At 37.9% G+C, this 72,089-nt stretch overlaps 2 protein-coding genes and 2 long non-coding RNA genes across 19 annotated transcripts; 2 read left to right on the forward strand and 2 right to left on the reverse strand.

Moving 5' to 3' along the window:
- Nucleotides 1-30,903: 30,903 nt before the first annotated feature.
- Nucleotides 30,904-33,288, reverse strand: LOC145156304 (uncharacterized). 2 transcript variants are annotated; one of them, XR_013736601.1, is made up of 2 exons: nucleotides 33,089-33,288; nucleotides 30,904-32,605 (listed from the first exon to the last, which is right to left on the reverse strand). It is a non-coding gene; the product is annotated as an uncharacterized LOC145156304 (long non-coding RNA). The 2 variants fall into 2 exon arrangements; XR_013736600.1 differs by having other exon boundaries at nucleotides 30,904-33,012.
- A 1,183-nt stretch (nucleotides 33,289-34,471) lies between these two features.
- Nucleotides 34,472-36,832, forward strand: ESP1 (hydroxyproline-rich glycoprotein family protein). Its single transcript, XM_079077932.1, has 7 exons — nucleotides 34,472-34,765; nucleotides 35,067-35,144; nucleotides 35,288-35,797; nucleotides 35,885-35,977; nucleotides 36,062-36,232; nucleotides 36,302-36,435; nucleotides 36,647-36,832. Exons 1-6 carry the CDS (start codon nucleotides 34,673-34,675, stop codon nucleotides 36,425-36,427), a joined length of 1,071 nt encoding a protein of 356 aa, XP_078934058.1. The 5' UTR covers nucleotides 34,472-34,672; the 3' UTR covers nucleotides 36,428-36,435; nucleotides 36,647-36,832.
- A 1,930-nt stretch (nucleotides 36,833-38,762) lies between these two features.
- LOC145159039 (uncharacterized) lies at nucleotides 38,763-41,298 on the forward strand. 7 transcript variants are annotated; one of them, XM_079077937.1, is made up of 10 exons: nucleotides 38,763-39,124; nucleotides 39,555-39,650; nucleotides 39,797-39,848; nucleotides 39,945-40,066; nucleotides 40,170-40,194; nucleotides 40,299-40,382; nucleotides 40,468-40,497; nucleotides 40,606-40,703; nucleotides 40,797-40,868; nucleotides 40,966-41,298. In XM_079077937.1, the coding sequence occupies exons 1-10, from the start codon at nucleotides 39,035-39,037 to the stop codon at nucleotides 40,984-40,986; spliced, it is 690 nt and encodes a 229-aa protein (XP_078934063.1). In that variant the 5' UTR covers nucleotides 38,763-39,034; the 3' UTR covers nucleotides 40,987-41,298. The 7 variants fall into 7 exon arrangements, with proteins under 7 accessions (XP_078934063.1, XP_078934064.1, XP_078934065.1 ...); XM_079077938.1 differs by having other exon boundaries at nucleotides 39,797-39,845; XM_079077939.1 differs by having other exon boundaries at nucleotides 39,797-39,827.
- A 458-nt stretch (nucleotides 41,299-41,756) lies between these two features.
- Nucleotides 41,757-44,080, reverse strand: LOC145159041 (uncharacterized). Of its 9 annotated transcripts, none has more exons than XR_013737462.1 (7): nucleotides 43,707-44,080; nucleotides 43,131-43,426; nucleotides 42,883-43,066; nucleotides 42,691-42,815; nucleotides 42,579-42,622; nucleotides 42,010-42,483; nucleotides 41,757-41,921 (listed from the first exon to the last, which is right to left on the reverse strand). It is a non-coding gene; the product is annotated as an uncharacterized LOC145159041 (long non-coding RNA). The 9 variants fall into 9 exon arrangements; XR_013737461.1 differs by having other exon boundaries at nucleotides 43,614-44,080; XR_013737457.1 differs by having other exon boundaries at nucleotides 43,576-44,080.
- Nucleotides 44,081-72,089: the final 28,009 nt, after the last annotated feature.

Here is a 72,089-nt window from a genome sequence, read left to right on the forward strand (position 1 = left end):
TTTTAGAAGTGCTATAATGCCAAAATGGTCATGCCCTCCGGTGTTTCATGTCTGGCCCCTGTCTGTACATAGTGGTTGAAAAGTATTGTTTAACACTTATAAAACAATATCGCTCGTAATTATTCGCGATAAATATTAGACTAAAATCTAGTGGTAATGATACTCGGTTTCGTCGAAGGAAATAATATTGTTAGAAGCAAAGCGCTGTCCGAGTTTTGAGTCACCACTTTTACAAGTGAGTGCATATTTACTTTCATCTTACACATAAATATGAAGTATTTAATATAAATTACGTGCTATGTGTGCATATTATCTGTGTTTATGATATCTATGCTGGATGAACAAAATATACATGTTTTATTCGATTTAAACTGTATATGTACTTTATACCTATAAATTATGATGGTAGATGAAAGATGAGATGAATGACGAGAGATGATATAGATGATGAGAGATGAAAGATGATGATGAGAGGTGAGAGATGATGAGAAGCCTTGGCCCAAGCATTGGCCCAGTCATCTAGCAGAGTATAGATGACAACCACTGACTATTCTAGACAATCTAGTGGAACATTAGCAGGCTCATAACCTGTAGGTGTTATGAACGATATGTTCACCGGATGTTCTCTAAAAACCCTGGCAGTTATGGACTTAGTGCCACATAAACGAACATTGGCAGCTATGGACTTAGTGCCTTAAAAATGAATGTTGGTAGTTATGGATTTAGTACCCTATAGATGAGCATTGGAAACTATGTACTTAGTGCCTAATAGATAACATCGACAGCTATGGACTTAGTGCCTATTAAATAAACCCTGGCAGCGATGGACTTCGTGCCTATTCCTTAGGACAATCCTTAGGAATGAATGAGTGGATGATAGATGATTCTTAGGGTCCTCTTTAAGAAATAAAGAAGATAATGGGGTTAATTGTTTGATGATGAAACATAATAACTTTATTATTGTGGGTTGAAAACCCTATGTACTCACCGGGTTTCCCAACCTCCACTCAGTTAATTTGTATCATAGGTGTCGATACGAAGTTACATTACACTGAGAGATTAAAGGAGATGTAAATCACTAGTGTAAATGAATGTAAGGTCTGTTTATGCTTATGTTTCTGTATTGACGATGACATCCCAAATTTTTAATATAAACAAAATATATTTCTTCGGAAATGCTTTGATAATATAATTATCATGTTTTATGGGAACAAATTCCGCAATATTATTCTTTAGAATGAATACTCTGATTTTTCAAATAAGCATACATAAAATTTTTAAAATGACCGTGAATTTGGGGATGTCATAGATTATTATATGCAAACCCACCAAGAATAAGTTTTTCTTATTCCTCTGATAGTTGCGTTAACAAAAATCTTCTAATGACAAAGCGAGAGGGAGGTACATGGACCTTGAAGAAGCTCAAGAACCATAACCTGATGTAGTTATAGTTGACACTGGTTTTAACAAGAGATTGTTAAACTCGAATAATATCTATTCACAAATACAAATTGTTCGCATTAGTGTTAGAAATCATATATGCCTTGAGAAATGTGGAATCTCTCATTGATGAGCTTTTCTTGATGGTTTCTGGCAAATCCGTCAAATACCAAGATGATATGTCAGATCTCGAATCTGGTTAATGACTTAGAATCATGAACATGAGATGTAATCCATGTATGATAATCAAGTATGGTCTTGATTGAACTTTCTCTGTATAGCAAGTCTAGAAGGAGTAAGTGATTCATCTAGAAAGAATACATTACATGGATAACCATATACATTTAAAACAATACTTGTTATAAAAGGATTTTCTCATACTCATGTCATTGACTATGGTTGTCATCATACTCATGGCATTGACTATGATCAAACCTTTTTTTTCATAAGTGGCAATGATTAGATCAACAAGGATATTGTTTACTATAAAATCATATTCTTAATATGATATATAGCAAATAGATTTCAAGAAAGACCAATTTTTTAGTAGACATCTACTAGAAGATATCTATATAGATTAGCCTGGAGGTTTTCTTAATCCATGTTATCCTAACAAAATATGTAAATCTTGAGATCCACTTGTGGATATAAAGCAAACACCTCATGGTTGTAATCTTCATTTTAATATAAAACCACAAGGTATGATTTTATATCAAAATGAACAGAACATGTGTGTTTACTAAGAACTAGTAGGAACATAGTGACATTCCTAATTTTGTATCAATAAGACATACTTAATCATGAAAAATTACATTTTGACCATGCCAAGCCTTTTCACCTTGACTCAGAATGTGTTTCTAAAAATGAAAGACTTAGGAAGAACAAGATACATTATTGGAATGTAAAATATATAGGGATAGATAAAATGAATGTTGAAAGTTTTATATATTTATGTATATGTTGAAAGAAATCAAGATAGAAGATTTCTTTGGAGGAAGATTAGCATTGTCGCATGGAACTGAATTTGAGCCAACCTCAAAAGAACCAAGCTCATAGGTTTAAACTAGCTGAAATGATTTATATTCGATTCGCTTGGCAAATGAATCCAACATTTATGCCATATTATGCATAAAACCTGGCATATGATCATGCTATGAGCATATCATAATAAATACCAATTGAATACATGGTTAAGTCGTCGGAAGACTATAGGAACATCTAAGAGTACTTTAGAAGAACTAAGAGAATGTATATGAGACAATTTGTTTAGAAATGATCATTATATAAAGAGCTACATAAGACTAATATGAAATAGATTGGTTGACTCTCACTAGATGAAAGTAGGCAAGTGGTTGTAACCAAGTTTCATAGATACTTGTCAGAGAACTAGTATTGAACTGACCCGCATCAAGATCATCTCATGGATCGATATTGTGAATGATACTTGATTAAAAGATACTATCTTTGTATCCTTAACAACTGAGATACATAGTGGGACTTAAGTGTAGGGAGTGATGTGCTTAGATATGGTCAAACTTTGGTCCTTAACCAGGTAGTTTAAAAGCCATTTTCAGGTATGTTGTGACCTATGCAAGATGCTTATGTAGTCAAGATGGGATTTGTTCCTCTTATGTGTTGAGAGTTAGACATCTAAGGCGCCTTACCAAAAGTTGAACACCTAATGAGATTGGTCGCGATCCATATCTCATGTTCAACATGATGTCTGTAACAAAGGGATAGTTGATAAACTTACCTTATACACAAATTGTAGCTTTGAGCTTTTTGGGAATTGGGTGTTGATAGAATGGAACAAAGTCGTATGATGATGGGGACAGTGAAATGTTGCTAGACGTTGACCACTGTGTATATCAGTCTAATATGAGTCTTGCGCAAGTGGGAGATTGAAGGATATTGTATGCTCAATAATAATTTTCATTAGCAAGTTACATTACTTATTTCATATGGTATGAATTAACATGTCATGCACACTTTTTGGACTAGATGAATTCCTTTTTTCCTTTACCAAAAAGTCAAGGTTTATATTTTTTAAAGGAAATGTATAAAATTTATAAACTACTTGCATTCTTTTTTGATGAAAACCATGGCCTCTCTAAGGCATGTTTTTTCATTTGTTTAGTAAAAAGAATCCAAGGCTAGCTTGCATGCATGGACATAATAATGAGTTAGGGACATGGTTTCTTAAAAAGTTCTAAGACCTTTTGGTGAAGCATTGAAGGACTTCACTTTATGCATTAAGAGAGACGAGGCTTTGATTTTTTGGTCTTAGAATTGGAATGGATGAAATTTGTATGCTCTCTCCCATTCTCTTACTTTTGGTTCATCTTTTGAAGAGTTAGTCTCTTACTTATTCTCTCTTGAAGTTCATATTGGTTATGAACTTCAAGCTTAAGAGTTAAGAGTTTTGGACGAGCATCTACATCAAGTTGAGTCATTGTTGGTGTCTCTGAAGTTCATCATTCTTCATCAACTTCCAAGCCTCCCAAGAGGAACCAAAGAACTACAAAGATTGTGATTTCTTCATCTCTTCTTCGGTTGGTGTTTAAATCTTTCTGCAACTTGCAAGATGATCCTTGGTGGGTGTAAAGTTGTTTTATATTATTCAAAATTTCTAAGTCTTCCGTTGCCTAAATCTTATGTTTTTGAAACTAATTTCTAAATAAAAACCCAACACGAATCTCTTTTCTCGTCTTTGTGACATGGAAAAGGCAGAGATAAGTGATATGGTCTAGAAGGTTAAAGTTAAATGGTCCATGGAGGGGGACAAAAATACAAAATTTTGAAGAAGAAATGAAATCAAAAAAGCATAAAAGGTATTTGGGTGGAAGATGAATGTGTTATGAATCCACACCATGTTAAGGCATAATTTTTACAATATTACAAAGACAATTTCGTTCCTTTTCAAGGAATGTTTTCGAATCATAGTTCTCGATTTTGGATTCTGAATGCGGATCAAGTTTCTTTTTTTGATTCGATTTTGTCGGTTGATGAGGCGAGACAAGCTGTTTGGGCTTGTGAGAGTGATAAGCCCCCTGGTTTGGATGGTTTTACTCTTTCTTTTGTAAAGAGATATTGGGACATCCTACAGCATGATATATACAAGTTTGTTTTGACATTTCTTCCAGTCGAAGTGCATTCCTACAAGATATAATTAATCGTTCATTTCTTTGATTCCAAAGGTTGCTAAGTCCTTGTATATTGAATATTGTATTCCCATTAAGTTGATTGGTATTCAATATAAGGTTAGCGCTAAGCTTTTGGCGCTTCGATTAATTCGGTTTAGTCTGCTTTTATGAAAGGTAGACAAATTATGAATGCCCCTATTATAGTTAACGAAAATTGTTTTGGTCGAAAAATGATCAAGAAAGTATCAACCAAATTATATGAGAGGTTGTGATATTGCAATCAATATGAATGTAAAAGATTGAATACAAGTGGCACTGATGATCTTACAAGGAAAGCCCTTGATCCTTGCTAGGATCTTCGGTATAAAACCTTGGGAGGTGATAATGATCACCTGTCTTTTTTAGTCTTATTAAAAAAAGTACAAATTACATAAATTTGTTTGAGAGTATGAGTACAAGTTATTTAGATGCTCTAGGTGTCCGTTGTGTGATTTACGATAATAATATGATACCAATAGTTATATATCAAAATATAATATATAGATATTTTTGAACAAGCCGTTGCACGTTGCCTTGACTTGGTGTCTCCGGATTTTAGCTTTTTACTGGAGCGATTCTTCAGTATAGATGTGACTTGTGTCACTATTTTTACACATGTGAATATCGAATAGGAAATATATTCGTTAATCTTGTTAGGAAATAACATTGGTAATATTGAAGATTTTGACTCGTTGCAACATATATTTCAGGATCTTGATTCTATGTTAAGATCCAGGATCCTGGATATATTTCAGGATCTCGACCCCTAACATCTACTGAAGAAGATATATAGAAGAAGCGATGAAAATAATTTCATCCACACATAAAAATATATAGCTTATCAACTACTTCAAGTGTTACGGTGGTGGGATATACACCTACCCACAATGTTGGTGGTTTCGGCTAGACTGTCGATGACAATTGAGGGCTTCCAGTTGTCGTTTCTCTTCTTTTTTCCATGTCGATATCCAACCGATTCTCCCCTATTATTTTGTTGACCGTTGGAATAAAAAAATTATGGGAAAAGACAAGTGTTCCATGTGAGAAGGTGCATGGAAAGTCTCTGTTTGGCTTGTATGTTGTTCTTCAAGGAATAACATAGACCATGTTTATAGAAAAGCCGGGAGAGGTAACTGATGGCTGGTTATGCTCGTGTAATAATCAAACTTCGATGATAGGAAATTTATGGCATAAATTACAAGATTCTTGTCGAGTACTGTTGCACCGATGTTGTCAAGGAGATCAAGTATGCCTTTAATCTTTGTAAAGTATGTAGTGACAGAGATTGCCTTTGGAAATGTTGTGGAATTCATTATCTAACTGCATTGCTTTTGTGTCTTTGTTGTCTCAGAATAAATTCTCAAGACTAATTCACACATCTCGAACCGTATAATCTTTCTTCAAAGATTAAAGGCATTGTTTAACTATAAATTCAATCTTTTTTAACTATAGATTCAATCTTTTTTCCATTCAACATAAGTTGATTTTTTTGCAAGGTCTTGATAGGTTTCATCAACGTAATGAATAATATCAAAACTTATGCAGTGAGTATAGAAACATTTTCTCTACACATCATGGTTTAGTCGATCAAGAGGAAATGAGATTTGATGTTCGTGACCACAAAAAATTTGTTGAGTTGAGGAGGAGGAGGATGAGGTTGTCCCACCACAGTGGAAATGAGTAAGGTTGTCGAAGATGTTAGGGCCGACTGAGGCTTTAATGACAAGGATAGGAAGAAGGTAGAATCAATCAAGATAGGAAGGTAAGATAAGAGGGATATGAGATCTGATGTTCGTGACCACAAAAACTTTGTTGAGTTGAGGAGGAGGAGGAGGAGGAGGTTGTCCCACCATGGTGGAAATGAGTAAGGTTGTCGAAGATGCTAGGGTCGACCGAGGCTTCAACAACAAGGAGAGGAAGAAGGTAGAATCAATCAAGATAGGAAGGTAAGATTTTTGGGAGGAGAGGTAGCGAATCTGGCTATGATACCATGTTGAATGGTGTAATCTTCATTGCCTCAAAGCATAGTACATACAAAAGATATATACAAATACAACATGGCCTTGGGCCGAGGTGGCTAAGCTATAAGCTAATGTACATACATACTAACACACACAAACCCTAAAGCATAGAAATATCGTTAGGGAACAATTTTCTTTTTGAGAACTGTCAAGTGTTGTTTTCACTTTTATAGGATGATGGTGTAAGAATCATGTGTGTTCTTGATTCTTCTTGGGCTTAACCTAGAGTCCTAGACATCATATCTTTTGTAAGTGTGTTCTTATTGAAATGTATAAATACTTCAAAAAAAATCAGTTTGTTCTTTGAAGGTGTTTTTAAAGTTTGTATCATATTAGGTTGTATTGATACCCTCGAACAATATCATTCAGTATAAATTGTTTTGAGGAATGAGTTTTCTTTATTATTAATTTGAACATAGAGATTAAGTTATACGAGAAAGAAGAATACAATTTAAAGCTAATATATTGTCATATAAACAATGGTGGACACAAAATAACTTTCACTCATAAAATTGTGCCCAAAAATATTTAAATCAAAGGTGGATGCATGTGTGCAAAATCAACGCTGATCATCACCCTACAAACTCTTTAAGGATATTACTATTTATAATACTAATAATAGAATAGTGCAGCTTTCCTCTCGTAACAAGAATCCTGTCTGTTATGAGTTCCATTAGAATAAGATTTCCTTCATACATTATATAAACACATCATCACAGAGAACTCTCTAGAATGAATTAGCAAAGACATCATCTGGTGAAAACAAAGTCTTACTTGAACACACAAGCTGGCGATGGGAAACAACTGACTTTGTTAGCCTCTTTCTTGAATCAGACGATGATAATATGCACATTGAACTTCCAAGCTGTCGTCGAAGAATATATGACTTTGATAGCATCTATCTTGAAAATATGATGAACACTTGTTAATTGCTGGCGAAGAACATACAACGACAATATGAGATTATATAAAAATTCGATGTGACCTAATTTAATTGTAAAGACCTCACCTATAACAACTCCGGCAAAACGTGGTATGCTATGTCAACCAGAAAAATCCTAGGCCTTGTTCCACTCAGCTAGGGTAACCTGGAGTTGCAAAAAAACAAGGAATAAACAGGATTTAGTAAGTCACCTCAAAGTTTTGATTGAAACTGGAAAAGAAAAAAAAAAAAAAAAAAAACAGTTTGCCCAAAAACATAAAAACATAAGGGTTTTTTTTTTTTTTTACAAATAACTGTACAACCAAAAAAACGTTTCATTTTCATTCAAATAGAAGATTGAAATTATGTAATTAGCTATATTCTCGATATTACACTATAACCTTTATAAGTCTAAATATATTTTATCGAAAGTTCGTGGAAAATTCTGTCCACGGACACTCGTTGAAAATTTAAGTTTAGTGCGTCTATCACTATCAAGTTTGATATCACAAATACGTCATGCTAACGCTGTTAACATGAAGAATAATGCAAAGATATCATGCAATGGCCTTCATTTGTATTTTAAAAGACCCTAAAAAAAACAATTCCTCATCTCTTTCGAATTCTTCAAAACGGAGACATGGGCAACTTAGATTTAGATCCATATATGCTCACCAATAGAGCTGGAAAGCATGACGATCCTAATAGCACAACACCATTTCTTAGTCCGCCGCGCAATCGGAGGTAAGTTATCTTTTATTAACATTTGATCTACTTAATGTCTATCGGGCTCTGTTTTAAAACATTAGTTTGATGTAGAGGTTTAAGCAAGCTTTTGCAGTGTCTATAGATATTTGTGTTTTGATTTAGGCTGGCACAGTTTTATTAAGTCTTATGAGTATATAACTCCTGATGAAAAGCGGGATCTTTTGGCTTTTGATGTTATTGTGGCTATTAATTTATAGAATATAAATAGAACTGAGGTTTAGGATAGGGAAACAAAGCAAATGGCCCAAATGCGCACAAGATCTAATCATTGTGGGTGATGGATGGTCTTGTTGAAGAGAATGGAGTGGAGAGAAAGAGGAGAATACAGGGTATCGATTAGATTTGTAAATAGTGAATTGGGAGGGATGATAAAGAAGCTGATGACAGGGGTGTTGAGATGACGAAGAACCAGAGAAAAAGCATGGTAGAGGGGCTGTTGTGTTGAGGTTACACTGAACAGTGAACAGGGGAGAGGTTTGGTGGAGGAAGAGATGGTGCTGTGCATTTGCGGGTCACGGCCACCAGAACAATGTGGGGACTAGGGCGGACAATGGCACAGCCGGAGGGTCGTTGGTGTGATCATTGACTATGGCTGGTGGAGGTTGTGAGGTTGAAAGGCCGGAGAGTAGGTAGCTGTAAACAGGGACGAGGAGGGTGGGGGAATTGTTTTTTTGTTCATACGTGGATACGAGGAAGCTAAAATTGGAAAGTATAATTATCAAAATATCCAATGTTTTAAAAACCGGTTTTTTAGTTGAACCGGTATGATAATCGGTTCCCGGTTTAACCGGTTCGACCGCCGGGTTAAACGGTTTCTATAATTTTCATTTTTTTTTCTTATTTTCCTATACATACACTTACATATATAAATCATGAATTTGACGTTTACAAATTCAAATATTAAAAATACATATAAAAATAAGTTGTAGAACAATCCAAATACATTAAAATAACACATAACCATAAGTTTTAGTGTTTACATCAATCCATATACGTCAAAATGAAAATAAAGTATAATATCAAAACAAAATATAGTTTTAGATGCATATAAACACATCAAAAAACTTTATAACACTTACCATATGTTTTTATTTAGAGAAAACTAAATAGATTTGAAAAAAATCATCAAAGTTTATAACGCAAATGGTTCTTTTCCATGTATTTTTATTCGGTTTAACCGGTTTATTTTAACCGGTTCAACCGGGTTTTTCTAAAAATCGGCCGGTTTAATGCGGTTCAAAAATCGACGTAAAACCGATGATAGTTGAACCGCTCCCTCCCCCGGTTTTCGGTCCAACCGGTTCGACCGGCCGGTTCAAACCGATTTTTAAAACATTGAAAATACCCTCGTTAGAATATATTTTTTTTCTTTTCTTTTTCTTTCAATTTCATCATTTTCTCTTTCCGTTTCTACGCCTTATATTAGTTTTAGTTTATGATAAAATACATTAATAAAATTTCATTAAACCAAAGTGAAAATAAAATTTACATTAAAACCTAAAAATTAAAGATATAATATCTTTCATCTTGTGTTGGAGCTTGTTAAAAAGGTTGAGTTGATCGGGTGGAAGATCCGGATGAGACGACGTGATTATCATTTTCAAGTCGTTGAATGTGGTTTTGTACTCCTAACTTTTTTGAAGAAAGTTAAGATGTTTATCAAGTTTTTATGAAAGAATTTGAACAGAATTTCGTTCAGGTTTAACGGGGTTTTTCTTATGTCATTTGTCGATGAAGATACTGCCTTTTTTTGCTTTATCCCTTCCTATTGGGCGTTGAAGAATGACCTTTTTCGGCTCCTCGTTATCATAATCATCTTCATTGATGTCAATTCTCAAACCCACTTCCGATTAAGAAGTTCTCGCTAGTTTGTTGGAGTCGTTGGGATTGCATTTATGAGTGACTAAGTGCGCTCAGATCAAGGGACCATTTTGGATCGGCAAGCATACCACACCAAGATTTTTGATGGCGAAATGGTTTACCACCATGGTTCGTCTGGTATTCTTGAAGAGCAATACTTAAAAGGTCGAAATCATTATAACCGTCACGACGTATGTTTGTGAGGTTGAGGTGAATTCCATTGAAACTTGTACAACTACTTCTTAACTTGCGCCATTTTCCATTGACATCATCGTAAATCCAATATTCACCTTTTTCCATTCCCAAGTGGAAGTGTTTTAGAACACGATTCCAAAATGCGTCCCAGATTGGGCTTTTCCCATAAGCTCGTCAGTGGATATTGCAATCCAAGCTTTTGTTAGCACCAATTCCTCATTTTCATCCCATTTATTTTGAGCATTTTTTCTTTTGTCCCTTGGTTGCCTTCTTGTAAATTGTGGTTGAGTTTCCAACACCCTTTCGACATCATCATTGTGGGGAGATTGGGGTTGGGTAGGTGGTGGTTAGGAAGGTTGAGTTTGAACTTGTTGAAACTATGATCGTTTGAATTGTTGGAATTCTTTTGGTGTTTAGTAAGGTTTTGGTTGTTGGAAGTAGTTTTGTTGGTATGGTTGTTGGAAAATGGGCGATTTGTGGAATTGGTGAGTTTTTTGGAAGGAGCATATTCATGAAACCTCTTGGTGGTGATTCGAAATTTGGGTATTGGCGATGTGTTTTGTTGAGTGAGAATGTGCCGGTAGGAGAAGTGGGTGTATATGGGGTGTTTGGAGTGTTTGGGGTGTTTGGATTTTGATCCATTTTTTGGATTGTAATGTAGAGAGAAATAAGTGAAAGTATTGTGTGTTATATTATAAATGTTTATTTGTATTTATATGTATAATTTAGAGATTTAAAAAAAATGTTTTTTTTCAAACGGTCACAATATCGTTGGGTGTTTCTCTTTCCTTTGTAATGCAACATAGCCTCACTCATTATACCTCACACTTATAGAGGTTGGGGTGTTGTTTGGAGCTAACTCACGCGCTTGCCAAGTCACGTTATGTATCCCTTTGTTGGGCATTTTATATAGCATGATAGGTGGTTTAGTGAACTTAACAAAACTTTTTCTCCAATCTAACTATTTAAATGACGGAATCCTAAAAGAGATTTTAATTTGAAAAGGTTGTATGCGATTAATTTCAGCAACAACAATCTAACTAGCAAGATTCCAGCTTTAGTTCGAAACTGCCTCGACCTAAGTTCGTTGGATATTATCTTGAACAAATTTTCATGAGAAATCCCGAGAGGATTTATGAGTTTGCAACCTTGAACGTCCTCAACATCTCCTAGAACAAACTAGTCGGTGAGTTTTTCTAAAAATTAGGTCAAATGAAAAGCTTAAAAGCTAACAAACTTAGATCTTTCCTACGAACTATTACTCGACATAGTCCCCTCTGACAGTCAACTAGCAGACTTCAACCACACAATCTTTGCAGGAAACCCTAACTCTTTTCACCACACACCCTAGGCCGCAATTTCAAATCAAATCTCAAACAAAACTCCATCAACAACTCCAAACTCTTCATCTCAATCTGTATCCTAGTAATAATAATCATATGAACTGTAATCACCTTCTAATCAAAGAACAAGATCCAAAAGACAAAATAATGAGAAACCAACAACATTACAGAGGTTGGATTTTAAAGTTGAATATGTTATTTTAAAGAATAAACACAATCAGAAAAGGTGGTGTTGGAATTGTCTTGCAACAAATCAATGCCAAATCAAATTATTAATGGGCCGAAATCACGAATTGGGAATAGAAATTCGAACATTAGGAATAATGAATAATTGAAACATCATGAGATTACTCAGGTACATTTGTAATTGTGACACAAGTATTGCCCTGTCCATTTACTCATATCTTGTGGATGATAACCTTCTTTGCTCATAAATCCATGGAAAAGTCATTATTGGGGAAATGTGATTTGTTGTCATAAGTATTACCTTATCTAGTTACTCTGATTTCCTTAATTATCATCAACCTCAAACTAGTTTGTGTCTTCCAAATTTGAAAAAATGTTAGTTGGTTTTTATTACCTAATAAAGTATTTAGTTTATGCAAATCCTTGGCATCAGTCTCACAAAGAGAAAGGAAGAGAGGGGGTCCAAATGAGAGGGTCATTTATTATATAATATAATTAATTTTATCCGATTCAAATAAATAATAAAAAAATAGATGAGGGAAACATATGTGGTGTTTGTTTTTGAAGTGGTAAAATATCTTCGGTTTTTTCAATGTTTACTGAATAAGATATAGACCAAAAGTCTTTTTCCACATCTTCAGTCTTTATGAAAAAATTGTTTGCTTTTTAAAGTCAATGGGTTGGTGGTGGTGGTGGAGGTGGTGGCGGCGGCGATGGTGATATTGGTGTTGGTGGTGGTGGTTGTAGTGGTGAAGGTAAGTGTGGGGGTGAGGTGGTGGTGGCAAATTGTCGAAATTAGTGGTAATGGTGGTGACATGGTGGTGGTAGAGGAAGCGAATGTGGAGGTAACATCAGTGATGGTGATGGCGGCAACGGTGGTGTCGACAGTAGTGGAGAAAAAAATATCATATTAAGGTTAGAACTTAGAAAATGTCTTTCAAAATCAGAATTCATATTGAAGTAGTGGGGTGCAGCCATAAAGAGGCTTGTTGTAGCAAGAACCGATGGGAGTGGTACAATGTTCCCATCGATGGTGGTTTCTAGCCACATTTAACCTCGCCACCCAGCAGGGTATGTATAACACACAACCTAAGTAAAATTTTTATTACCATACATGGCGTGGGATAAGGCGAATGTTTTTATTTCATATTTTATTTATTTATCCCACATTGTTTATATAAGGAAAACAAGGTCTCTCGTATTGTCATAACAAGTCTCTCCCTGTGTGTATATATCTCTTGGCTTGAAAAGTCATGAATGTGTCTTATAGATCTACCCTATGAAGTTTAGTTCCATAAGCAGACTGGTTTTAAATTTCTATGAACTAAAATCGAAATTGTTAAATTCTAGTATATATTTATATTTATATATTAGCAACTTATTATATAAACATTTGTTTTTTCAGGTTTCGATTTGACTTTCAGACGTTATTTGCCTTTCTCGGGGGTTACTATACGATGATTGGAACACTAGTACTAATCATTCAGTTAAACTTCCAAAAGGAATCAATCCCTCCTATGGAAACCCATTGTCTATTTATGATCATATCTTTTGGAGCATTATCCATGATTACATTAGCTTCAGGGATTATGTTCTATACAAACAATCAGTTATTGTCCCCTGTTTATGACATGATCTTGGACATTACTTTTTGGTTGTCGTTGATTCTCTCACCTCTCTCCCTTGTGCTAGTGATATTGATCCCTCCTAATATAAAGTGGGTTGGATATACATTGGTATCTGTGCTTTTTGTAGGGATTGTTGTATTTTACTTGAGGAGACTCAAAAGGCTACATGACAAGAAACATGCAGACAGCTTTGGAGATATCGAAATGGTGTAAAAACTGACCCTATGACACATTATCATATATAGAACTATATTTTGTGAGTAATAGAATGTTTTTTTCATGATAAACCTAATTAAACCTATGCATGAGTTTATTTGTGTAATCTTTTATATGTATGTGTTTATGATAAATCTTATTCAGACATAATACTAGAAATGACTTGTTAATAATTAAAGCTCTATATCTTATATTCATATTTTAAATTTATTCATTGAAATTAAACAACTTCAAACTTAGTGCATTCACAATGCACTGAACTCTATAAATCTTGATGGTTGTCACATCAACATTTCATGATTCATACAACTATACCATTTAATTCATACAATACCTTGAATGCTACACAGTTCAATGGAACACATTTTTTATAAAAAAAGTTTTTTCCCATCAAACTATTTAATGACCATTAAAGTCAAAATTCTTAAATGTCAATTTCACATCCCACTATAGTTGAGTTTAATCCATTTAATTTCAATTAGACATATCACCTCATTCATTTATTCCATTAAACCATGTATTTTGAATGCCCTTATGTAAAATAATATGGTATATCTTATAAACGTTTGTCACATTGGTATTTGTGTTATTTGTGGTGACATGTGATTTTACTGTAAATGTCTCAAATGGTTACTTGACAATAAACATGATTGTTGGATATGCTCTATAACCCTATTGGATGCGAGTTTGTTTTCTACGAAATGCAACTTTTTAAAAAACGTTGCATTTCAGCATGGGTTTCATTAATAATGCAACATTTTCTTATAAGTATTGCTTGACAATTTTGGAGTGTTTTTAGAATTCTAGCTAGTTAGATACATATGCATCATATTTCTTCTCTCGCTATTGATAAAGTTTATCAAACAAGCATTTGTAGTCGTCATTTATTAGCAACTTTAATGTTTATGTCTTGTGGTTTTCTCACATTTAGTTCCCACTCAATTCTTGGTGTTGTTTGTCATTGTTCTTCGTATTTATCATCCTTAAAGAAGTGGTATCAGAGACAAACATCCCAAAACCCACATTAAGAAATTGATATCTTCAAAGGTTGCATGCACCCCATATTGGTTTAACTTACCTTCATGTCTAACTTATAAAAAAACATGTCAAAGGGTTTTCCTTAACCAATATTACTCATCTTCTCATCATATCTTACCCCTACAAATAATTGATTTTAGGCTTGGATTATTTGTATGTCTTTAAGTAGATTCCCCAAGGATACCTATCACATAAAAATAACTTATTAATAAAAACAATTATTGAAAAATAAAAGAAAAATAATTTAAATTTCATACCTATTTCAACAATCAAAATCCTCGACGAGTGGAAGTATGACATCCCCAATTTTCGCGGCCAAATAAAACTTTTTATTATGCTTATTTAAAACAGAGTATTCTTTAAAATTGTATTTTATTAGTGCGAAATTTACCCCAAAACATTTTCATTGTAAGATGAAATCAAAAACGTTTTCAAAGAAATGTTTTCCATTAATATTAAAAACTTCAAATGTCAACAATGATACAGAATCATAAGCATAAACTAGTCATTACAGGCCTTACAACTGCTTATTATACTAATGGCCTTAAACTCCTTAAATCTCTCAACATATTTAAAATCATTATCCTTGTGCATTCGTACTGCTACCTAAGATACAAAAAACTGAGTGGGCCGGGCTTGGGAGCCTGTTGAGTACATAGGGTTTTCAACCTATAATAATATAATTAAATTCTTTAAATATATATCTCACACCAATCAATTAACCCGATTAACCATTTCCGTTATCCTCACACTCTGATCCCAAAATGTTGATCTCAAGAGACCCATCCTAAAGGATCACTGTAAGCAACGAGTAGACAACACTGCTTCGGGTATTCCTTAGTAATATAAGTCAATAAACGCAACCATGGAAGGATAGAGTACATCGAATGAACGTACAATTTATTAACACCTACAGGTAATGATCCTGCCAGTGTTCTACAAGACTGTATAAAATAGTCAGTCGTCATCTATACTCTGATAGATGACTAGTTCATATGTACAATAGTACTATAATGGTCACGGCCTCACACTATTATTTTATCTTTCACATCTATGAGCTACCCAATATGATTTAAGTAGGGTTGCCAAAGTGAAACCTTAATTTCGGGCTTTTGCATCCTATTTAAGCTCCTTAACCCCCACCCATTGGCCTCATTTACATCCTCCAAGTCCCAAACTCTAATCTACAAAACCCTAGAGCTTTATTTGAGAGTGTGAGCCATTTTGAGGGATCTTTGTGCACTTTTGAAGCTTGTGGAAGAATAAGGAGATAGAGGGCTTTAGAGGAAGAGAGTAGATCCAGAAACTACACTTCGTTGACTACATTTTCTAGTAATCAAGTTTCTACCTTGATCATTCATTCATTAGATCTACTTACTTCCATTTTTATGAGGGTTTTGGTTCAAGAACCTTGGTCTTTGGGATTTGGACGTCCCAAGTGAGTTGCATTCCAGATCTGGGATCTAGAAGGGGTTCCATGACATAAAGGTACAAACTTTATGACCATGGAAGCCCCATGCAAGCTTAAAAACGTTATTATGACCTTTTAGCCCTAAAAGGCCATGCATGGAAGGAAAGCTAGGAACTTTACGTGTCCAACTGATGTCCAAGGCCTAGATCAATTATAATGTGCTTTGGTTTAGAGTATTATGGTTGTGGACTAAGATCTATGTCCTAGAGAGTTAGGCTTTTAGCTAAACCCATTAAGAAGGACTAATAGCGGTAAAGTTGGAAACTTTACCCTTAAAAGTGTATTCCCAGTGTGTAGATGAAGTATGGAGTTTGGATCTGAAGGGTAGGAGCTTAATCCATTGAGATGGCTCAATCAGACAGAGGAACTTGGTGAGTCCATAGAGGGACTCGATGAGTTGAGTTGGTTTGTCCCATTTAAGCTTAAAGTAGAACTCGACGAGTCGGTGAAGGGACTCAACGAGTTGATTCGGTAGATCTCGACTATAAGTATCCTGGGAACTCGACGAGCTGGGGGGAGACTCGACGAGTTAGATCGCGATTTCAGGCTCTAGGACTCGACGAGTTGATGGAGCAACTCGACGAGTTGGGTCAACCAGAAGGTTGACTTTGACCAATCTTTGACTTTGACCAGGGGTAAAAAGGTCATTTTACCCTAAGGAGAATTATCAAGTTTTGACTAAGTGTTTTTGTGAAATCAATAGTCGGGGAGTCGTTGGAGCAGCCGTCAGAGATTCCTCACACGAGATTTCATGTTTAGCATACGAGGTGAGTTTTCTCCGGTAGAAACGGGTCTAAGGCACCAAGGCCGGCCCGTTTAGATAGTAGTAGTTCTGGGCTATGGTCCGATGTCGGGCACGGCCCGATGTAGGTTTATATGTTTTTTCCGGATTTCGATCCGATGTCGGGGCAGTCCCGAGGAATGCTTGTATGCTTGATGTCTTTGTGATTCTAGCATTTGTTTGTATTTGTATGTTTCCGAGCTTCGGTCCGATGTCGGGGCGGTTCCCGAGGAATGTTCGTATGCTTCCGGATTTCGGTCTGATGTCGGGCGGGGCCCGAAGAATGTCAATATGTTGTTTTTAGTTGCTTATGTTATGTATTAATTGATATGCTCATATGTATTTCGAGATTTGCTCGATGTCGGGCGGGGCCTGATGCCGGGAAAGCCGATGCCGAGCCTGACTCGAAGTAGCACGGGCGAGGCCCAGATATGTATATGGTATGTGTAACGCCCCGATTCTCATGTATTGATTTAATGTGTGAGTTTCTTGATTTCAAGGGCTACTCGACGAGTTTATTTCCCTACTCGTCGAGTAGCAGCGGGTTGGTACACGTATTTTAATGACCTACTCGCCGAGTCCAAGAAGGGACTCGACGAGTAGGAGCTGGCAGATGAAACCCTAAATCTCGGGGTTTGCACCCTATTTAAAGGATCATTGGCCTCCCCCAGCCTCCCCTTTACTGCTTCTTGTCCCTCTCAAACCCTAATCGAGTGTGTGTGTTCCATTTGTGTATTTTTGAGCTTGGAAGAGGATTTTGTGGAGAAGGGAGCTTGGAGAGCAAGTATTTAGAAGCAAGGAGCTTGTGGGATCTGAAATCTACTTTATTGGGCATCTTCTGGAAGGTATAAATCGTTACCCTGACTTTCCCCTCTTTGGACAAATTCTAGGGTTTTCATGGTATGAATGGAAGCTATTCTTGTGTGCAAGCTAAGATCTGAAGTTGTAACTTCAGAACTGAGCTCCCTTGGGCTTCTTAGTCCATAAAGTTTCCAGCTTGTGCAAGAATGAGACTCTCCCAAGGTGTAAAGCTCCATTGGAAGCTTAGATTGGTCATTTAGGGCCTTTAGATCCTTGCATGTGCGTAAAGTTTGCAACTTTACGTGATAAACATGCCTTAGAAGCTTGGATCTGTAATCTGGAACCTTGCCATGGCTTAAAAAGCGTCTACATGGATGAAGGTCTGCAAGGACTCGGCGAGTTGGATGAACAACTCGGCGAGCCCGTTGAAGATGGCCATGAACTCGACGAGTTGGATGAACAACTCGGCGAGTCCGTTGAAGATTTCCTTGAACTCGGCGAGTCGTCTAGGGTTTCTCCCAATTCTCGGACACGTATGAACTCGGCGAGTTAAAGGGGAACTCGACGAGCCAATCAAGGATTTCATGACTTCTCGAGTTCAGGAAGGACTCGACGAGTCGGCGAACTGCACTCGACGAGTCGAGTCAACATGGACTGTTGACTTTGACTGTGGACTTTGAATTGGACCAAGGGTTGACCAGTTGACTTCTAAGGGTATTCTGGTAATTTGGAGATTTATGAAAAAGGGTTTTATGGTAACTATAGGTGGTGGAGTTCGTGTTGGTGATCCGGGAGTTGAGCTTTCTAGTTTCAGACGTCAGTTGCGAGGTGAGTTCTCCTCACTATATCAACAGGGTCTACGGCACCAAGGCCGGCCCTTTATGATTTACTTCCTGGTTTAGGAAGGTTGTTATGTTAGATTACATCCTGGTTTAGGATGGTTGCTATGCTAGATTTCATCCTGGTTTAGGATGGTTGCTATGATATTGATCGGTTAGATCTGCATGTTTACTTGCTTATATGTACGTGTACATGTTTGTTGGTTTGGGGAAAGGGTTGAGGCAGGTCCTGATGTGTGCAGTAGGCCAAGACACCCTGGGCGGATCGGATAGACTGCAGGCCCGGGCCGGGCAAATCTAGTCAGGCCGAAGGCCCAGCGAGCGGTCCGGATAGGCTGAAGGCCCCGAGGAGGGCGGTCCAGACGTGCCGAGGGCTCGGAGAGCGGTCCAGATAAACTGAGGACCGGGATTCGGTCCAGTCAGACTGATGGCTCATTACGCATGATGTATTGTTTGCTATTATGTTTATATGATATGATATGGTTATATTTGTATGGCGTTGGTATTTTGGGGGTAACTCACTAAGCTTTCGGGCTTACAGTTTCAGTTTACTGTTTCAGGTACATCAGGGGATCGCGGCAAGGCGAAGGCATGATCGTATAGCTCCTCATATTATATTTATGTTTTTGGGAATACTCTGATAAATAATATTTTAAACAAGTTGTAATGTTTTGATGAACTTGACATGTTTTAAAAGTTTAAATTGGTTCGAAATTTTTGGGTGTTACAAGTTGGTATCAGAGCCTTGGTTTGAGTGAATTGGGGGAACATTCGTGTGAATCCAGTCTCAAATCAAGGAAAGGTTTTCAAAATAATTTCTAAAATGGTTTTCAAAATAAATAAAGGAGGATGCAGGGTGTACGATCAGCCGGAGCCAGTAAGTAGACCCCAAAATACCATACAAGTTATTGGATTATGTGATATGTTAGAACAACATGCTAGTACTAGGCTAGGGATCTTCAGGATTTGCATGATAGAATTGCCTGATTACATGATGCCTGCTAGCCTAGGGTTTCCCTTATATGAAATTGACATCATTACTGGAGTTGATTAGTGTATGCATCACGGTTATACATAATTAAGATCTTATAGCCTGAGAATGTTTGATTTGGCCTTATGTTCTGTTCTTGTTTGATTGGGAGCTTAGGGTAGGATTGGATATTTGAAAGTCTATAGGGTCTAGCGTTATGTATGGCTAGCATACACTAGCGCTGCAGGGTTGGTGGAAGTTTCATGGATGGATAGGTTATTTGGGATGAGTCCGCCGACTACAAGGCATTTAGCCTTCCTTTAGGAGTGAGGCTTGAGTGCTCGCTATGATTATGTGTATTGTTAGGGCGTTGTGATGATACTTGGGACAAATATGGGTAGTTGTGGAAGGTAGTATGGGCCCGTACTACTGAAAGCACAGGACCCATACGCGTAGCAAGGAAGTCACAACCCCTAGGGTTTTGTCGGGAGTTGGTTCCCAGTTCCTTATATGGATTATCTGATACCTTGTGTTATGTTTCGGAATGGTGATGACCAGGCGCTTTGTGATTGGATCCGGTTAGGGATCAGGAGAGGGAGAGGGAGAGGGCGGACAGGGGGTGCTGACAGCGCCCGAGACTATCGGCCAAATGAGGCCAGATGAGATGGATGACAGGATCCGGGAGATCCTGCATGATGAGGTTGCTGCTTTGTTCCGGGCCGAGTTGCCAGAGATGTTCGGGTCTATTAAGACCACTATGGTGGAGTATTTTGATGATCGCTACGCAGCCCTCACCGAGGCGGCTGCCGCAGCAGCTACAGCAGCTGTATCGGCGGCAGGGATGGGAGCCGGTCGGGCTTTTCAGTATCGGGACTTCAACAACACGAAGCCCCCTACTTTTGATGGGACTCATGACCCCATCAAATCCATGAGGTGGTTGTCTGACGTGGAGGGATGTTTCTTCACATGCTTGTGTCCTACTGACCAGAAGGTCAGATGTGCCCTGAACTTGCTAAGGTCCGGGGCAAAGGACTGGTGTAGGTTGATGACTGGGTCGTATTCAGACGAGCAGAGAGCTGCTGTTACTTGGGAGCAGTTCAGGGATATGTTCCGCGCTCGCTACATTCCTCGAGTCGAGCGGGAGCGGTTAGCTCAGGAGTTTCTGGAGTTAAGACAGGATCGGGAGACGGTGACGGAGATCACCCGTATGTTCACTGAGAGGGCGATGTTCTGCCCGTAGTTTGCTTCTGAGCAAGCTCAGATGACTCGTTATCTGAGCATGCTCAAGACGGATATTCAACAGTTTGTGGCGACTCGGCGTTGTGATACGCTTCTGGAGTTACAGGAGGCCACCAGGCGGCGGGAGCTTGAGATTGAGTTACAGCTGAGAGAGCAGGGTCGGGCCCCGGCACAGACGCAGCCGGCGCCAAAGCGGTCTAAGATCGCTGATTCCAGGACAGGGGGACATCAGAGCCGCACTTGTGGCAAGTGCAGATAGGGGCACACGGGGGTTTGTAGGTCCGGTAGCGGATGCCGCAAATGCGGCCAGGAGGGGCATTTTGCGAGGGATTGTCGTCAGACGACCCCAATTCAGGATATGAGGATCTGCTACCATTGTCATCAGGTTGGTCACGTGAAGACCAATTGTCCACAACTTGCATCTAGGCCGGCATAGGCTCCAGCTCTGGCTACATTGAGGATTACCGACGGGAGTCAGGGTCGAGCGATGCCCCCGAGGGCCCAGGGGCGTGCCTTCCAGCTTACCGCAGAGGAGGCCAGGGCAGCACCAGATGTGGTTGCGGGTATGTTTCTATCCTTTATCTCATTTATTACGTATGTTTTATGCTTATCCGTTGTACCTGTGGTTAGGTACATTATTAGTGAACTCCTTGCCTGATTTGGTTTTATTTGAATAAGGTGCGAGTCGGTCTTTTGTATCTCAGACTTTCAGTAGGGAGTTTGGTGTGCCAGTGGGCGAACTAGAGTGTCCGTTACGAGTCTCTATCGCCAACGAACACGGAGTTTCTGCTTCTTCGGTCTATCGAGGGTGCGAGTTGGAGATTTTCGGGGTATCCTTTCCGATAGATTTGATCCCGATCCCCATGGGGGAGGTGTGCGTGATTGTAGGCATGGATTGGCTCAGTCGGTTCGGTGCTATGATTGATTGCGAGGGTCAGCGAGTGGTAGTTCGAACCCCAAGTGGGGGAGAACTGATTGTATATGGCGAGGGCACCAGAATGAGATCAGGGTTTTGTTCAGCTGCCAGGGCTCGGCAGTACATTCAGTACGGGTGTGCGGGTTATCTAGCGTATGTGGTAGATACGCGGGGGAGAGATCAGACATCAGTTTCAGAGGTTCCGGTAGTTAGAGAGTTTGCTGATGTGTTCCCGGAGGAATTACCCGGAGTACCTCCGGAGAGGCAGGTCGAGTTCAGGATCGACCTGGTGCCAGGTGCGGCCCTTATCGCTAAAGCGTCGTACCGATTGGCACCACCAGAGATGCAGGAGCTGTCATCACAGCTTCAGGAACTACTGGGCAAGCAGTTCATTCGACCTAGCAGTTCTCCATGGGGAGCACCGATTCTTTTTGTCCGGAAGAAGGACGGTTCGCACCGGATGTGCATTGACTACCGGGAGTTGAATAAGTTAACGGTGAAGAACCGTTACCCACTCCCGAGGATAGATGATCTCTTCGATCAGTTGCAGGGAGCATCTTGGTTTTCCAAGATAGACTTGAGGTCTGGGTATCACCAGGTTAGAGTGAGGGATGAGGACGTGGAGAAGACCGCATTTCGGACGCGTTATGGACATTACGAGTTCGTGGTGATGCCGTTTGGGCTCACCAACGCGCCAGCAGTATTCATGGATCTGATGAATCGGGTCTGCAGACCGATGCTGGATCACTCGGTCATCGTGTTTATAGATGATATCTTGGTGTATTCCAAGACCCGAGAGCAGCACGAGGAGCACCTTAGGGAGCTATTGGGAGTTCTGAGACGAGAGCGGCTATATGCCAAGTTCTCGAAATGTGAGTTTTGGCTACGAGAGGTCCAGTTCCTCGGACATCTTGTTAACCAGGAGGGGATTTTGGTCGATCCGGCCAAAATCGAGGCGGTTATGCAGTGGGAGGTTCCGAAATCTCCCTCAGACATCAGGAGCTTCTTGGGATTGGCAGGGTACTACCGGAGATTCATACAGGATTTCTCCAAGATTGCAGTACCCCTCACTCGTCTGACGAGGAAGGGGTGGATTTCCGGTGGGGCCCTGAGCAGCAGAAGGCGTTTGAGACCCTCCGACAGCGATTGTGCGAGGCCCTAGTTTTGACTCTTCCGGAAGGAGTCGAGGATTTTGTGGTGTTCTGTGATGCGTCCATCACGGGACTAGGGGCAGTCCTCATGCAGAGGGGACGGGTGATAGCTTATGCATCGCGGCAGCTGAAGCCGCATGAGACGAGGTATCCTACTCATGATCTGGAGTTGGGGGCGGTGGTTTTCGCCCTCAAGATATGGAGACATTACCTATATGGGGTCCGTTGTACCATATACACGGATCACAAGAGCTTGAGACATATCATGGATCAGCCGAACCTGAACATGAGGCAGCGCAGGTGGCTGGATGTAGTCAAGGACTACGATTGTGAGATCCTTTACCACCCTGGTAAAGCGAATGTGGTTGCGGATGCTTTAAGCCGCAAGTCAGCTGGGTCTTCCACCCCAGCGATATGTATGAGGATAGTCGTGGACTCTCCGCTTGTGATTCTGATCAGAGATGCCCAGGTTGAGGGCATGCAACCGGAGAATTGGAAGCTGGAAAGGATCAAGGGTGAGAATACCCGGTTTGAGCAGGATAATCGGGGATTATTGACCCGATGTGGTCGAGTTTGGGTTCCGATGTCTGGTGGGGTTAGGCAGACGGTTATGGAGGAGGCTCATAAGTCTCATTTCTCTATTCACCCGGGGGCCACCAAGATGTATCGGGATTTGAGTTTGAGCTATTGGTGGCCATGCATGAAGTGAGAAATCGCTTGGTACGTCGAGAGGTGCTTGACCTGTAGGATGGTCAAGGCCGAGCATCAGAAGCCGCATGGCAAGCTGCAGCCCCTAGAGATTCTCATGTGGAAATGGGAACAGATCACGATGGATTTTATTACCAAGTTGTCGAGGACGGCGAAGGGGTTTGATGCTATATGGGTCATCGTGGATCGATTGACCAAGAGTGCCCATTTCTTGGCTATACGGGAGAGCTCATCGGCCGAGAAATTGGCCGAAGTGTACGTTCGCGAGATCGTGTCTCGCCATGGGGTTCCCGTTTCCATTGTCTCTGATCGGGATGTCAGGTTTACCTCCCGCTTCTGGCAAAAGTTTCGCGAGGAGCTGGGCACGCGGTTGCACTTCAGCACAACATTCCACCCGCAGACAGACGGCCAGAGCGAGCAGACTATTCAGACCCTCGAGGACATGTTGAGAGCCTGTGTCATTGATTTCGGTGGGAGTTGGGACTCTCACCTACCGCTTGCAGAGTTCGCCTATAATAACAACTATCATTCTAGCCTTGGCGCCCCGCCATTCGAGCTGTTGTACGGGCGGAGATGTCGCACCCCGGTTTGTTGGGGTGAGGTTGGTCACAGGGTGATGGGTCGGACGGAGGTGGTCTTGCAGACTACCGAGAAGATTCAGCAGATTAGGCAGCGGCTGCAGACCGCTCAGAGTCGGCAGAAGAGTTACGCCGACCGGCGCCGATCCGAGCTAGAGTTTCAGGTCGGTGACATGGTACTCCTGAAGGTCTCGCCCTTGAAGGGTGTGATCCGCTTCAGGAAGAGGGGGAAATTGGGTCCCCGATACATTGGCCGTTCAGGATCATTGCCAGGGTTGGCAAGGTGGCTTACAGGTTAGAGCTGCCGGAAGAGCTTAGTCGGATCCACAGCACTTTCCACGTTTCACAGCTGCGAAAGTGCATCATGGATCAGGAGGCGGTGGTGCCGCTGGATGATATCCAGGTTGATGAACGCCTGAATTACGTAGAGAGGCCTGTGGCCATACTGGATAAAAAGATGAAGATTCTGAGGAATAAGGAGATACCTTTGGTGAAGGTACAGTGGGAGCATCGGAGGGGGTCCGAGTGGACGTGGGAGACGGAGGCTGAAATGCGGGAGCATTACCCGGAGTTATTCGCTGCAGCAGACTTCGAGGACGAAGTCTAGTTCAAGTGGGGGAGAATTGTAACGCCCCGATTCTCAGGTATTGATTTAATGTGTGAGTTTCTTGATTTCAAGGGCTACTCGACGAGTTGATTGCCCTACTCGTCGAGTAGCAGCAGGTTGGTCCACGTATTTTAATGACCTACTCGCCGAGTCCAAGAAGGGACTCGACGAGTAGGAGCTGGCAGATGAAACCCTAAATCTCGGGGTTTTGCACCCTATTTAAAGGATCATTGGCCTCCCCCAGCCTCCCCTTTACTGCTTCTTGTCCCTCTCAAACCCTAATCGAGTGTGTGTGTTCCATTTGTGTATTTTTGAGCTTGGAAGAGGATTTTGTGGAGAAGGGAGCTTGGAGAGCAAGTATTTAGAAGCAAGTAGCTTGTGGGATCTGAAATCTACCTTATTGGGCATCTTCTGGAAGGTATAAATCGTTACCCTGACTTCATTTCATTCTAGATTCCCCTCTTTGGACAAATTCTAGGGTTTTCATGGTATGAATGGAAGCTATTCTTGTGTGCAAGCTAAGATCTGAAGTTGTAACTTCAGAACTGAGCTCCCTTGGGCTTCTTAGTCCATAAAGTTTCCAGCTTGTGCAAGAATGAGACTCTCCCAAGGTGTAAAGCTCCATTGGAAGCTTAGATTGGTCATTTAGGGCCTTTAGAGCCTTGCATGTGCTTAAAGTTTGCAACTTTACGTGATAAACATGCCTTAGAAGCTTGGATCTGTAATCTGGAACCTTGCCATGGCTTAAAAAGCGTCTGTATGGATGAAGGTCTGCAAGGACTCGGCGAGTTGGATGAACAACTCGGCGAGCCCGTTGAAGATGGCCATGAACTCGACGAGTTGGATGAACAACTCGACGAGTCCGTTGAAGATTGCCTTGAACTCGGCGAGTCGGCTAGGGTTTCTCCCAATTCTTGGACACGTATGAACTCGGCAAGTTAAAGGGGAACTCGACGATCCAATCAAGGATTTCACGACTTCTCGAGTTCAGGAAGGACTCGACGAGTCGGCGAACTGCACTCGACGAGTCGAGTCAACATGGACTGTTGACTTTGACTGTGGACTTTGAATTGGACCAAGGGTTGACCAGTTGACTTCTAAGGGTATTCTGGTAATTTGGAGATTTATGAAAAAGGGTTTTATGGTAACTACAGGTGGTGGAGTTCGTGTTGGTGATCCGGGAGTTGAGCTTTCTAGTTTCAGACGTCAGTTGCGAGGTGAGTTCTCCTCACTATATCAACAGGGTCTACGACACTAAGGCCGGCCCTTTATGATTTACTTCATGGTTTAGGAAGGTTGCTATGTTAGATTACATCCTGGTTTAGGATGGTTGATATGCTAGATTTCATCCTGGTTTAGGATGGTTGCTATGATATTGATCGGTTAGATCTGCATGTTTACTTGCTTATATGTACGTGCACATGTTTGTTGGTTTGGGGAAAGGGTTGAGGCAGGTCATGCTGTGTGCAGTAGGCCAAGACACCCTGGGCAGACCGGGTAGACTGCAGGCCCGGGCCGGGCAAATCTAGTCAGGCCGAAGGCCCAGCGAGCGGTACGAATAGGCTGAAGGCCCCGAGGAGGGCGATCCAGACGTGCCGAGGGCTCGGAGAGCGGTCCAGATAGACTGAGGACCGAGATTCGGTCCAATCAGACTGATGGCTCATTACGCATGCTGTATTGTTTGCTATTATGTTTATATGATATGATATGGTTATATCTGTATGGCGTTGGTATTTTGGGGGTAACTCACTAAGCTTTCAGGCTTACAGTTTATTGTTTCAGGTACATCAGGGGATCGCGGCAAGGCAAAGGCATGATCGTACAGCTCCTCATATTATATTTATGTTTCTGGGAATACTCTGATAAATAATATTTTGAACAAGTTGTAATGTTTTGATGAACTTGACATGTTTTAAAAGTTTAAATTGGTTCGAAATTTTTGGGTGTTACAGTATGTGGTAGTTGGGGAGACTCACTGAGCTTCGTGCTTACAGTTTTCAGTTTTGGTTTCAAGTACTTCCGGTAGCAAGGGGAAGAGCTCGGGATGATTGCAGTGTACACACTATTGGTCCAGCCTGGGATGTTTAGACTCTGATAATTGACTCATGATTTTGATACTGTATTTTATTATGATGATTTGAGATACACTACTTATGTTCTTTTTATGAGATGACAAATGGTATCTATGGTTTTATAAATAATCAAAACGAAATTTTGGACTGTATTTTTGGGATGTTACAGTTAGCTCCTTCAATTTTTTGGTACAGCGATGGTTCTTTCATGCACTTTTGAAATTTCATACTCCTCAAAATCACATCAAGCTTCGTGTTCCATGATTGATGTGCTTGTCTTAGACCATATAGTGCTTTCGTAATGCGATACACATTATGCTCGTTGCCTTTCTTTATATAGCCTTCCGGTTGCGATACATAAACGGTTTCTTTCAATTCTCCATGCAAGAACGCCATTTTAACATCGAAGTGATGAAGCTCCCACCCATTAGTAGCGGCTATGACAATAAGAAATCGGATGGTTTCGATTCAAGCTACCGAAGAAAATACTTCTTGAAAATCAATACCGGTTTATTGCACGTATCCTTTAGCAACCAACTTTTCCTTGTATTTATTGATGGTGCCGTCTGCATTTTTCTTCAATTTGAACACCCATTTGAGTCCGATTGGATTCACCCCCATAGGCTTGTTCACGAGAGTCCAAGTATTATTCTTGTTTATTGAATTGATTTCCGCATTCATGGCTTTGACCCACTCTGGTTCTTTCTTCGCCTCTTCAACCGATATCGAATCGTCATTGGTTGTTAGGAGAAGTTCTTCGAGATTATCAAGATCAAACTCATAATCTTGAAATTGTTTTGGAGGTACTCTTGGTCTCGAGGGCTTTTGGTTTGTAATTCCTTGTTGAACATTATTATTGACCGGACTTGGTTGTTCATTATCTTGTACTTCTGCTCTGTCTTCAAACCCATGATCTGATTTAGTTGGTTCATTTGGATCACTGTTTACATCGTTACCTTGATTGTTGTTCGCCTCGTCTTTCGGGTAGTCCCATTGTATTATGAATGAGCCCGGTTCTTCATTGTTGGTTATAGCTTCTTTAACCCAATCCCACCCTTTGGTTTTATCAAAAATAACGTCTCGACTCACGATTATTTTTTGTGTCATCGGGTTAAATAACCGATAAGCTTTCGTAACTAGTTCGGAACCAACATGCACTAGTGGTCTTGATCTTGCATCCAACTTCTTTAGATTTATCGGTTCAACTTTTGCATGTGCTAAACACCCAAATATACGAACATTTTCTAAATTCGGTTTTCTTTTATACAACTTCTCGTATGGAGTTGTATCACCAAGGAATCGTGTATAGACGCGATTCATTAGATTTGTAGAGTGATTTACTGCTTCTCCCCATAAGTAGTTTGGAACATGCATTGCCTTCATTATACTTCATGTCATATCCATAAGTGTTCGGTTTCTTCGTTCCACAATTCTGTTTTGTTATGGAGAGTATGGGGCGGTAAGGTGGCGTTTGACTCCGTTTTGATCACAAAAAGAATTAAACTCGAGAGAAGTAAACTCACCTCCTCGATCACTTCTAAAAACTTTCAAAGACTTTCCGATTTCATTCTCTGCCAAAGCTTTGAACTTTTTGAAGTGTGTAAACGCCTCACTCTTTTCTTCCATGAGATAAATCCACATATATCGTGAAAATCATCAATTAGTGTGAAAACATATCGGTTTTGACCTTTAGTTGTCGGTGTTATCGGACCGCATAAATCACCGTGAACTAGTTCCAATGGTCATTGTGCTTTGTATGTCGTCATAGTCGGGAATGAATTTCTTGTTTGCTTGCCCACTAAGCAAGACTCACACAATCGATTCTCATGATCAAATTGGGGTAACCCTTTGACTAGACCCTTATTGGACATCTTTTTCATTGGCTCGAAATTGATGTGCCCAAGTCTTGCATGTCATCGCCACATATCTTCACTTAGTCTCGAATGAAGGCAAACAGGTACTCCAATTTGTAATTTTATTTTATAAAGGCGGTTTGGAATTCTTTGTACCTTCATTAATAAGCAATTATCGGCATCGTGCATGGTTAAGTAGTTGTCTTTCATTCGAATATCACACCCGACTTTGGTTGCTTGTTTGTGACTAATAATATTGTTATTGAGATCCGGTATGAAATAAATCTTCGTCATTAGCCTTTGTTGACCATTCTTTCCTTGGAAAAGAATAGAACATTTTCCCTTGATCTTTATACACGAATTATCTCTGAATTTAACCCTCCCTGTTATGCCTTCATCAAGTTCGGAGAAAAGGGGCCGGTTTCCCGTCATGTGATTGCTCGCCTTGTTATCCAAATACCACACATTGTTATCTTGTGGGTCGTATTGAGACGGTATCACCTTTTATTCGTTTAAAAAAACGGTCTCGTGTAAAAATACGGCCGCATCGGTATCGTCACTTTCGCAAATTACTTTCTTGTAATATTTGGATTCGGTCCGGACATTGAGACGCGAAGTGGTCCGGTTTATCGCACCGGTAACAAATTATTTTGGACCGGTCTTTTTTATTTTTATTATTCTGATTTGGGTCATTTAAGTTGTTAGCCTATTTTGAATCATTATTGGGCTTGTAAATCTTAGGCTTGGCGTTTGTTTAATCTGGTTAATATTTTTGGACCCACCAAACCCACTCGATTCCTTATACTCGCTCGTCCCACCATTCGACCCGACAAAAGCCTTCCCCTTTCCCTTGCCTATTTGATATCTCCGATTCGAGGTTCCACCATGCTCAACGAACAGAGCTTGTGATTGATCCTCACCACCGATTTCGTCATCCCTGATCCGCTCCTCATAATCTTTTAATCGTCCTACTACATCTTCGAAGCCAACAATTTTCAAATCCAACACCTGTTCCAAAGAGGCGACAATATGAATGAATTTTGCCCTCGGTAGTGATTTCAGGAATTTCTTCATCATCTTTGGTTCATCAATCGATTCACCTAGTGTTGCTGCCTTGGATGCGATTCCAGATAGTTTTCCAGTGAATGAGTCGATCGAGTCCGACTCAGTCATCTTCAATCGATCAAAATCGGACATCAAAGTATGTAATCATGCCTCCTTCACACGGTCAGCCCCCATATGCCTTGATTTGATTGCATCCCAAAGTCCCTTACATGATTCCTATTCACCGATTTGGATTATAAGATTTTTAGGTATCGATTGGTAAATCAAACCCATTGCTAAATCATCTTTGTCTTGATTTTTTGTAGTTCTTGGTTCAGTTATCTCCCATGCCTTATGAATCTTCAATACAACCTTCATTCTCATTGACCAAACCGTGTAATTTGTCGACGTGAGCATAGAACATTGAACAGAAGTCGATCGAATCTCTTTCACCCTTCCCGGAGCACCGCCTGGAATTGCTTCTTCTCCCGCCATGTTGATCACCTTGTTCAACAGGAAGGTAATTTGATCTCAAAGCCCTCATTTGGCTATAGCAATCTAAGAAGCTTAAGATCACCTAGACTTTTCTTAGTTAATACAATAGTTTGAGAAGCTCATAATACATTTTCTTTTTAAAGTCACAATTTCCATGAAGCATGTAATTAATGAAAATTAACTAGCATTAAGATTTAAAAGTCACCAAATTTTAGAGGAGTCAAAATCTTTTCACTATCAAGTTGGAGAAAATAATTTAATGATTGTGTGAAAGGAAATCAATCACAAGAACTATTTGTCGCTCTTTGAGGATCTATTACGTAATCAAGAAATTAACCAACTAATTAAACATTCGCATATCTAAACCTCATGATTAAAGACATATGAACATAAATAGATGTTTTACTAGAAAATATTTTCATAGCATACCATCAAAACGACACAAAACTATTCCTAATCAATTAATTGTTCCATAGATTCGCCCAATATTGAAAATAAAAACTAACTAGACAAAATAATAATAATAATAAAATGATAAAAATTATACCAATACCGATTATGAATCAAAGATGACAAAGCTTCTTGAAATCGTTACTTCTTATTGCTTCAAAACTCCGTCCATAGTCCAAGTATTAATACAAAAATCAAACTAACCTTATCTAATTAAAAAGATAAATAACTCATCAACAAATTATGATTGTAAAATCATAAATGAAATGTTCCAAAAATAAGAAAAAGAAACGAGGAGTTAACACAAAAGAGAGAGTGAACTCTCTACTTGCGCCGTATCCTCCTCCTCCTTACTGCCGGCCAAATGCGAATGAGATGCCCTACTGCTCTTTTTGATGTTTTCGTTCAATTGACAAGGAGTTTCAAATTCAAAGTGGGCTTCATACTTCTCAAAATGGGCTGCTGAATTAATAAAGATAATGGGCTCCTGGAAACTCATATTTGGGCTGATAAATATGCTCTATTGGGCTGCCAAAATTTGATGCTGGCAATATTATGTCCAGCTGTTCACAAGGCCGAAAATTATATCAAAACTAGTCCGAATCCATTTCTTTTCGGTGAGATTGAAGATCAACGAGTTGGGAAGACGTCTGTAAATTTTCAGCTCAATCGGACAACGTTTGCCCCTCTGTGTGATCGCTTGAAGAAAGTCGCGCAAAGCTGTCAAAATCCGAAAAATTAATTTATATCGCTTTGTTTTTCTTTTCGCTCCCAGATTTTGCTACGAGAATTCAATCGTGGTTGCAAGGAATTCGATGTGGCTTTAACGATGCTCCAAAATACCATCTTGCTCGTACCAATCTACACAAAAATAGCTTAAACGAGTAAAGATATTCAAAACAATAAATCTAACGATTTGATGCAAAAAGAATATTAAAAATGCTAAAAGTAAAAAAGAAAACGATTGCCAAAATATATACAAATAATCAAACTATCACTTTGATACTAATTCAAGTATAGAAAACAAGAATTACAAATAATGTTTAATCAAAGTTCTCTTTGATTAATTGGAAAATAACTCAAAACCAATATTGAATACAATCTGTTTCTTATGATCCTAAACTCGATCTAGACATGTATTTATAAATTCTAACAACCGACTTGCTATTAGATTGGTATTAGGAAACATGACCAACTTGCCATATTATGATTGCTTGGTTTCCAAGGTCTTACGTGACTTAGGATTCCAACGATTTCAACAAGGATTTATATATCTAAATTAACCATTTTTAATTAAAAATTTAATATTATCTTTGTAGCCGGACCTTGAGACGCCATGAGATCATAAAACACACGCATTAACATTTCTTCCTCAGCCTAGAAAAAGTTTGCAAATGATTAATATTCCTATAATTTATTTTCCAAGTTCTTTTTTCTTCAAAATACCAATTTTACCCTTCAACAATTTATGTTAAGAATCAGAATCTAAAGGGACTTCCGAAGGAATAACAATCAGCCGTGTGTTATAGAAGATGGAGTGTAATCCAATTATAAAAACTAAATAATTTTTTAATCTTTATTAATATAAAAATAAAGATTAACATAAAAATGCATCACCTGAAGTTTATGTAATTCATGTGACATTGATGTATAAGCATCCATAAGAACTCACCATATGAAAGTCCAAAACAAAAATCATGAATCTTTGCTGATCGTTTTTGTTCAGAGGCTACATGGTCCTCTTGTTCACCAATCTCCTCTCCGTAGACCAATTCTACTGTGCTTGAATTGGCTTTCACTACAATGTCATTAAGTGATTTTGATGCAGAAACTGTATGATATAAAGCTGAATCACTCTCTGAATTATATGCTTTTATGAAATGTCCATCATTGTTCATCACCATTAACACTTGAAACATAAAATTTCTTGAATGAGTTATTCCAAGGGCAAGAAAATACAACTTTCAAGAAATGTTATTAATCGCTTCCTACACAACCCTGACAAACCCAAATTGTCTTTTTAGTTGATTTTGATTTATCTTCATACCCACTACTTAATTAGAATTGAAGTATGAAATCTAATTTATGAAACATAAACAAGCAATTAGAGTCAAATTAACGATCTGAAAGAGATAGAGCCTAATCGAGTAAACAGAGGCAGAAAGCTGTCAACTTATGTTGCTGCATTTCCATGTCTGGTAAAAACTGTTCATCGTAATTGGAGTCAAAATTAACAATCTGAAAGAGAATGAACCCTAATCAGAATCAGAATCAGAAGAAAACCTAAATTACAAATCAAAATCAATTAACTTACGTTGCTGACTTTCAATGGATGGAACGTACAAATCACATTCGTCTTTCGACATCCTATTTAAACCAATGAATATAGTGGGGGTCAGAATTACCGTACACACCACCGCTGCATTCCATTTTGGCGGTGAAGTGGAGGCGGTCCAAACATGTTACCAAGAAAAGTCACCTTTCCGCTTACTGAAATCGAAGAACACATACACACAATGTGTACTCTCGTTGTTTCCATGAATGTTTGTTTTATCTTTTAAAACATCTTTTAGATAAAAAAACTAAAAGTGTTAGGTAAAAGCGACAGATCTTGTAAAAGGTACTTTTGGATATAAGGAAAATAAACTTTTTGGAAAAGTCAGGTAAACCTGACTTTTTGCAACTTTTGCTCTCTCAAAAGCTAAGCCAAACACCCCCTGAAATCGGTAAGCATACTGATAATTGAAATCGCTAGATGATCTTCACTTAAGCGATTGGGGTTGCTTCCACTGAGTGTATAACCCACCAACAGCAGCACCCGTTTGTAAATTGGAGAAGAGAAAGAGAAGCGATCATCGACAAAAAATTCTGGAAAAAGTTAGCGGTGGTGGAATGGAGGTGAACGCCATGATCGACGGAAAAAGAGACGTGAAATCGACATTCGAGGAGTGAGAAAGGAAAGAAATCACCGGCTCAGGTAAAGGTTGAGTGAATAAAGAAGAGACGGAAATTGGAAGAAGTCTTTAGAAGGCAAATGTTACCTGGAACAAAACCATTAGAGAATTAAAGTGGTGGATAGAGAAGACACCACATATATATGATAGCCGAGAGTTAGGCTATGATTGGTTGGTGATAACTGAAAAACTAACTGTTAAATAAAAAATTAGCTGATAAAAGATGACGTTTGATAAAACTAGCTGAAAAATATCAAATGACATAAAATGACATTTAAAAGAATGTGTTTTTATAATTAATTATGGGGTATATTTAATTTTTTTTTAAAAAGCTTCAAAAAAACTAGTTTAAGTAGCTTTTTAAAAAGCTAGCTTATAACCTACTTTTTGGTTTGCCAAACATGACAACTTAAAAAAGTTCGAAAAATAAGCTAGCTTTTCGGGTAATTGTGACGCACGAAACACAACCCTAAAGCGGTGGATAGAAAAGACACTACATTGAACACCCGTTGACCGAGGACTAAATCTGACAACCTCCATAAATTACTGTGGCCAAAATCTGAATGAGCAAAATATTACTATGTATTTCCCATTCTATAATTTATATGGATTAATAATTATAATAGTTTTTTTTAAACATCCAAAAAAAAAAAGGTTAGTTTACTTAGTTTCTCTCTCTTTTTTTTTTTTTTTTTTTTTTTTTTTATAACAAAAATTTTGTTTTCAAATGGAACATTAGACCCAAAGACCCAGAAGGCTGGTGACTGGCGAGTGGCGACTAAAGATCGTTGTATCTCCGTCCAAACAAATTCACCGTCTGCTCTCTCTCCCCTGTCGCTTTTTACCTTCGACCCACCCCATCTTCTCACAATTCTTACGAAAGAGCCCTAAAAGCTATAACCTAATCAAAATCACCCGGAAAAGAACCCCAAACTACCGTGATAATGGCCGGAAATCAGGCCACCGGTGATGGTCTATCGGTGAATATCGCCGGAATGTCAAAGAATCAACTCTACGATATCATGTCCCAGATGAAGGTAAAAACACAAACCCCTCTTCTTCTGTCTTTTTTCTTTCTTTTCAAATTGACGATTCCTCCTTTCTTTCCCGAATTTTACAACAAGTTCGATGTATGTCGTTGTTGGTGTTAAGTGAATGTGAAGAATTTAGACTAAATGGGATCCTTATTTGAACATATTTAGTCAGATTAGGGAAATGATTAGCTTGATATGGTAGTTTATTTCTTTGATTTAGGGGAAAAGATGAAAAACTAAACTTGAAAACCTTATTTTGGGGCTCAAACCGATGTAATCGATTTATCTGTGTTTTCTTATGCAGACATTGATCGAACAGAACCAGGATCAAGCGAGGCAAATCTTGATTCAAAACCCTTTACTCACTAAAGCTCTCTTTCAGGTCTTGTTCTTATCTAATATCTAGGTTTTACTTTTACTTATAACTTTTGTGTACTTGTTCTTATGATTCAAATTCAATAAATCAACGATTAGGGTTCTATGTAATTCCTGATGTTTGTCTCTCTTCTTCCTTTATACCTTCAGGCACAAATAATGCTAGGAATGCTGCAACCACCTCAAGAGATACCCAACATTCAACCTACCGGAACCCACCACCCTCAGCCAGCACCACCGCCAGTTCAGCCGCCAGCACCACCACTACAGAACCAACCACCACAACAAAACCACACCACCATCTCAACACCACCACCATCATCTGTTTCCCCTTCATTGCCTCCATTACAACCACCACAACATGGCAGAACTCAGATCAAACCTCAGGCGGCACCAATGGCGGCTCATCCATCTCATTATTCTACCCAACCACCACCACCACTACCTCCTGCATCTACTCCATTGCAGCAACCTTTACATATAAGTAACATGTCTCATCTACCACTTCAACCGCCACTTCAACCACCACTACCACCACAACCAAGACCACCTTCTATGCAAACTTTCCCTCATCAAAACTATTCTCACATGGGACCCACTTCAGGTTTCCAGCACCCGGGTGGACCCCAGCTCCACCATTCACAACAACCCATGTTTCATGTAAGGCTAAACTTGTAATTTTGTGTGTTTTGAGTTATTTACGGTTTGTAATTTTTTTTTTTTTCATTTATTTGTTGAAATTTGTAGTCAAGTTCAAGACCCCCTACTAGCATGGGCCCACCTTTTTCTCAAGGACAAGCTTTACCCCCGAATCAGCAGCTTTCTCAAGGGTTATATCAGGTATTTTGTTATTCTTTTTAAATCTCAATTGGATTTAAAAAAAAAAAAAGTAAATTTCTATTAACTTTTATGAATTTTTGACAGGGAGGAGGTTCACATGTAGGAATGGATTTTAATCAAATGGGAGTCCCTTCACAACAACAACCAGAAAGGGGATCCAATTGGATGCCTGAAAATGCAGTGGGACCCACTGCCACGTCATCTTTTCTTCCTGCTCATATGACCTCAGCCACTCAGCTTCCACGACCTCCATCGGTATTTTTTTTTTGTTTTTTTGTTTTTCTTTTTTCTTAATTTGTTATTTATTTATTTGCATGTGTGCAGTTAACTGCAGATATGGAGAAGGCATTACTTCAGCAGGTAATGAGTCTGACACCTGATCAAGTTAATCAGCTCCCACCTGATCAAAGAAACCAAGTGCTTCAGCTTCAGCAGATGTTGCGTCAGTAACATATTAGGTAAAATTACTTATATACCCTTCAAGTTGTAACCCCATCAAAACTAACTTCAAGAAATTATAGCTTGAGATTCTGATTTTGATACAACAAACATATGCATATAATCACCTGCGAACACCCCCATAGTTTGTAAAAATGTCTTGAGTTGAGTGTTGATTAAATGACTAAAATGCCCTTTCATTCATGGTTTTGTTTGCTTGCTTTCTTTCAGGTACTACAGAGATGGATTAGAGAGTTCATTCAGGACTTTGTTTTGATCTATATGTTTGTATTACATTTTGGTTTGATGATGTTAAGATTAGTTTTTTAGAATTAAAGTTTGTTACTCAATTGTCTGATTCTGGAAGTATTTTTGTTTTTTTTTTTATAAATATTTTATGCAGTTTCTTTTCTGAAATCGGATCCTTTGTTGGTTTTCATGTTTTGTTTGCGGATTATCTCATGTTGTGGGGTTTTACAACTTTGTAGTTGAATTCAAGTTAAAGCTGTTTTAAGGTAACCAATTATCTAAAATTTTAATTGTTAGTTTTTTCAAGTAATCAAAACCATAAAGATCACCAGTAAAATATAATAAATAAAGTTAAAAAAAAAATGGCCGAACTTGTAGTTGGTTTTGATTGAGAAACACTTATACAATTCTTAATTATACTTTCTGATTAATATGTAGGACGATTTTTTTGGGGAGTAAGAAGCCCTTTTGACATTCTATACATAAACTTTAAAGTATCAAATATTGGACGTGTGTGGGTTCATAATGAACCAACAAAAAAAATAAAATAGTTGGATACTTGGACTGTATATTTGGATTTTTTTTTCAAATATAAGATAATATTGAGTTGAATGATGTAACTTTGTTGTAGTTATTAAATATTAATAAAATCAACAAAACTAAAACGATTTTCTACCATGCCATTAAGTTTTGACGACTTAAGGGTCCTTTCGATAGTTATTGTTTGGGAAATGTTGTTTTGGAAAGTTTTGTCTGAGAAAGTTTACTGACTAAGTTTACTGACTGATAAAGAAACAATGTTGTTTGATTATACAACTGACTGTACTGAATTGTTTGGGAAATGTTGTTTTGGAAAATTTTGTCTGAGAAAGTTTACTGACTGAGAAAGAAACATTGTTGTTTGATTGTACAACTAACTCTACTGAATGATAAAAAATGACCATTCAGCCATAAATAAATGGTTTTGATACTTTCTAGGAAAGACATCTTACCGGGAAAGATAATTTTTTGTGCAAATCAAACAGTTTTTTCGGCTCATTCAGTCAGAAAGATGTTAAACCTGAAAAAATGTCTATCAAATTAGTTAAAACACGAATTTTTGCATGATTATAATTACAAAGGAGAAATGAGGGAATTTAACAAATTTAAAGTGGGTCTAAAATTAATATTTTAGATACATGGTTACCTTAAAATAATATTTTTTAACTCTTAAGTTTATGCAACGGTAAGCTGACAATTTTTAAAGAGGAAGTTAAAATGACCATTTTAAATATTTCGTTACTTTAAAATAATATTTTTCACAAGACTTTTTAGATAAAACTTCGATTTTTATCTAATTATCTTATTTTAAGATGGAAGTATCAAAATGTTTTATCACTTTGATCATTTTTTTAAAGACAATATTCGTTTTAGTTGTCATTAATAAGTGTTACAAGTTATAACTAATTATATTTCTTTAAAATATTACAACTTACATAGAATTAAAGGTAAAATATAAGTTGTTTAATTGTTTAAAAATAAAATATATTACTTAATTGTGGAAGAGTTTAAACCAAATGTAGAGGAAATGCATTTCCCAATATGCTATTTTTACTCTCAATATTTAAAGGGGCCATTTTAAGAGGTTAAATACATACAAAAATAACAAACGGGTGAATTTGTATTTTATCTTCTATATATATTCTTTTACCCAAAATAACCAGAATTATTAATTTCATTCATTTCAATAACATATACAGCTGTTTGATAATCAAATGACAGCACAACAATTAAATTATACAAATCATCATTACTGGCAGATTTTTTTTTATAGTAAATCGTATTTTGCTTAAAAATAAAAAAACCGAAACACGTTTTTACTATAAGTAAAAAACAATACATAATAATCAAAAATTATAATTCACATAAAATACAAGCTAAAATTTAACCATTTCAATATAATAAACATATTTTTTTTATTTATCCTTTACTGTAAAATTATAATTTAATTGTTATTGTCGGTTAATAGTACATAAAATGTTAAAAACGATGTAAATATTTGTTAAACTTTATGCAATGTATTTGGACCCACTCTACTCTGACAAAAGGTTTGAATCAAGTCAATGCATAAACATTAAACAATACTCAAATACATTGTTCTTCCCCAAGTCCTTCACACTACACACCCAAACTCACCACTTCCTTTCTCTCTCTCTCAAAATTTCTGTAAATTATTAATGGAGGTATGGAAGACACGCATTGACTCACGCCATCGATCATGGCCATCTCTTCTCTAGATCCAAACCCCGCAGAAACTACCATATTATATTCTAATTTCGTCACTCTCTTTCTTCATTGTTAATCAGTAAGAATTCTGTAGTTATTAACAAAATGGCCAATTGGGAGCTCAGAAATTGCTGCAATCACGATCAATTAGTGTTCCTCATCACTCTCGCTTTCTGCGTCGTCGTCATTCTCGCGGTTTGTTATTCTATTCTGGCTCTTTGTTGTTGTAAAAGCAAATTTAGTTTATGCTTCTCTCATCGATTCGACGCCTTTTGCTGATTATCAGAGTGATTGAATCGCATTTTTTTTTGAATTTGCATGATGCGGATTCGCTATTTTTGCTTAATTTATATCAGGTTTGACAGATTAGAAAATTCAGAGATGGATCTCATAACATAACACATGATGATTTGAATTCCAAATGATTACAGAAATCCTAATGTACTTATGATTTTCTATATTTCACATCCATTGGGTCTGATCCAGTGATCTTGTCTATCAGAGTCAATATGAATGTGTGTAGATGCAGAAAAATTCTACTCGTTTCTTTAATAGTATGGTTTTATCATATCATATGCTATTAATTTCTTATTTTTTATGCCAATCATTTGATTTCCTCTTGTAGCTATGGAGAACAGTGGTGCTTTTACCATTCAAGCTTGTCACTGTATTTCTTCATGAAGCTAGTCATGCTGTTGCTTGCAAACTTACATGTGGCCATGTAAGCAATTCCTATATGCAAAAGGGAAACAAATTACACAAGTTCTTGATAGTATTTGATAATTTTGAAATACGAAACAATACCAAAAAATAACTAATAATCATTGCCTACATTATCATGTGGTTGACTTTTTCTTTGAATTGAAGGTTGAAGGAATGCAGATTCATGCTGATGAAGGTGGAATGACTCAAACGCGTGGTGGTGTTTATTGGTTTATCTTGCCAGCTGGATGTAAATTTCCTCTATATCTATATCTATATCTTAAATTTTATATTTTCTTTTGTATTTTGACAGATTTAGGATCATCATTTTGGGGAATGGTTTTGATCTTGGCATCAACAAATCTTCTTGCAGCAAGAATTGCTGCAGGATGTTTAGCAGCTGCCTTAATTATCGTTCTTTTTGTTGCTAAAAATGTAAGCAACAATATTTCTTTTAATTTCTAACTAATTAATATACTAAATATAATTACAAAAACTATTGTAAATACTTATTGTTACTCTTGTATCATTTTTACAGTGGACACTTCGTGGGCTTTGCATAGGTATGACTAATACGCCCTTATAAAATCTTTATTTCCAATAATTTTTATAAAATTTGTAACATCTAATGCTGTTTTTATTATACTTTATAAATTATAATCATCAGGATTTATTATCATTCTTGCAATAGTTTGGGTTTTACAAGAAACAACAAAAGTTCGGATTCTTCGATACATCATAATGTTCATTGGTAATACCATCTTTGACCTCTTTATCTCTCAATGTTGACTTAAATCCTAACTTTTTACAAATTTGCTCCTCATACAAAATTACAGGTGTGATGAACAGTGTCTTTTCTATTTATGGTAAGATCCTTTTCATGAATCATTTTAAGTACACATTATATTTTTCTGATTGATTTGTCGATTTATAAAATTCATAATGACAAATAAAGTATTTACATTTTTATACAGATATATATGGGGATTTAATTTCTAGACAAGTTCACACTAGTGATGCTGAAAAGTTTGCAGAAGTTTGTCCATGTCCTTGTAATGGTGTTGGATGGGGGGTAATTTGGTAATTTTACTCTTATATATATTCACTCATGAAAATTGCTATGTTTGACTAAATATTGACTAAAAATAGTATCCATAATTTTCAGGGGACTCGTGTCTCTTGTTTTTCTTGGTGTAGCAACATACTTTGGTCTTGTGATCTTATCTCAAAGTTAGTGGTATGTATGATCATTTTATCCTTTTTTGAAATTTGGTAATTTGGAAAAATAATTTTTTTAATAGATAAACTAATAAAAATAATTTTGATGTTTGCAGAGGCAAAAATTTAGAAGGTGAAGAAGTTAAATTTTTATAGGTCAAAAAATTTAATGCACAGAATAGATGATGATTAGAGGTGAAAGCTAATATATGCATTTGCTAAATTTTGAACCACAACAAACTCATGATACTTTTAGCTTCAAAGTGATTATAGTAGTTTAGAATTTATTCACAAATGGTGTATTTATTTATTTATTAAATAAAAAAGTCGTGGTGGTAAATGTTTGTTTAAGTGGATGAACAAGTTGTTAACCATAACATCCCGGATTCACTTCAAGGTTATTGGGGACTTGAGGATTAAATAACAAAACATGAACTTTGGTAAAACAATTCAAGAGTTTATGTATTAGTTTTTGTTCAAATGTCATGAATTAACACTCTTTGTGGGAGTAGAAAACTAGTCTCACATTGGTTGGTGAGTGTTCCTTATAATGATGCGGGTAACTTAAACGCATTTTAAAATTGCAATGGCAGGGAATTCAATAAGAACTATGTAGTTAAGTATGTTCAGTCGAAAATAATAACAAACTAGGTGGGGAACCCCCGCGTTGCGGGGTCGGATACGACAATTTTTTCCGTTATTTGTTCTTGTAAATGTTATTTGATCAACTATTTGTTTATAGTTTGAGTATTGTTATGGGGCAGTAATATTGTTTCGTCATGGATAATTTTTTAATATATATTTCATGGGTTTATCATTTGGTTGATGGGATGGAACTGGAGAGCCGGATTCCACTCATCAAATACTTCATGGGTTTTTCCTCATTAAGTGTTGTTTAAGTATAACATTGGCCAACTCAAAAAACATTTGATAAAATGACAACACATGTATCTGATAAAAGCAAAGTCACCACAACAAACAAAAAAAACAAAAAAGGATCAATTTGTTGATCAGTGTGTGTTTACAGTATGCTAATAAGTTCAATCGTCGGCTTTGTTACATTCCATAAGCCCTGAGTAAAGAAAAGAAAAAAAACCATATCAAAACTTTGAAAAACAAATAAATACAATCAAGAAATGAAACCCAATAATTTATCATACCACGTTTTGAACATCTATAGTTTTTGTAGCTGCGTTCTTCCTCAAAATTCTATTCGGATATATTTAGTTTACTGTCCATCTTTCCATTATTTGGTAACCTGTGATGATAGAATTCCGTGTCTTGGTGTTCTTTTTTGGCATTGATCCGAACTAATCCACAACAGATTGGCGAATCCAGTTACCCTCGCCATGAAATCAAACGCTCATACAAAAGATTATGAATCACAAAAAAGCTCACCACTTGAGTTCTACAATCAGCTGAAGATTATGATGCTCCATTTATAATCTGGAGCAATATATGTGCAATGTTCGCTTCAAAGGGTCATTTGAATGAATTGGTCAATAAGGGGGTGAAGCTCATTTGTATCACACCCAACCTTAGCCTTCAAATGCTCAATAACTTCTTGATCTTTCGGGTCAAACTTCACTTCGACTGGTTATCCAGGCAAATCTGGAATCAGCCCATGATCATTGCTAAACTACCATCAATTATCAGTTCAGGGTATATCTAAAAGACAAATAAAATTTACACCAAGAGAATAATCAGAAAAGTAATTCACATGATATACCTTAGCCTCGATTGGATCGTATGTCCACAAGAAGGGCAAAGACACTACAATATGAAAATGAGTATTGAGTAATGAAACAATGAAAGTGGAGAAGTTGATTATAAAAGTATACCTGTTTAGCATTGAAGGGAGGAAACCTCTCCTCTAGAACTTGGTAACACAATTACACCCGTCTTATCCCCTTTACTACTTCTAACGGCTGCATCCATCAACCCATGCTTTCTTGCAGAAAAAAACCTGCATTCATATTCAGATTCAGTCAGCAAATAATCCAGTAATTCTAACCATATCATTATCTATCTACCTGCATGTAAGGTAAGCATGAGAAGGAAGATACAGATGAAAAATGGTTGCTGTCCATTCCCCTGCTTCTTGAGCAATATTGAACCCACCAACCGGCTTTCCTGCTTCAAGAGCATCCGGAGTTCCAGCATCCATAAGACCTGGTCCACCCCTAACCATGAAATGCATCCCAACAGCTTTGCAACCTTTACCAAAACGAAAACTTTCATTCTTTTGAAACACAATACAAAAATATAAATATGGACTTGCCTATGTTGCCAATTCCTGTGTTTGGATATAATGCTCATATTTAAGAAATGGTATGAAAACTATAAGATTGCCTTTTCTTCCCAGTAATCGAACCCCGTTCACGTACCGTTCAGCCACCGTCGAAGCAAACCCACCGAACACCCCCTTCTTCTTCACTGCTGTTGCTCGGACGCAGTTGTGGACAAACACCAATGACGGTCGGTGGTATAAACGGTGATGGTCGTCATCAGAGGAGGTGTACAGGTTGTTGGTGGTGGTGTGAATTAAGGGTGTCTTTCTTTCAGAGAAGATAAAGACTAAGATAAAGACAAAGCGGAAGAAGTGGTTTAATCAGATACTGTTAGAACATATACTCAAAAGACTTAAAAATATCTATATTTTAGCCTTTATTCCAATCAACAAAACCTCATAGTCATCTAAATCTTGGATGGTCAACCGATTATACCAGTTATGATTTGTAAGTATAGGAGTCCAATGTGTGACCTTTCATTCAGAAAGCCAAAAATATGCGCCACAAAACTCGCAAACACAATCACAATCCCTCAGGTCAAGATATTGAGGAAGAACAGGCCTGACCCTCATCCGCCCCGGCGGTCGGACACGACGACGACGAGCAACAGGAGCAACCGAAACAGCCGATGATGACCCACCGTCGCCAGCAACAGCTGAGGGCCCAACATCACCACAAAATCGTTTCCGTAGACCATACATAACCAACTGCAAATGCAACAAAAAGCAGCACGGGCGAAAACGCACAAAGCCAACAAAAAACTCCACCGGGAGGAAAAACAAAAACAAACCCAAAAGAACAAAAGAAAAGCCAACAGAAAACGGAGATGTTACCTGCAAAGAGAGGAGCGAAGAAAAGGAAGGGAACGGAGAAGACGGATGGGGCGAAAACTGAAAGAAAATGAAGCCTATGAAGAAACAAACATCAGTCAAAGCACAACTATCTAGGATGGAGATAAACATAAGACAGCGGGATAACACAAGGGGAACACGTGGGTCTAATTTAACAGAAAGAACAAATAACACCCAAAACACAATTAAAGAACAAATACCACCCAGCCAAAGAACAAATAAAACCCAAGGGCCACTCTTGACAAAAAACACACAACTTCACTATTCATGGAGATGGTCATCTTTAATATATATATATATATATATATATATATATATATATATGAATATGGGTGACTATTAGACTACATTTATTTGTATGTCTCTTTGTATTCTTTGTGTAGGTTATATGTAATTATTGTATGTCTCTTTGTATTCTTTGTGGGGGTTATATGTTATTATCTCCACTATATAATGAGCATAACCTCATGTCTTTTGACATTGAGATTCATTTACACATGGTATCAAGAGTCAACCCCTCCCTTCCTCCCCCTCATTAAACTTTTGATTCCTCCTCTCATCTTTTCTTCTTTTCGGTTTTTCTTCTTCCCCTCTCTCCGGAATTCCATCACCACCGTATCCTCATCATGTCAACATCCAACCCTAATGATACCACCCTTCCCATGAACACCATCATTCACCTCATCACAATCCGCCTCTCATCCACTAATTTTGAACCCCACTCTTCTAATGCCCCACCATCATCTATTACGGTTGATAACAAGACCACCGTGAACTCGGAGTTTGCGGAGTGGCAAGCCGCGGACCAACGCGCCCTCATTTTGCTTCAAGCATCTCTCACCGAAGAGGCATTTTCTGAGGTGGTGGGTCTCTCCACCGCCCGTGCTGTTTGGACGGCTCTCGAGTCCGCCTACGGAAACTCTTCTATAAAGCGGGTTCAGAATCTTCGTGATCAACTCCGTCTCCTTTCTAAAGGTACCGCTTTTGTTTCGGATTATGGTCGTCGTTTTAAGGCTATTTGTGATTAACTAGCGGCCATTGGTCACGCGGTTGATGAATCGGACAAGTGTCATTGGTTTTTATGTAGTCTTGGTGGCTCTTTTGAATCATTTGCTGTGGCGATTCGTGCGTCTAGTCATGCTCACCTTTTCCGTGATTTGCTTGCCCAAGCTGAGGGGCATGAAATGTTTCTTACCTCGCTTCATGGTTCGTCGCCGCCTCCCGTTGCTTTTACTGCCGAGACTCCTCCCGGGCGTACCTCATCGGCTGTTGGGCGAGGTTGTGGGGCTCCCCATGGTGGCGGCACTCGCGGTGGTCGTGGCCGTGGGCGTCGTTCTCCTCATTGCCAATTATGTCGTACCAATGGCCATTATGCAAATCAATGCCCGCAACTGTCCTTGTTTGCCTCTTTGGCCCCCGTGAATGACGCCGACTTGGTGAAAGCCTTTCTAGCCAAATGTAATGTCAATAATACTCCCGGCCCGGATTGGTGTGTTGATTGGTGCCTCGGATCATATGGTGTCTTCCTCAGGATCAGTTTCTCAACCTGCACCGTTCAATGGTGATGGCTCGGTTCAATTTGGTAATGGTAATACTCTTCCTATTTTATCTATTGGACATTCTTCTCTTGCTAATGGACTTCGGTTACGGGATGTGTTAGTGGTTCCCCGTCTCTCAAAAAATTTACTCTCCATTAGCCGGTTAATTTATGACAATGACGTGGATGTTCTTTTCTCCAACTATTATTGTGAAATTCAGGACCGGGAAACGAAGCAGGCTCTAGCTTGCGGACGATGTGATCATGGGATCTACATTCTTCCTAATAAACCGGTGGCGCGTGCTTTCTTTGCTCGGAATGGATCGAAGGCCTCTTTTGAGTTATGGCATTCCCGTTTAGGACATGTGTCGTTTGACACAATTTCTTTGTTAGATAAACTTGGACTTGTTTTGGTGTCTTCTATTTTACCTAAATCGTTTGTATGTTCGCCGTGCAAACTAGCGAAATCACATCGCTTACCCTTTTATAATAATGATAAACGTGCCGCTTGTGTTTTAGATTTGGTGCATTGTGACCTTTGGGGCCCATCTCCGGTTACTTCGGTTGATTCTTATCGCTATTATGTGACGTTTGTTGACGATTTTTCCCGGTTCACATGGTTTTATCCGCTTAAGTCCAAATCAGACTTTTATGTGGTGTTTGAGATGTTTATTACATTTGTTGAAACACAATTTTCCACTAAAATTAAAACCTTTCACAGTGATGGGGGTACCAATTTTTGAACAAAAATGTTAAAATTCTTTTGGAAAAACATGCGATTTTTCACCAAATATCATGTCCATATACCCCACAACAAAATGGGCGGGTTGAACGGAAACATCGTCATATTTTGGAAACCGGGCTCGCTATGATGTTTCACGGGCACATTCATGCGTCTTATTGGGTGCATGCTTTTAGCTCCGCCGTGTTTATTATTAATCGGTTACCCACCAAGGTTCTTGACATGAAGTCACCATTTGAAGTGTTGTTTCATCGGGTGCCCTCGTATGACACTTTCCGTCCTTTTGGATGTCGCGTGTATCCTTATTTGCGTAATTATGCAGCTCATAAACTTTCTCCTCGGAGTATACCATGCGTCTTCATTGGTTATCATCCGCAATAAAAAGGCTATCAATGTCTTGACTCGGTTTTCTCACGCATCTTTATTACTCGGCATGCCCGGTTTGATGAGGCTTATTTTTCCCTTTGGTGGGTCTTCCGGCGCGGCTCCCATGGCCTCTTTGCCTTTACATGAGTTTTTTGGAGATGTTTCAAGTATCTCGATGCCCTCCTCCCTGCTTATGGCTCCTCCAAGGCCGGATGCCCCGTCTCTGCCCACCGCTCCATGTGCAGTTTGCCCGGAGCCCGTTTCTGTCGTACCTGAGGTCACCGAGACTCCCTCAGCAGCCATCGATCCCGCCCCTGAATCTGATGCTGAACCGGCCCTCACCGGGTCAAGCTCTTCTTCTTCCGACAACTCTTTTGGGCCCGACTCGGACACCGATCCCACTAACGAGTCTGCTTCAGCCCCTCCCGCGCCCGAAGTGCCCCCGCCAGCCCCCCCCCCCCCCCCCCCCGTCATCACACCCCATGACCACTCGCGCTAAGGCGGGGATTTTTAAGCCACATTATCGGGTTGATCTTACGCACCTTCGGTCATGTGGTCTGTTATCGGCTGTGCTCTCTTCTCCGGATCCGGTTTCTCACGTCACTGCCTTGCGTGACCCTAAATAGTGTAATGCTATACGCTCTGAAATGCATGCGTTGCACCACAATAATACTTGGACGTTGGTTCCTCGTCTGCCTCACTCTAATATTGTTGGTTGCAGGTGGCTTTTTCGTACTAAGTACCGAGCGGATGGTTCTATTGAGCGGCACAAGGCTCGTCTTGTTGCCCAAGGTTTTAGTCAGGTGTCGGGTCTTGATTTTTCGCATACTTTCAGTCCTGTTGTCAAATCTGCCACGATCCATGTTGTTCTTTCTCTCGACACTGTTAATGGGTGGCAGCTGCGTCAACTTGATGTTAATAATGTCTTTTTACATGGCAAGTTGGGTGATACAGTTCATATGCAGCAACCCCCGGGGTTCGTTGATACTCGGTTTCCTAATCATGTTTGTAAGCTCAACAAAGCTATCTATGGGTTGAAGCAAGCCCCGCGTGCGTGGTTTCATCGGTTGAGCTCTTTTCTGGTTACTAATGGATTCTCTTGTAGTCGGGCTGACCCATCTTTATTTGTTTTTCGCCGGGATCACTGCATTCTTTACTTGTTGGTGTATGTGGATGACCTTATCCTCACTGGATCCGACACCTCCGTTATGTCTAGCTTTATTGCCAGGCTTCATGCTGAGTTCCGTATTAAAGATCTTAGGCGCTTGAGCTATTTCCTTGCCCTCAAGGTGACGTCGCTTCCACACGGTCTCTTCCTTAGCCAGGCCAAATATGCTCATGACATTGTTTCTCATGCAGGTCTACTTGATGCTAAGCCCATGATGACTCCCCTTACCACCAATGCCTCTATTGTTAGTGATGGTCCCCTTTATGAGGACCCCACGCGCTATCGCTCGTTGGTCGGAGCACTTCGGTATCTGAAGATTACTCGACCGGACATTGCCTATGTTATGAATCAGGTCAACCAGTATCTTGCTGCTCCGACTGTCGCTCACATTCAAGCTGTGAGGCGTCTTATTCGTTATGTGAAGGGAACACTCACTTTTGGTCTCACTTTTTCTCGGCCCAAGTCCACCTCTATTGTGGGCTACTCTGATGCAGATTGGGCTCGTTGTCTTGATACTCGGCGTTCTACTTATGGCTACTCGATATTCCTGGGGGGGGGGGGGTAATCTTGTATCTTGGAGTGCTAAGAAACAGCCGACCGTTTCTCGCTCCAGCTGTGAATCTGAATATCGGGCCATGACGAACACTACCGTTGAGATTATTTGGCTTACTCATCTTCTGCGTGAGCTTCATGCTTTGCCTTCCGGTCAACCGACCCTTCTTTGTGATAATCAGAGTACGCTCTTCCTCACCCAGAATCCTGTTGCTCACAAACGTGCCAAACACATTGACCTTGATTATCATTTTGTTCATGAGCTCATTGCATCTGGAAAACTTATTACTATGTTCGTTCCAACCAAGCTTTAGGTTGCGGATATCTTCACCAAAAGCCTGCCTCGTCAGCAGTTTGAGCAGTTTCGTCGAATGTTGCGCCTTGGTCCACCACCTGTCGCTTGAGGGGGGGATATTAGATTACATTTATTTGTATGTCTCTTTGTATTCTTTGTGTATGTTATATGTAATTATTGTATGTATCTTTGTATTCTTTGTGGGGGTTATTTGTTATTATCTTCACTATATAATGAGCATAACCCCATGTCTTTTGATATGGAGATTCATTTACACAGTCACCTTAGAGAAATTTTTACTCATGCCTAAAATGGAAAATATCATGGATTTATTAGAAACATTAACTTTTGTTTTCATAAATTTACACATTTGACATGAGTCTATTAATGTGCTATTCGATTGATAAGGCATTTGATGTGTAAACAATAAACTAATATTATGTAGATATGTCACGACTCTCAATATCGTCCAAAAAGTCAAATGTATCAATTTACTTTATTTATTTATTTTTGGCTTTTGTGTTTTCTACTGTTAACCTCTTTCATTTAATAACATTTCTTTTTTAGAAACTTAGTTATATTTAACCTTTAAATCTTAATTTGTTTAATTTTAATTTTATTCAATAATGTTCATTTTACTTTCCTAATTAATGTTATTGTTAAAGGGATTTTCTATCCTATTCAAATATTGTATCTGTTTAAAAACATTAGATGAGAAGTTGTATAAAATATATAAAAAAAGACGAGAATAAATTAATAAATTTATGAAAAAATATATTAAAAATGGATAATAGTTGGTCTGTGACGACAAGTTATTGTTAAATAAATTAGCGGAATGTTGCTATAACAACAAAACAAGTTTAGCTCTTTAGACAAATATCGAACAAACTTCGGTGAAACTTGTGAAATAAAACTTCTGAGAAACTTAAATCAAAACTGAACACAATATTTAACATGGTTCGGTCAAGATGACCAACATCTAAGAGAGAGAGAGAGAGAGAGAGAAGATTTTATTAAACTTCCAAGAACAATTACAATCACACACAAATATTACACCTTATTTAAAGTCTCAAAACAAAAGAATATCTCTTACTTACTAACTGCCTAACTGCTCCGAAAGATGCGCTTTCAACCTAACAATGATTTCTCTCTTAAAATTATTGTGCACGCACATACACACATACAAGTTCAAGGAATAATGAATGAGGATCTGAGCTTATTTATAGGCAAACATGGGAAACGTAAATTCTTATGGGTTAGACCCATCCATAATTAACCCATGAAGGGGATGCCCTAATTTCCAACCAATCACAGAATGTTATGTGGCCGTTTCTAGAACCTTTAACTTCATGAGCATCGTCCGTGAGCATCATACATGAACATCATCCATGAGCATCATTAACGAGCATAGACCATGAGCATCGTTCATGAGCATCATCCATAAGCATCATCAATGAGCATCGTCCATGAGCATCACCATTGAGCATTGTCCATAAGCATCGTCGATGAGCATCGTCGATAAGCATCGTCCATGATCATCCTCCTTGAGCATGTTCAACGTATAACACCTGATGCTCACATGTGATCCTGATGCTCACGTGTGATCCCTGATGCTCACCCGAGCTTCCAAGTGCTCCACTGATCCCAGATGCTTATATATATATATATATATATATATATATATATATATATATATATATATATATATATGTGTGTATATATATATATATATATATATATATCTAAGTGCTTCATTGACATGCCAAATGCTTCAATGAAATATCTAGACGATACATTGAATTTTCTTAAGTCTTCACACCCTAACAATCTCTTACTTGAAGGCTTTAACAACTTAGTGTACTCTGCCTATCAAAATCTTCATCATTCCTAAATCATACACTTTCTATCTCTCTCTCTCTCTCTCTCTATATATATATATATATATATATATATATATATATATATATATATATATATATATATATGATAATCCCAATTCATCAAAATCTTGGAAGGGCGGTTGAAGAAACTCCCAACTTCAACTTTTTAGTGGTAAAATCTGGAATTAATCGCAAAAGCACAGAACACCTCTTAATAAGCACGACGTGCTTCCTGCAAAATGGGTTGAGCATATTTTTAGGGTTTTGTGACTATTTAAGGTGCATTATCTCCAATGATTTGTCATTCCTCATCCTCCATAAACCTTATAATGTTCCTTGAATGAAACCATAACCTCCTTTGAGTATTGTGAGCTTATCCTCTCTCCTTGAACTACTTTTGGTGTTTTTTATGGTGATTTGGTGAAGCTTGAAGACCAAGAAAGTTTATTTGGTTGCAAGGAAAGTTGTTACAAGTTTGGATCCAACAAATTCACTTCATTTTTGGACTTTCATGAGTATAACTTGCTCTTTGGTTTGCTAGATATTTTTTTGGGTCATATTATATGCTTGTTGGTCCATTTTGTTTCTGATCTTGGAGTTGAGATGACTCCATTGTCTTTTGAGCACCTAGGAATGCTCTTTAGACCTTTTGGACTTGGAATGTTGGTACCTTATGCTTGTCAATTAAGTTATGTAAGTTATATGGTCCTTTAAGTCATTTTTGGGTATTAAAGTTTAGATTTTGCTTGTTTGGAATGTCTTAATGTATAAAGTTGGAAATTTTATCTATTAATACATTGTTAAGGACCAGATGTGGAAGTTTTGGGATTGGACTTAATGGATTAAGTCATTTCTAGTTTTGGAGAAGGCTTGGACGCGACACGTCTTTCCCAAGCATGATTGTTTTGTCCTGTAGTGGGCACGAGGCGCCCATGAAAGGGCGCAGTGCACCTTGTTGAGCAATGGTTTTTCGACAGACGTCTGTTTTATATTAGAAACCGGATTGTTTTGTCCTGTAGTGGGATTGGGGCGCCCATAAGAGGGCACGGTGTGCCTGGTTAACCAAGGGTTGACTTTTTTTTTGACCATTTTGACTTTTGGTCAAAGTTTGGTGGAATTGAATATTTTTCTATGGACTGGTCTCGGTTAGCATTAGGGGGTTTGTATTAGATGTTCTTGTGTTGAGGTTGTGGCTGAGCTTCTATTGTTTAGCTCATGTGAGTTTTCTCATTATACTTTATACTCCAAGATGTATCCTTGTGTGCTAGGATTTGATTAGACTATAGTATACTGTTAGGACGTAGTATGCGATGTTGCTGGTTGAAATATATTGTGACATCCCCAATTTTTCGACCAAAAAAGACCGATTTAGTTTTTGCTTTTAAAATAAAATCAGAGTAATCTTCCAAAAAGTGTTGCGGAATTTGTCCCCAAAAGAAAATATGATAAAAATTTATCAAAGCATTTGTTTAAGAAATGTATTTTCATTATATAACAAAACCTCGGGATGTCATGTTCGGATACAGACCAAAAGCATAAACAGTACATTATAAGCCTTACAACAGTTATTTACATCTACTAGCCTATAATCCAAAATCCCTCGTCATCATCCAACTATGCTTTGGTTCCACTACCTGTAATATAAAAAGCTGAGTGGGTCAGGCTTGGGAGCCTGGTGAGCATATAGGGTTTTCAACCCACAAATAATAATAAATTTATTAATTTCATCAACCAATAATATATTTATTAATTTCATCAACCAATAATAACCCTGATTACTCGTTCCCGTTATCCTCACTCTATCATAAGGGACCTAGCCCAAGGATTTTCATCGGGGTGACAACAATGCTTTAGGGATTCCTCAGCAATTTATGTCAAATAAGGCAACCATGTGGGGGATGGAGTATACCATTGAACACTAAGTTCACAAACACCTACAGGTTGCAAACTTGCTAGCATGCCACTGGACTGTCTAGAAAGGTCCGTGGTCGTCATCTATACTCCTCTAGATGACTGAAACAACAACAATATCGAGGCCTCTCATCATTTTAACACACATCAACTATGTCATCTACCCATGTTTTACCCAACATATTTGCAGATAAAAATACATATCTAGTTTAAAACTTATATAAAACATCTATTCAACACCCATCTCAAATAAACAAACAATATAATTACACATAGCACATATTTTATAGAAAATACTTCATATCTATTGTGTAAGATGAAAGTGACTACACACTCACATGATAAGACGGTGATTGGACAGCACTTCGTTCCTTAAAATAATCTTTTTTGATGAAACCGGGATGTTTTCTCAAAAACCGGGCTTCATGCGGGCAGAGTTTCGTCTCGAAAAACTCTTTTCTCGGGATCTTCGGGCTCTCCGGGGCTTGCTTACGATGCTAGGATGATATTATAGGCTTGGAGGGTTTTAGTGTAGCTTGGAAGAGAGTAGAAGGGTGATAGAAGTAAAATTTTCTAAACAAAATCGGGAAGCCTCGCATCCTATTTATAGGGGACCGAAGAAACTCATTACGCTGGGCGTAATTCTAGAGTACGCGGGGCGTACTGCCTCGCAAAGTTCTTCGTTGGGCGTAACTTCGTACGCTGGGCGTACGAAGTGGATCAGCTCGGACGCGGCAAGGCTATGACACGTGTCTCTCATGTGAAGGAGTAGGGCGACGTTGCTCACTCCGGATTGAATACGTGCGAAGTACGCTGGGCGTAATCTTTATGTACGTTGGGCGTACTCCAGCCTCGAAGTTTGTGCCCAGAACTTCAAAATTTTGTATCTTTCGCATACGAACTCCGTTTTTGACGTTCTTTATATCCACGTGTAGGTGAAATTATGCTCTACAACTTTCGTTTAGACTCTGTCGGCTAATTTTGATTTATTTTTAAAGTTATATTTTTAACAGGCCGGGACAGGAAAAGTTCGTTAAAATTTCATAACTTCTTCATCCGACGTCCGTTTTCGTCTGTCTTTTTACCGTTGAACTACTATCAACAAGACTTCGATTCTCGTTTAGGTTGTTTCGGTTAAAAATTACTCAATCTAAAATTCGAGTTTCGGGCTGCATACTGCTAAGCTGAAACTTAGAAAAATCATAACTTCCTCATACAAAGTCAGATTTGGGTGTTCTTTTTATGCACGCTCTCGGTTTAACGAACACTACAAATTTCGTTTAGATTGCTAAGGATAAAACACACTTTATCGTAAATTCACTTTTTACGTCACACAGCGTCGTGTCGATTCTGTCGTGAAACTTTGACAGGTCATAACTTCGTCGTTATAACTCGAATTTCGGTATTCTTTATATATCCGGAATCCTTGTTTCAACCACTACAACTTTCTTCATAGATATCGGGTTTATCTAACATTTATTTTTGACGCTTATTTTTATCCTTAACTTATTAAATCATAATAATTAAGTATAAAACACATAATACTAAAATAATACATGTTATTATTTCAAAACAAATTACAAAGGTTGGCCTAGACTATTACATCAACATTAATGCCTAGCCTAGAAACATAGGCGTTACAATTCTCTCCCCCTTAGAATGATTCCGTACCCGGAATCATACATCAGCAAACAACTGCGGATAACGACTCATCATGTCACTCTCCGTTTCCCAAGTGAGATTTGGCCCATTAGTATGTTTCCATCGCGCAAGCACTAAATCGACCATCTTGCGTCGCAACTTCTTAGTCTTACGGTCAACAATTGCCTCAGGTTCTTCAATTAACCACTTGCTTTTATCCAACCTTAATTCAAAAATTGGAATTATATCGGGAACTTCCTCAAATAATACACGTGGAAAGTGTTATGAATACCATCTAGTTCTTCTGGTAGTTCTAGCTTGTAAGCTTGGTTCCGAATCCTCTGAAGAACTTTAAACGGTCCAATAAACCTTAGACTCAACTTTCCCCGAACCACGTAACATACTCATCTTAGTCGGACTCGATTCGATATGACCTCTAGGGTCGGAATATCAATCATCTTCTTAGTCATTACCGAAACGATGGTAACGACATATTTGAATAAAAACGAAATCAATTACTAGCTTCTTGGTAACTTTGTGACTTTCCCTGATCCAAGTGTGAGTCCTGTGCTTCCAGTAGTATAGGCCTCTACTACTATTCACACCTACTCATACTCGTCCCAAGTATTGTCTCGCAGTCCCCAAGTTCTTATCTCCTAAAATCACATAACGATTTAACGCATACGAATGTGTCCAAATAATCTTAAAAATTTCCCTAGATTCTACTAGGACTTCTTCCATGCATATCTTCAACATAATTGTGCTTCAACTCGGTTGGTGATGGAAACGCCAGATGATAAGACAACTTCAGAAATTACACCAACCGTTCTATCATCCCGCCAATCAAATGTGTACATTCGGATGTACCATACTCCTCTATACATACTATTATTTTATTAGACGTATTATAAAGGCAAGATACCACTCTTACGATATCTTCCGATAGGTATCACTATCGTAAGCCTTATCATTTCCTCCATTTACTCAGTTTACTATGAGTCTTCAACATGACGTTATGTTCACAAAAGCAGGCGTTCAGCATATCGGAATGGGAATATAGATAGATGAAGGTTTTGACGCGTATTCCTCCTTATTACTCCGAAAAGTTACATGCCAGTTCTAATATCGTAATTAAACGTTTAGAATTCTGAGCACATAAAATTTCCAGATCTGGTCGGCAACAGACCATAGATCCAATCAAATAATATCATATATGGCAAACATATAACATTTAGCACATACAAACATTTTAGGCATCTTTCCTAAAATATACTAGTGCTCGTGTCTAAAATATGGAAGACACTCATCTCACGATCATCACTTAGCATTCTAAGTTTAAGTCTAGAAACCATACAAATTCCTAGTCCGCTTAAACTAATGCTCTAATACCAACTGTGACATCCCCAATTTTTCGGCCAGAAAAGACCGATTTAGTTTATGCTTTTAAATAAAATCAGAGTAATCTTCCAAAAAGTGTTGCGGAATTTGTCCCTAAAACAAAATATGATAAAATTTTATCAAAGCATTTGTTTAAGAAATGTATTTTCATTATATAACAAAACCTCGGGATGTCATGTTCGGATACAGACCAAAAGCATAAACAGTACATTATAAGCCTTACAACAGTTATTTACATCTACTGGCCTATAATCCAAAATCCCTCGTCATCATCCAACTATGCTTTGGTTCCACTACCTGTAATATAAAAAGCTGAGTGGGTCAGGCTTGGGAGCCTGGTGAGCATATAGGGTTTTCAACCCACAAATAAGAATAAATTTATTAATTTCATCAACCAATAATAAATTTATTAATTTCATCAACCAACAATAACCCTGATTACCCGTTCCCGTTATCCTCACCTTACGTCCCTAAACACCTATCATAAGGGACCTAGCCCAAGGATTTTCATCGGGGTGACAACACTGCTTTAGAGATTCCTCAGCAATTTATGTCAAATAAGGCAACCACGTGGGGGATGGAGTATACCATTGAACACTAAGTTCACAAACACCTACAGGTTGCGACACTGCTAGCGTTCCACTGGACTGTCTAGAAAGTCCGTGGTCGTCATCTATACTCCTCTAGATGACTGAAACAACAACAATATCGAGGCATCTCATCATTTTAACATACATCAACTATTTCATTTACCCATGTTTTATCCAACATATTTGTAGATAAAAATACATATACAGTTTAAAACTTGTATAAAACATCTATTCAACACCCATCTCAAATAAACAAACAATATAATTACACATAACACGTATTTTATAGAAAATACTTCATATCTATGTGTAAGATGAAAGTGGCTACACACTCACATGATAAGACGATGATTGGACAACACTTCGTCCCTTAAAATAATCTTTTTCGATGAAACCGGGATGTTTTCTCAAAAACCGGGCTTCACGCGGGCATAGTTTCGTCTCGAAAAACTCTTTTCTCGGGATCTTCGGGCTCTCCGGGGCTTGCTTACGATGCTAGGATGATATTATAGGCTTGGGGGGTTTTAGTGTAGCTTGGAAGAGAGTAGAAGGGTGAAAGAAGTAAAATTTTCTAAACAAAATCGGGCAGCCTCGCATCCTATTTATAGTGGACCGAAGCTCCTCATTACGCTGGGCGTAATTCCAGAGTACGCGGGGCGTACTGCCTCACAAAGTTCTTCGTTGGGCGTAACTTCGTACGATGGGCGTACGAAGTGGATCAGCTTGGACGCGACAAGGCTATGACACGTGTCTCTCATGTGAAGGAGTAGGGCGACGTGGCTGACTCCGGATCGAATACGTGCGAAGTACGCTGAGCGTAATCTTTATGTACGTTGGGCGTACTCCAGCCTCGAAGTTTGTGCCCAAAACTTCAAAATGTTGTATCTTTCGCATACGAACTCCATTTTTGACGTTATTTATATCCAGACGTAGGTGAAGTTATGATCTACAACTTTCGTTTAGACTTCGTCGGCTAATTTTGACTTTATTTTTAAAGTTATATTTTTAACAGGCCGGGACAGGAAAAGTCCGTTAAAAATTCTTAACTTCTTCACCCGACGTCCATTTTCGTCTGTCTTTTTACCATTGAACTACTATCAACAAGATCTTCGATTCTCGTTTAGGTTGTTTCGGTTAAAAATCACTCAATCTAAAATTCGAGTTTCGGGTTGCATACTGTTAAGCTGAAACTTAGAAAAATCATAACTTTCTCATACGAAGTCAGATTTGGGCGTTCTTTTTATGCACGCTCTCGGTTTAACGAACACTACAACTTTCATTTAGATTGCTAAGGTTAAAAAGTACTTTATCGTAAATTCACTTTTTACGTCACACAGCGTCGTGTCGGTTCTGTCGCGAAACTTTGACATGTCATAAGTTCTTCGTTATAACTCGGATTTCGGTATTCTTTATATCTCCGGAATCCTTGTTTCAACACTACAACTTTCTTCATAGATATCAGGTTTATCTAACATTTATTTTCGATGCTTATTTTTATCCTTAACTTATAAAATCATAATAATTAAGTATAAAACTCATAATACTCAAATAATACATCTTATTATTTCAAAACAAATTACAAATGTTGGCCTGTACTATTACATCAACATTAATGCTTAGCCTAGAAACACGGGCGTTACATATATGTGGGGCTGAGGCATTCCTGCTTGTGCAAAAGGCCATGACGCGAACAAACTAACTTTATATTGTAGGACGGAGAGTTGATGACGAGACCAACTATGGTGATGTGATTCTAGATACTGTTTGGTTTGATACAGACTCTAGGTTGTTATCGACCCGTTCGGTTGAAATACACTAGTTGAGTTGTTACGAACTTGTTCAGTTGAAATACACTGGTTGAGTTGTTAAGGACTCGGGGTTGTTACAGACCCATTGATGACTTGTATGGTATTGTTTTTTTATGGTATTTTGAGGAGCTCACTATAATTTATGTTTATAGTTGTGGATTAAATATTTTTCAGGTACCTCATTAGATCGTGGCAAGGCGAAGGAGTGACTGTACACACATATCTACAGTTTTATGATTCAAGATTCCACATTGCTTTTCCTTATAACTCTGATTTTGAATTATAGTTTATGAATAAATGGTTTTGCTTTGGATGCATCTTTGCGAAAATGAGTGTTTATTCTATTTTAAAAATGAAACATTTATTCTAAAAATCGGGACGTTACACATTAACCCCTACACGGTAATGGAGGGTCTCTAGTCGGTTCTTCGGTGTATGGGGTGCATATGCTCTTCGATTTTATCAAAAATAATGAACATATGTTTGTAGGAGTAATCACAAAAAAATCACATTTATTAAAATTAAATTCAATCCAAACTAATAGTTGTAATGAAATTGGTAAATTACTTCATACATGTTGAATTGGTCCATATTTGACACCATTGCATCATATTCCTCATGTAATGGATGCTTAGGCTATTTACCAAAAAATCCATTCTCTTACATATATATCAGGGGCACTTAGATTGTATCTCTACCTGAAACTTATTAAGTGAATTATTGAAGACAAGATGCAAGTCATCAATTTTCACTATCTTTAACATCGGGACAAATAGAAACAGCCAACTTTTGAACTGTATGGATAAAAACGGGCCACATAATACCCCTAAATTGTAAACCCATTACAAGATAGAATGCTTTCTTTTCAAAAGAGAGCCTACAATAACCCAAACAAAATAACAACTCCTCCACATCGAACCGTGGATTGTCATTACATCCTTGCAGAACAAGTAATAACATAGTAACGAGTGACCTTCCACACCCTTCAATATATCGACTCAGCTACTAAAACAAGACATCTGGAAAAGCACTGCTCGGGAGGGGGCAGGCTACAGTCTAGTCATAATATCCCGACCCAATTCTGTTTTACATGTTCTAGTGAGAACCGTGTCGTATATATCGTGATGTTGCAAATAATTAAAAAATAGTGTCCTGTTCCGGACAAGACTTTCATGTGTTCCAAACATGTTCTTCATGTTCTCTACATGAACTTTGTGTTCTAGACACGATTTTCTACAAATTCTAATTGTTCATGCTACAAATATTACTTGTATAAAAAACCTAAATAGCAACAAAAGCTGCTTCAAAATAAAACATTTCATAAAAAATGCACTACATTGCAGACATGTTTTACATGTCCATATATTCTTATTCCGGACTATATTTAAATCAATAATATGCTTAAAATACTGTATGTAAAGATAAATTACCCACAAAACTTCAAGTTCTTCACCGTAAGAAAACATTTTCTTCAAAAAAATATGTACTTAGAAATATCTAAAATGGAGGTTCCATTGAATCTGAAATGTGATTCTAAACAAAATTTTCCGAAATGTTATATATAGGGGAGGGGGGATATTAATCGACCGGTTCAGTCGGATATGAAATGTCTCATTCTAACCCATAAATTTTGCAAAAAACATTTTTTTTAAAGTTATTTTCTTTAAAATATACGTCAAATAATGGCTAGTTTTATTATATTTTAATTAAAAAAAAAACTATACAAAAGGTCGTTGATTAGATACTCTAATAACCATGAATTGAAATTGACTGACGTGACATGAAAATAACGATCGTGAAAAGTGCATCGTCCATATCTCTAAATCTAAACTTAAATTTAATTTGTAAATGATTATAGTGATACATCTTATTTTTTATTTTAGTATAACGAATGCCTCATTTCATTCATTTGTGTCAAAAACATGATTGTTTTTTTTTTTCCTTTTTTTTTACTGTACTACTTCATTCTATTTGCTTTTCAATTACTTGTAGCAAAACCTATCCTATATATCTTTAAATAAATTATATGACTTACTAAATAATACTAGCAACTCCTTAAACACTTTATCTCACAAACAAAGATCATGTTATCTACCTAAAATAAAGAACTGGAATTTAAATGAATTTGTTACAACAAAACCTTAACTACCATAATACTCGGTCAATCTATTATCTTTTAATGTTATTGATTTATAATATAGTTGTATATACAATAGTTAAAAAAAATAGTTAAAAAAATGATTTTGACTTCATACAAGGTTAAAGAAGTATGGGTTTTCGCAACAAGATGTGTCATGGAAAGAGAATCTAACTACATATTGGTTGAACAAGCATCATTACTAGTGGTCCTTCCCAAAGGTTGTGGACTAAAAAAATAAAGGTTAATTTTTTTTTTTAAACGGGTATGCACATCTTTTTAACCACAAAATCGTGTCATATACAAGAAAAGAAGGTAATCCCTATCAAGATTGTTATATTCCCAAGGTTTTTGGGACAAATGATCAAACGATATTGTATTTTAGTGATTAAGATTTTGATGCATAAATAACAATGATACTTTTATTACGTTAGAGAAAATAGTCTCAGAGTGTCATTTTTGTCATATCATTTTGTCTTAGACATCAATGTTATATTTTATTACACATATTCAACATCTTACTATTTATGAGGGGTAAGTTGTTACATTCTTTATAAAATAAAATTTAATATTCTTTTAAATATTTTTTAATTGTTAGAAATTAAAATAATAATAATAATAATAATAATTAAAAAAATTTTAAAGTCTTACAACCTTACAAACTTCAAAACGAAAAAAATCATACAAATATAAATACTTAAACACTTAAAAAATAAAAACTTAAAAAATCATAGCTACTACAATCTAAAGGAAGTCTTCATTCGAAAACTGACTTTTTAAGGCATTGACTAGTTACTTTTTAAGTCATTGACTAGTTCCGTCTTAAGATCAATGTGGTCAATGGTTCAAATACGTTCTGTCAAGTTTCTACTAAGATCATGATGGATCTCAACATTACGAATTATTTCTCTTATTGCCAAGTACTCTTCACTTCGAACCTCAAATGTTTGTGTCGACGGAACAATCTCGTTTTCGTTATACTCACATATTGCATTTCCTTCATCTTCGAGAAACATATTATGCAATATGATACAAGTATACATCACCTCACTAATTTTCTTTTCATCAACAAAAATTACATGGTATTTTAGTAGACACTAACGTTTGTTAAGAGCATCAAATGCTCATTCAACATCTTTCATCGCCTTCTATTGAGCTCTCTTAAACTTCAGCATCTTTTGATCATCAGGACAAAATATTGTCTTCACAAAACAAGAACCTTTTGGATAGATCTCGTTTACATGATAATACACGTACTTGTAAAACGTTCCGTGCAGTAGAAACGAAGAATCTGGTGCAGTCCTCTTATACATGTCGTCTAATATCATAGACATGTTAAGAACATTTATGTCATTCAGGGAACCTATAGAACCAAAGAAGATATGTCATATCCACAAATCCTGTGAGACCACAACTTCAAGTATGATGGTCGGCTAACCATAATCACCTCGGGCGTACTGACCTTGATATGCATAAGGGTAATTCCCCCATTCCTGGTGGAGGCAATGTAGGCTTCCTAACATTACAGGGAATCCATTCACATTTGTATGATGACCATATAATTGTTAGGTGTCACTATAAGTAGGTTTACACAAATATTGTGGACCATCAATCTCATGACATACTTGCAAAATTTATGAAGGCATTCTTGTGAAGTACGTGCATACATCCTAATATTCTCATATAGTGCATCGGGGGAAGTGTCATATGCTAGCTGACAAAGTGAGGTTGTGCATTTTTGTAAAGGAGTAAAACCTACTATACATCCAACATTTCTGCGTTGTTGGAAATATGAACATGCTTCCATGACGTCGTTGACTATACGTTGAAACAAATGTTTGTGCATATAGAACCACCATCGAAAAAAATAGTCTTGAAAAATCACATGCTCATCAAAATAATCGTGTAGGTGGATCACGATGTCGGTAATTAGCTACCGAGTTACGCCTTTCGATGGTTGGTGGTTGGAGGATATTAAACTCGGTAATTAGCTACCGAGTTGCGCCTTTCAAGGACGAGGCACTGTGTAGGTGGACCACGATGTCCAGTCTATTCCATACAACTTTATAAGTTAGCTTGGTAATGGCTTAGAACCTTATTTACAAAAGAATTTTCGATAATTTTGTTTTTGAAATATTTATAATGTTTTACTGTGTGTAATCTTTTTTCTTCATTTGATTAACTATGTATAATTAATAAATCCTTAATTTGAGTTTTATATAATTAACTTATTTTTTTAAATATATTTTATTTTGTCTTTTATATATATATATATATATATATATATATATATATATATATGTTTCAGATATTTATTATTCTTTTTTACCTTTTAACTGTGATTCACAATGTCAACTGATAAAATTATATATATATATATATATTACATGTAAAGAATATTTTTTAAAATAAAAAATAAACATAATTATTTTTTAGTTTTGTTTGTTTGCTAGCATTTTATATCAGCAAAAAAAAGGATACTAACAAAATTAATATTTTGGCAGTAAGGAGTGGTAGCATCCTTAGCATGCCACTACGAATGATTTTTTGAAGCCACATAAGATAGAGAGAGGGGTAACATCTATGTTGTAATATGTAGGGAGTGGTAACATCTAAAGATTGTGTTATTTTTATTTAAAAAATAAAAAAGAAATTGAAATTGAAAATAGTCAATCACAACCTTTCTCTTCTTTTTATGTTTCTCTTTCCTCTCGCTCCTTAGCTAGCGACCATTCCTTAGCGTGTCCTCTAGCGACTTTGTAGGGAGTGGGGGAGACGAATGCAGCGAAATGGAAGTGAGCTTGGCTAACGATCCACTCCCTCCAACATTATAGACGAGATAATTAATAAAAATAACTTATTTATTTGGATGTCGCATTACGACCTAGTAATGTTCGTTCTGAAGTTAATGGTGATTGGGAAAATGTAACTTAAATGTATTATGGAATTTGATATCATACATTCATGAGTATGGTTAAGTTCCATAATGATGTTTTGAATGTTATTTTTAATTATTCTATTAATTAGTCTAGAAAGCTATTAATTAGAATCAAATAATCTTAATGACATTTATCCTTATATTACATTACATATAATTTTTGATTTAATCTTATTATATATAATAAAAGAGAGGCCCCTTTAGTAACAATACTTTGTTCCTATTGAACCAAAAAAAATTATTTTCTTTTTAAATAATTTGGCCCTATTTCTTTTTCTTTTTTTTTAATTTTTTTAAGAATATGTTCCTTTTATGTATTGGTTTGTGAGTCTTTTGTATACGTGTCCACCCATTGTTCCAAAAATCTATTCGTGTCACCAGCTGCTCTTCCAAATTACACATCATCACTTTTTATGCTCTATCTCTCCCACTGTTCCTCACTGACTCTTTAAATCAAAGTTTGAGGGCTCCCATCTGTTAATAATCGAGAAAGAAAAACAGAGGTGGGTTCCTTCGATCCTTGATTAGTCAAAAAGAAACACAAAGGAAACCTGTGTGATGACGTTTGTCGATGGTGTTGTTCGGATGAAGGTGGTAAAGTGGGAGGGTCAACGATGGCAGTAAGGCATCATGGCAGTGGAGTGGTGGTGGTTGTCTCCGGAAGCAGTGACGAGGGGCTGCTCCACCCGTCTTTTAGAGACGATCACTAAACCTCCTGTCCCTTCCATTCTGTTTCTTTTATACCTCAAACATCACTCTGTTCTATTTTTTCTAACGCTTCTGTGACATCCCCATTTTCATGGCCAGAAAAGACCGATTTGTTTATGCTTTATTTGAAAATTAGAGTATACTTTTAAAGAAAAATGTTGCGGAATTTGTTCCAATAAAATATAGATAAAAGCATTTCCGAAGAAATATATTTTCATTAGATTACAAAACTCGGGATGTCATCGTCAATACAGATCAAAAGCATAAACCAAAAACAACATAGGCCTTACAATATTTCTATTTATTTCTACTGGCCTATAATCCATAATCTCTCATCAGATCATCACATCTATGCTCTTGTGTCGCTACCTGTAATACAAGAAAATGAGTGGGTCAGGCTGGGGAGCCTGGTGAGCACATAGGGTTTTCAACCCACAATAAATAAGTTTATTAATTTTCAACAATCATTCAACCCGATTACCCGTTCCCGTTATCCTCACTTTACGTCCCTCAAGCATCTATTATAAGGGACCTATCCTAAGGAATTTCATTGGGATGGACATTACTGCTAAGGGGATTCCTCAGCCATATATGTCCGTAAGGCAACCATGAGGGGGATGGAGTACACCGGTGAACACATCATTCACAAACACCTACAGGTTGCGGGCTTGCTAGCATTCCACTGGACTTCCTAGAAAAGTCTGTGGTCGTCATCCGTACTCCGCTAGATGACTGGATCATCGTCAACACCGAGGCCTCTCATCATTTTATTTCATCACACATAAACTATTTCATCTACCTAAGTTTTACCCAACATATTTGTAGATATAAAATACATATATAGTCTAGATTTGAAAAACAAAGTTCAAATCTGTCACACCCCCAAACCGGAACGGTGGAAACGTTCGGGGGTGGAGGATGTCATGTACAGTATCACAACAATTGCATAATAGTAATCAAAGCAAACACAACCATTACATTGATAGAATATAGTATTTACATCTGTTCGATACATTGTTTGTATGACATCAAAATTGTATAACAAAAATAGTAAGACGCGACTCTAAAAGCTCCGTCTTCTCAAAACCTGCGGGTGTACTTGTCTACCGGTTCCCTGAGAATACAAGTGGTTTTGAAAGTGTATCAACATTTAAGTTGGTGAGTTCATAAGTATGTTTTTGTAATGGAAACTTGTCTTTGATCTTTAAAAAATGTTCGTATATTCCTCAAGAAAATCCAATATTTTCTTTAGTAGTGAAAAGTAGTCTTAGGCCTTAAGACCAAAATGTACGTTTGTTACTGTATTCTGTAGTAGTATAACATAGTAGTGTTTGTTATGAAACCCTTGTAGGAAAACTTTTGTATGTACGCCTAGATACTACCAGTTGTAATGTATAATAGTGTACTGTATGAAAACCTGTGTATGAATCCCTGGATACCACCAGTAGTAATGTATAGTAGTGTACTGTAGTTTCATTAATTAAAATAAAACCGTTTGTTCGAAATCCCTGGAATCCTCCAGTTGTAATGTAGTGTAGTTTTATTATTTAAAATAAAATCGTTTGAAGAAATGTAATCCCGTAAACAAATGTTTTAGTTTATGCTGTTGTGAGTTTTGTATAACCATGCTTGATATGACTAGTGACCTCTGCGACGTTCTTCAGGCGTCGGAAACGTTATGACATTTGTCACCGCATGCCTGCCAGCCTAACTGTAGCTAATAGTTTAGGTGTGGGATTGTCAGTCCCGTATAGATCTATACACAAATTCACGCTCTCCCTCCAGGAGACTCTGGTTATATTGTAAAGGATTTAGACCTGTACCTTGGTGGGTACAATGAAGTAGTGCCTCACAACCCTGTATTAACTAGTTTACGTGTAGTGTTGTAGTGTTCTCTTGTACTTGAGTATGTATGTATAACCTTGTAGTAATGTACTTGTAATGTAAAATAATTATACTTAAATAATTATTTAAGTATGTTTTCTTGTATCAGGGAAAATAATGTAGTGTTCCATAAACTATATCTACCATAGTTTATATGTTAGTTTCTGAATAACGTTCTTGAACTAGTAAAATAGTGTAATGAATCCCAAACTATACCTATCATAGTTTGTATGAATGTTCTTGTTTCGTGTATTGAACTCAGTAAAAGTAATGTAGTGTTCTCAACTATACCAATTATAATTTAATTTTATGTTTTGTACTGTACTGAAACTTTTGCAATTTAGTTGTATGAAGGAAAAGCACCCTTACGCTCGACATGGTACAAAAAGGGTTAAACTATATAAATATTTTTGTAAAATGTAGTGAATTCTGTTTGAATCAATTGCAAAGGTTTTGAAGCTGTTTGAAATCATTTGTATAAAAACACAGAAATCCTTGTGTTTTACTTGTATTCCCCCCTAAAAACATTGAAAACAGTAAAAATGTAGGGGTATGAACTCACCTCTAGTGCGTGTTTGCATCGGGATTGTGGAACTGTAGAGATGATCCTCGGATTGAGGTGCGTGGAATTAACGGTATCCTAATAATATTTAAACACGTAATTGTATTTAAATTAGCGAAACCATTAATGAAAGTGTTAGAAAACACTTATTTTGTGTTAAGAATGATTACCGAGAATTGTATAAATGTTGAAGAGAGTTTTCGGTTCCAAAGGGGTTCTCGGCCGAAAACGGGTTCTCGGCCGAACACAGATTTTCGGTCCTGGGTGTTTTCGGTCACTTGAAGATTTGAAGGATGTTCTTGGTGTTCTCGGTGAAAATATGAAGATTTGAAGGTTTTCTCTTGAAGGTTTGAATGTTCTTGGATGATCCTTGGGAGCAAAATGAGAGTGTTTTTGAGTGTAAAAAGTGAGAAATGATTAAGTTTTTGAAGGAAAAACTTATATACGGTTGGGTTTTCGGCCGGAAAATGGGTTCTCGGCCGAAAACGGTTTGCCGTCCGAGAGTTTTCAGCCGAAAAAGGATTTTCGGTCCGAAGGTTCTCGGTTCCGACGGGAAAGACATTGATTTTCGAGTTTTTTTAATTCCGAAAACTTATTTAAACATTATTTATATAATTTAAATTATTTTCTAACCCTCACGGGCTTACGAAATAAATAAAACTCGAAATTTTATTCATCGGATTTTGACTTGAAAAATAACGGGTTGTTACAAAATCTTTCACCCAACATAGATCTCAAAGTATAAAATACATATACAGTTTAGATTTGAAAGAAAAGGTTTAGATCTGACAAAAAAATACATATCAATTCAGATATGAAGAAAAAGGTTTAGATCTGACAAAAAGATACGTATATAGTTTAGATCTGAAGAAAAAGTCTTAGATCTAAAAAGAAAAAGTTTAGATCTGAAGGAAAAGTTTAGATCTGAAAGAAAGAGTTCAAATATGAAAGAAAGAGTTCAGATCTGATAGAAAGAGTTCAGATATGAAAAAAAGAAGTTTAGATCTTTCATCCAACATGGATCTCAAGTAAACAGATAATATGCACACATAGCACGTAATTTATATAACATATTTCATATCTATGTGTAAGATGAAAGTAAATATGCACTCACTTGATAATGTGGTGATTCCAACTTGGACAACGCTTCGCTTCGACGAAACCCGGAGGTTTGCTTGAAAACCGGGCTCTGCGGGGGCAGAGTTCCGAGCCGAAAAAGTCTTTTCTTGGAGCCTTTAGGCGCTCCAGGACTCGCTTCTAGCACTTAGGAAGTACTAGGGAATGTAAGAGAGGTTTTGGGGGTAATGGGAGAGAAAGAATGGTTTTGGTGTGGGTTTTGGGGGTGATCTACGCCTATATTTATAGGCTGACTGGGGGCGTTCCACGTCGTGGAACTTAACTCCACGTCGTGGCCTTGCGTGAGCACCAAGGCTTCGCCTGGTACTGACACATGGCGCTGGACGCACATAAAACAATCAATCTTAAAAAATTCATAACTTTCACATACGAGCTCTGTTTTTGACGTTCTTTATATCCACGCATAGGTAATGTCAAGATCTATAACTTTCCTTTTGACCCCATTGACTAATTCTCGACCGATTTTAAATTTAACAGTATGAGAAGATTACACTGTTAAACGACCATGTAAAATTCATATCTTCTACACACAGACTCCGTTTTTGACTGTCTTTTTATCGTCGAGTTCCTATTAATGAGATCTTCAATTCTCATTTAGGTTGTGTCGGCTAAAAATCGATCGATCAAAAATTCGAATTCTGAGCTGTGCACTGCTATGCTAAATCTTAAAAAATTCATAACTTCCTCATACAAAGTCAGATTTAGACGTTCTTTTTATTCATGCTCTCGGTTTAACGTAGACTACGACTTTCGTTTAGATTGCTAAGGCTGAAAAGCACTATACCGTAAACTCACTTTTTACGTCACGCAGTGTCGTGTCGGCTTTGTCGCGAAACTTCGACATGCCATAACTTCTTCGTTATAACTCGGATTTCAGCGTTCTTTATATGTACGGAATCCTTGTCACGACCACTACAACTTTCTTCATAGATATCGGGTTTATCTAACATTTTATTTTTGACGCTTATTTTTATTATATCTTTACAAACAAGTATATAATCACATAAAATCATATAATTCACATAATATTCAAGTAATTCATCTTTATTACTTTAAAATAAGTTACAATGGTTGACCTTGACTATTACATCATCGAATTAATGCTTAGCCTCGAAACACGGGCGTTACAGCTTCTGTCCATACTCGATCATTACACCATCGCTCTATTTGATTTCAGGTTTGTGACATCGCCTTCAATGGCGACCCAGGTAAGGAATTGTTGAATAGAGACAAAATTCCATCCTTTCCATTGTTCACCTTCTTTCTCTTATACCGCCTCAATCGATGGGTTCTAGGGTTTGACTTAGGGGAATGGGCTTGACGTTTCTGTTCATCGCAATCGGTAAATATTCGCATTCTAGTTTCCCTAAATCAGTTAGCCATCCCAGAAATCAGGTTTGATTAAAGAAGAAATGACAAATTGTTACTGGTTAGGGTCAATTGAAGAAGTGACGATGAGGAATCGTAACTGATTAAGGTTGGTGACTTAGATTTTACATTAATTTCTGTAACATCCGAAATCTAGAAGGTCAATTATGGAAATGAATTCCCTTTTTAGGGGCCAAATCGTCGAGTTTATGGCATAAACTCGACGTGTTGGAAGCTTTTGGGGCGCATGTTTTTAAGGACCAACTCGTCGAGTTGGTATAGGGAAACTCGTCGAGTTGGACGCTATTTGATAGAACCCTAATTTTAGGGTTTTGCACCCTATTTAAAGACCTTAACTCCCTTTGTTGGCCTCCTTACCAGCCTCCTAGTCTAGAAAACCCTAATTTCGTGTATTACCCTTCAAGGTTGAATGTGTGAGCTTGTGGTGAGCTTGGAGAGTGTGTTTTTGGTGATCTTTGGAGGGAGTTTGAAGAATGAAGGCACTTAGCTTGGAAGGAAGGCTTTGGATCCAGAAACTCTCAATTTGTTCAGTCCTTTTGACGTATAATGTCGAAACCTTCTGTTGTTATCTTCTAGATCTCTTTGTGGGATGTTTTAGTTTGATTTTTTAGGTGTTTGGTTGGGTTGTCCAAAGGTTAAGGGTTTCAGGGGTTATTATGCTATATCTGACCCTTTTATAACCTCTCTTGGCGTAAAGTTTCAAGCTTTGCTAAGTCCTAAGTCCCATTTATGCATTAAGTCCTTTATTAAGCCATGTTGGGCTCTAGGGTTCCTTTCTTTCATGCATGAACGTAAAGTTGGAAACTTTACATGATAATCCAGCCTTGGGATGCCAGATCTGTGTTTTGGGAGTATGTTTTGAGAGTTTAAGGGCTTAATGGGTTAAGCCTCGCTCTATTAAGTCAAGGATTCGGGTTTGGGTTCATTGTAGTGGTTTTTAAGGGTAAAGTTGGAAACTTTACCCTTCTATTCATCATTTGGGAAGAGATCTGAGAATGGAAGCTTCTAGATTCGATGGAAACGACTTAATGCATTAAGCTATTTGATTCCTGGCCAACTCGGCGAGTTCAGTAGGAGAACTCAGCGAGTTGATGCGAATTTTCCCGATCTGTGCATTTAGTGGGGGAACTCGACGAGTTGAAGGACAACTCGACGAGTTGGGTCAATCTGGACCGTTGACTTTGACTTTTGACTTATAATTAAGGGAATTATGGGCTTAGTATAAGGCCCGTACGGGGTTAGGCCTAATTTGGAAATTGGGCCATTAGTGGGCTTTGATGGATCTAGTAGTTTATGGTATTTTGGGCTTGAGTTGTTAATGCGCCATCGGGATACAAAGTGTTTGGACCCAAAAGAATGGTTGGTCCTTAAGGTAGGGCCATGTAAGGAGTTTGGGTCCAATTGGAAAATTGGGTCATTGGTTGATTAGTGGGCCTTTGGGCCTTTCAGATTGTAGTTTGGGTCATGGGTTTGGTCAAGGCTAGGTTGGGGGTAAAACTGTCCTTTTACCCCAGGTATGGAGTTGTGGTTATAGATTAGAGCCCAAATGTTAATTGGGTGTATTATTGATATTGCTAGTTCAGGAAGCCGTCAGGGCAGCAGCTAGGGATTCTTTCAGTGAGCTTCTCCAGTGTAACATCCGGATTCCCAGGTATCTTATTTTAAGTATTTATCTTGAGTCTTAGGGAGGGACTCGGCGAGTAGGAGCTCAGACTCGCCGAGTAGGATCGCGAATTCTTGTCTGGATTAATGAGGGACTCGACGAGTCGATGTGTGGACTCGGCGAGTCCGTGCTGTAAAGTGAAACCCTAAATCTCAGGGCCTGAGCCCTATTTAAAGGCCTTTATGGCCTCCATTTGCGGCCACTTCACCCCTGAGAAACCCTAGAGAGCAGAGAGATCGTTTGTGGTGCAAGAGGAAGGCTAACTCACCATTTCTTGTGTGTTTTAGCAAGAAGGAAGGAGGTAGAACAAGCTAGGCTAATTGTGGAGCTTGGATCTGTGTTGTTCACACTGAGATTCACGTTTTGATGTACAAGTTCCTTCCCAATTCGTGCATTTGATAGATTCCTTGAATCTAGGGTTTCCTTTGCACAATTTTGAGTTAGATTGTGAAGCATATGAGGTCCCTTTGGGTATAGATGATAGATCTGGACCTTGAGAGGTCCAAAAGGTCCCAAGCTTCCAGCTTTATGAGCTTTCATGTGAGCCTTGAGAGTAAAACCCCATTTAAATGGTTATTTCTTCATTTTTGGTCTTATAAGCATTGCATGAACGTAAAGTTTGAACCTTTACGTGAGTTTCGAGTGTTAGAAGGTTGGATCTACTGGTTGGTGAAGCAGATCTGACCTCAAGAGATCTTTTGAGAGTTTTCATGGGAGGAACTCGCCGAGCCCATAAGGGACTCGACGAGTCGAGTCGGGTTGCCTCGCGACTCGCGACCTGTGACGACCCATGTAGTATAGGGTTGACTCAGCGAGTCAAGTGAGGACCAGGGGCGAAGAGGACAGGCATGTACTCGCCGAGTCACACTAGTACACTCGGCGAGTCCGGTCAATGTTGGCCGTTGACTTTTGTTGACTTTTAGGGTTTAGTAAGTGTTTGGACTTATGAGCCATTAGAGGGGTAGAATGGTCTTTTACCCTTCTTAGAGAACTTATAGAAAGGGGTTGGCCTAGCCTTTAGAAGTTGTATTGATTAGAGTAATTATTTATGTGATTAGGCGAAGGCTAGTGCAGTATTTCAGAGTTCGAGGTTTACCGAGTTACCCGAGGTGAGTCTTCTCACTATACTTTACCTAGAGTGGTAATTAGAGTTATGTGACATAGTATCTTGTATGCTATTTATGTGATTGTGATACACTGCATTATTTCTATGTGATTCATGCCGTGTATGTTCCAGAGTTACAGAGTTAGAACCGGAAGGTTCACAGAGTTAGGACTGGAGGGTCCACGGAGTTAGGACTGGAGGGTCCACAGAGTTAGGACCGGAGGGTCCACAGAGTTATAGCCTCGAGTGGCTAATATGTGTTATATGTGGTATTTTGGGGAACTCACTAAGCATTTATGCTTACAGTGTTTTGTGTTATGTGTTTCAGATACCAGTGAGGATCGCGGGAAAGCGTCGACATGATCAGTACACACTATTGGAGTTTTACACATTTTGATCTTGGGATGTGTTTCTATGGATTGATATGTGATACAATGAGATTTTTATAACATCTATGAATGAAAGTATGCTTTTAAAAATGTGAAAAATTGTTTGAAAAATTACGGTGTTACAAGTTGGTATCAGAGCCTTGGTTTGAGGGATTCGGATGCACCTTCGAGCGCATTTGAACTCAAAAAGAGGATTTGAGGAATTTTTCGAAATAAAACAAAATTTTTCTAAAAGAGTAAAAGGATTTTGAAAAGAGCAGAGCAGAGCAGTGTGTACGATCAGCCAGCGCCCGAACGG

Source organism: Lactuca virosa, chromosome 2 (assembly GCF_052849685.1).
Source record: "Lactuca virosa cultivar CGN04683 chromosome 2, Lactuca_virosa_CGN04683_v6, whole genome shotgun sequence".
Taxonomy (NCBI): Eukaryota; Viridiplantae; Streptophyta; class Magnoliopsida; order Asterales; family Asteraceae; genus Lactuca; species Lactuca virosa.

Bases quoted from the DNA above. Each gene is read 5' to 3' on its own strand.
- ESP1 (XM_079077932.1), top strand. From the start codon at position 34,673: ATGGCCGGAAATCAGGCCACCGGTGATGGTCTATCGGTGAATATCGCC. The intron at 35,798-35,884 runs GTAAGGCTAAAC...TGAAATTTGTAG, and splicing joins CACAACAACCCATGTTTCAT to TCAAGTTCAAGACCCCCTAC. The intron at 35,978-36,061 runs GTATTTTGTTAT...AATTTTTGACAG, and splicing joins TTTCTCAAGGGTTATATCAG to GGAGGAGGTTCACATGTAGG.
- LOC145159039 (XM_079077933.1), top strand. From the start codon at position 39,035: ATGGCCAATTGGGAGCTCAGAAATTGCTGCAATCACGATCAATTAGTG. The intron at 39,651-39,796 runs GTAAGCAATTCC...TTTGAATTGAAG, and splicing joins GCAAACTTACATGTGGCCAT to GTTGAAGGAATGCAGATTCA. The intron at 40,498-40,605 runs GTAAGATCCTTT...ATTTTTATACAG, and splicing joins CAGTGTCTTTTCTATTTATG to ATATATATGGGGATTTAATT.